This window comes from Henckelia pumila, chromosome 2 (genome assembly GCF_033568475.1).
Source record: "Henckelia pumila isolate YLH828 chromosome 2, ASM3356847v2, whole genome shotgun sequence".
Lineage (NCBI taxonomy): Eukaryota > Viridiplantae > Streptophyta > Magnoliopsida > Lamiales > Gesneriaceae > Henckelia > Henckelia pumila.
Window position 1 is genome coordinate 12182449 of NC_133121.1, and position 72089 is coordinate 12254537.

At 36.7% G+C, this 72089-nt stretch overlaps 6 protein-coding genes across 10 annotated transcripts in view; 3 read left to right on the forward strand and 3 right to left on the reverse strand.

Annotated features, from left to right (window-relative positions):
* Window positions 1-21451: 21451 nt before the first annotated feature.
* On the forward strand, window positions 21452-23372 carry LOC140882813 (E3 ubiquitin-protein ligase ATL59-like). Its single transcript, XM_073289016.1, has 3 exons — window positions 21452-22252; window positions 22636-22733; window positions 22816-23372. The coding sequence occupies exons 1-3, from the start codon at window positions 22094-22096 to the stop codon at window positions 23165-23167; spliced, it is 609 nt and encodes a 202-aa protein (XP_073145117.1). The 5' UTR covers window positions 21452-22093; the 3' UTR covers window positions 23168-23372.
* A 169-nt stretch (window positions 23373-23541) lies between these two features.
* LOC140882812 (uncharacterized) lies at window positions 23542-24956 on the reverse strand. The gene is made up of 3 exons (XM_073289015.1): window positions 24837-24956; window positions 24665-24741; window positions 23542-24424 (listed from the first exon to the last, which is right to left on the reverse strand). The coding sequence occupies exons 1-3, from the start codon at window positions 24916-24918 to the stop codon at window positions 23705-23707; spliced, it is 879 nt and encodes a 292-aa protein (XP_073145116.1). The 5' UTR covers window positions 24919-24956; the 3' UTR covers window positions 23542-23704.
* Window positions 24957-26223: 1267 nt separating this feature from the next.
* LOC140883596 (flap endonuclease GEN-like 1) lies at window positions 26224-29870 on the reverse strand. Its single transcript, XM_073290135.1, has 8 exons — window positions 29612-29870; window positions 29195-29371; window positions 28485-28655; window positions 28027-28208; window positions 27662-27908; window positions 27404-27533; window positions 26700-27172; window positions 26224-26618 (listed from the first exon to the last, which is right to left on the reverse strand). Exons 1-8 carry the CDS (start codon window positions 29804-29806, stop codon window positions 26370-26372), a joined length of 1824 nt encoding a protein of 607 aa, XP_073146236.1. The 5' UTR covers window positions 29807-29870; the 3' UTR covers window positions 26224-26369.
* A 26538-nt stretch (window positions 29871-56408) lies between these two features.
* On the forward strand, window positions 56409-59879 carry LOC140883509 (UDP-galactose/UDP-glucose transporter 2-like). Its single transcript, XM_073290007.1, has 7 exons — window positions 56409-56925; window positions 58124-58152; window positions 58373-58574; window positions 58655-58897; window positions 58978-59079; window positions 59172-59279; window positions 59444-59879. Exons 1-7 carry the CDS (start codon window positions 56800-56802, stop codon window positions 59699-59701), a joined length of 1068 nt encoding a protein of 355 aa, XP_073146108.1. The 5' UTR covers window positions 56409-56799; the 3' UTR covers window positions 59702-59879.
* Window positions 59880-61587: 1708 nt separating this feature from the next.
* LOC140883085 (uncharacterized) lies at window positions 61588-64921 on the forward strand. Of its 4 annotated transcripts, none has more exons than XM_073289394.1 (3): window positions 61588-61720; window positions 63037-63735; window positions 63834-64921. In XM_073289394.1, the coding sequence occupies exons 2-3, from the start codon at window positions 63129-63131 to the stop codon at window positions 64706-64708; spliced, it is 1482 nt and encodes a 493-aa protein (XP_073145495.1). In that variant the 5' UTR covers window positions 61588-61720; window positions 63037-63128; the 3' UTR covers window positions 64709-64921. The 4 variants fall into 4 exon arrangements, with proteins under 4 accessions (XP_073145495.1, XP_073145494.1, XP_073145492.1 ...); XM_073289393.1 differs by having other exon boundaries at window positions 61601-61786; window positions 62917-63735; XM_073289391.1 differs by having other exon boundaries at window positions 61601-61786.
* Window positions 64922-66309: 1388 nt separating this feature from the next.
* Window positions 66310-72089, reverse strand: part of LOC140877895 (phospholipase D gamma 1-like) — a 6765-nt gene continuing 985 nt past the window's right edge. For both annotated transcript variants that reach the window (XM_073281498.1, XM_073281497.1), the window contains 10 exons: window positions 70729-72089; window positions 70437-70553; window positions 69130-69324; window positions 68469-68717; window positions 68309-68377; window positions 68072-68219; window positions 67850-67998; window positions 67596-67766; window positions 66914-67111; window positions 66310-66769 (listed from right to left, as the gene is read on the reverse strand). The exon at window positions 70729-72089 is cut by the window's right edge. In XM_073281498.1, the coding sequence (XP_073137599.1) occupies window positions 66476-66769; window positions 66914-67111; window positions 67596-67766; window positions 67850-67998; window positions 68072-68219; window positions 68309-68377; window positions 68469-68717; window positions 69130-69324; window positions 70437-70553; window positions 70729-72089 (2951 nt within the window). In that variant the 3' untranslated portion in view covers window positions 66310-66475. The remainder of the gene's footprint in view (window positions 66770-66913; window positions 67112-67595; window positions 67767-67849; window positions 67999-68071; window positions 68220-68308; window positions 68378-68468; window positions 68718-69129; window positions 69325-70436; window positions 70554-70728) is intronic.

Below are 72089 nucleotides of genomic sequence, written 5' to 3' on the forward strand. Positions count from 1 at the left end.
GTATAACTTTGGCTCCTAATAGTAGATAGGGAGTATGCTATAGTTTAATTAAGACTTTTAGAGCATGATATATGAAGTTTGGCTTGTTAGATAATGCTTGGTTATTATGAATTGTAGTGTTGCATGGTAGGCTTGGAACCTAGATGAAAGCTTCTAGGAATTGTCTTAGAAAGGTACGTAAGTACTGACTGAGATTGCCAGCGGGTATGCATGCTTATATGTTGCATTTATGTACCATGGTTATTATGGATGCATGATCCATGTTTTACTGCTTTGAGATATTATGTTGCATGTTCATTTCATATTGAGCTTGGATATCTTTTGAGATAAGCTTGTGTTATAGGGTGCTCAGCCCTTGTTAGGATGTTTTGGGGCACTGAGAGTCACTCGACCGATGGGTCGTTTCGTCTCTAGTGTTTTCGGGGGACATCCTAGGTCCACGTCCGGTTAGGAGTGAGTGGTTGGGTCCAGTGGTTTGATTTCCCGAGGCTACAGCTCATGTCCTGGGCGCCAGTCTGAGCAGTTTCTGATTTGTCTACCCAGATATTATTTCCTGTTCATTACATTGTATGCATCATATGCGTATGTTTACCCATACTAGCGTACTTTTATGCTCACGTCCGGTTATTTTCTATTGTCTGGACATCCCATTCGACAGAGCAGTTGCAGGTAGTTTTCCTAGAGATCTGTAGATTTGGTGGTGACCAAGGCAGGATTGCAGGGTCAACCACTAGAACTTACCATGCTGGTATTTTAGTTTCCGCAGTTTATATCTGATTATGATTGATTATTGTTTAAATTGCATGACTAAGTTCTGATTAGTAGGTGATCACGGTGCGGATCACTACATTTATGGTATCAGAGCATGTAATAAAATTCTTTGGGACATATAATTGATATTTGGGTTATCCTTGTAGGTTATGATTTGGATTCGATGATGATAGCAGTAACAGAAATTGGAATGGCAGGATACCTAGGCTTTTCCAAGATTGTCATTGCCAAGATTGGCATCAGAGTTTTGTATTATGTGGATTCCAGCAGGGTGGAGCTGGAAGAGAGGATCTAGTTTTGAATTTCAGGCACTTCTCCGGGTTGAATGAAATGTGTGACATGTAGTCATCCATTCAGCTTAGACCAAGGAAGCCACCCCTGAAGATTGGTTGGAGCGCATGGTGTGTAACTACCCATTTGGCTTTAACCAAAGGAAGACTCTCCACGAGTAGTTGGATAGATTTTCAGAAGATCCTACTAAGAGAATGCCTCATGAAGCTTTTGGCATCTCTAGTAGGATAAGGTCTTTTAGATCTTGCGAGGAGCAAGTCTGCTGACGTGTTTGTATCGATGCTTTCGTGTGTGGCAGACGAGAAAATTCACGTTCAAGATCATTAGACGGAATGACATAATTTCGCAAGAATTTAAATATTGTATTAAATTTTGTTGTAAACAGTATTTCAGTTATAAGCATTTGAATCAGTTGTATTAAAGATTTCAGATATTTGATGTACCAGTTATTGTTGTATTGTACATATTTTCAGTGTAATCTTTTGGAAAAGTTGTTTATTACATGAAATTGTAATAAAGATTGTATAGAACCTGGGTTATTGGTTCAAGTATTGTAATTGTAATCTTTGAGATTATCTTGATTATATTTCAGGGATTATTGGATTAGATATTCAGTGTATTGTTTTGGCATGTGTATAATTGAGATTGAATTAGGCATGTTTTCAGATGAATAATTCTAGACGTATTTCCTAGAATATTCTAGTAAATCATAGTGTTTGCCAAGGATGATGCGTTTTCATTAGGGGCACAGTAATGAGTTATACCAAGTTTTGTGGAATGTGTGGATATATGACTAGACAGAGAGGAAATGCGACCCCATTTTTATATTACTCTGGAATCCTTTCGTGCTTCAGAGGGTGTCTGAGAGATTTTCTTGCTTCAGATGGTTATTCAGGGGGAGACTACCTCAGTCTGGTGTTTTGAAACAATCACAATAGGGGTATAGATATTTGATATTTGGATTCTCTTGTGAAGATTTAGTTGATACTGAGATTTAGTATCCAAGAAAATTAGTTATCGTCTGACTTCATCAGAGATACAGATGTTGAATTTCTGCTGTCAGAATTAGTCTTGGAAAGAATTTTCCTTGACGAGGGATAATTCTGAGCATATAGGTTTTGTTTTCGATATTGTGATATTCCTAGACATATATATCTAGAAGGTGGAAAGATTTCTACCAAGTGGTTATTCAGAGTATAGTCTAACTTCGTCAGAAATACAGTGTGACATTTCTTTGGAACAAGGAAAATACCAGATATCGGATTTGGTAAAAATCTGCTTGGGTCTTTGTTCATTTTGGTATTCTTTTTTATGGACATAAGCAGTGGTAGTAAGTTCAGATTGGTACGGGATTGGTGCCAGTAACTACCTTTAGCTATCGTATGACTCTGTCAGAAATTAAAATGTTAAGTTTAGTGCGAACTTTGTAATTTCGAGTGTTAGGAATTAGCGGACTTATGGCAACGAGATCAAATTTGTTGACCGAGCCATGTAAGTTATCAATGATCATTAGATTATCGTCTGACCCGTCAGAGATAAGAATAGTGAAACTCGTGGGAATTTTGTTATTCCAAGTATTTTGAGTTTAGATAGTTTTCGTTGAACAGAATCACAAAGATCATGGTTGTTGATCAACGGTATGAGGTTCTGATGAATCGAGAAATTGTGAATAAAAGATTTAACTGATTAATTATTTTGGGCTAAGTATGAGCTATGATGGATCAAGGATTATGGAGGCGGTTTCTAAGTCTAATCAGTATTGATTGAGATATATTCAGAATTTCTTAGTTTTTTGGAATTTTCAGGATTGTGTTAGTTCATCTTTTGGATTTTCTTCTGTTAAGAAGGAATGATAAAATGTAACATTTGTGATTTTGAGAACCCGATAAACTATTTTTTTGAATTATTTGTGGCAAATAAAGATGTTGTAACCCAGTAATAGAGAAGATGATTGTTTCTTTTATAGAAAGAGCATTTTTGAAATGGTCATTGCTTGGTGAATAGAAATTGTTAACTCAGTTTTCAGAGATTGAACTGAGAAATTTTTATTCGTTGAGAAACTGATAGGATGAATACGATACTCGGGTATTCAATACTCATGTATGTATTCGTGGAAAATATTCATCAGATCTTGATATAGCAAGTTATTGGAATTCAATAAGTAATAACAGGATAACATCAAGTGTTTAGGCGTAGAAAAAAAGACAGCAACTGAGATCTAAAGTTACCAGGTCTAGCGGAATTGTTGTCACTGATTTTTCGGGATGTCTATTGGATGCATTAGACCATTGATGAATATATGATTGAATCATGGGTAAGCTAGATTGTTTTGATTTGAGGATTTTGCAAGGTTTGGAATGAAACGGTTTTGTTCATCTAGTAGCGCAATTCAGAATTCAGCAAAAAAATATTATTATCCGTGACAAGATAATCCGTATTATTGTTTTGAGAATTATCTCAAGTTATGAGCTAAATGTCACTATTCAACTTGGAATATTAGTACTAGGGATTGTACTAATCGACTTTTGAGTCAACAGAATGAGCATTGATATTTTCAAGATGAAAACCTAAAAGGTTCAAGAAATCAAAAATTGTGGACAACGACGTTGTCACATGTGTGAGTGATATGACGGGGTATTAGTCATTTTCACTATTAGTAGTAGAATCCTTTTGATGTACAAGGACTTGTGTACTCAGTTCTAGTGGAAAGGTATAAAGCACATTTTGTATAAGTATGTTTCCTAGTATTGGGTGTGTCAACAGATTTATATTGAACATCGACAACCTGGAAGTTTGTATCATAGTTATTGATTTCTGAGCGGAAATGGGAGTTATCACGATGGACTTTGTGACCCATTTTCTAGTATTCTCGAGGGATTATTGTGAGGCCTAGATTCTAATCATGCAATCTCAGGGTAATTAAATTAATCAACTCAATTAAAAGAATAGGATTAAAGAATTCAAATTTTGTTTTTTAAAAGGTGGTGCTCGCTCGATCGGTAAAATCTTACCGATCGAGCGAGCATAAAATTCACATACACTGCCTCGCTACTAAGGTGCTCGCTCGATCTGCAAGAATTCGCCGATCGAGCGAGACCCTCTGCCCAGAAAAATTCTGGTTTTCTTCTCCAATTTTCAATTCCATTCAATCCACAATAACAACATCAAAATCTCATTCAACAAGATACAACATATATGCAATGAGTTATACAAACCTCACAAATAAAGCATGCATAATAAGGTCCATCTAGTTCGGACTCAATACAAAAAGGAGTTCAACTACAAAGTGACTCCTAACATCCAAGCCTCACTCTATTCTTTCAATCCTCTAGCCATGTTGTCTCTGATTCATTCCTGCCCTACCTGTTGCCAAGTACACATACAAACAAAGACAACAGCCGGATAATCCGGTGAGAATAATATTCCCAGTAAAAGAGACTGACATGCAATCAAATAAACATATCAAGTCATATAAAAACTCGTTCCCCATATAATCAAATAATCCAATCAAGTACTGTATTTAAAATGATATGCATGTCTTTAAACTTCTGGATTATCAGACTCAGACAATCAATGAATTTCTTCCATTCTTTCTTTCTTCGGTTTGGGATCCCGAGGCTAAAACATCCACAATCACACCGACTCCCCTCTCGAGGTGGACATGGCATGCTTTAATCCTCTAGACTCAAGAGCATTATAGTGAGCTACTCGACAAGGTAGTAAATCGCCTACCAAGCTACTCGACTACAATCCCTAGATCGTCTAATTCAAATTGAACAAATCAAGGCTCAATATGAATGCAATGTAATCTAATGCACTCAATATAAATTCAATCATATAATCAAATAAGAAATCAAAACATGCAATATGTGATTTCTTCTAGGACACTCGAGTCAATCCTGATTCGAGTTAATCGTCCCATTCCATTACGAAGTCGTCTTATACCTCTTCTTTGTCGTTCCAAACTTCAATCTGAAAACAACAATTCTCATTTCAAAAACTATCCAATCAAGTTCATTAATCGATATAGAAAGACATCGATACTATACCGGCTCAACTCTTCCAAACTTGCCAAAAGCTGCAACTCTAGTGTAGTGAAAATTCCTCGCAAGCGTACGAGTGTCAAGTTTTAATATAGTGAATAATTCAGATATCGATCCCACAGGGAGTAAAATGAAAATATTTAGTACTCGTAATTAGAATAGTCTAAACTTTATCTAGAAAATCAAACTTTGAGAATTTTGCAATAAAAATAAATAATCAGATGATTTTAGATAGCACGCACACAACTTTCAGATAAATATCAATCAGAGAATAATGGTCTAGAGGTATAGATTTCATCTGGTTTCAACAACAGTCAATCCTAAATAATTAATCTTCATGAATTTCAGTCAATTAATAGCCAAGAACACTTAAGTTTATTATTTCCCTCTTTCGAGCAACAAATAATGTTTATCAACTACAATTAAATTCCAATATTCCTATTAAGAATTTTTCGCAGTGATCTATCACAAAACAATGTTCTTTTTAAAAGCTCTGTTAAAATCATACACTCTCCCGAGCTGTATAAATAATTAACAGTGTAGTTTCTAATGTCCTATTCAAAATCCCCTCTCCCGAGCAATGATTTCAAATAAATATAACAAATCAATTATTGATCAGATAATTGAAAAGACAATCAATTCTAGAAAAAACAATTAATCTAGAAGAAACTCAATCCAATAAAATCAAGAATTCATGAAAGCATCTACACCAGGTTCCATCCGACCTCTAGACTCTAAAAAATTAGTTCATAATAAAATTCTGAATAAACCAAAACATGTTCAAAAATCCAAACATAAATTCAGAATTAAATAAATAAAGATAAAAGAAACAAATCCGTCGTCGACGCCGTGTCCGGTCTATCGAACTCCGTCTTTGTTCTTCAGATAAGCTCCAGAAAATCTCAAAAGTTCACGATCAATCTCTGATATCCTGTATTAATGTTGTGGCGGCTCTCCCCCCTTTTCTCTGACAAAGAATTTCCTTTTATATCGCTCAAGAAAAAGCCCACTCAAAAGCCCAATAATTAATTGGCCGAGATAATAAATTTCCAAATCACGATCACGCGGGCGCTCTAGGAACGGCGCGGGCGCGCCTTAATCTTGACTCCAATTCTCCCGAAAACAAAGCAGTAGCGCGTTAGCACATCTTGGAGCGCTAACAACAAACGCTGAACCTTGGCCCAAATAAGAAAGCCCACTTTGTTCCTTCTCTTGATCTGTACGTTGTTTCCTTTTCTTTTCTTCTTTCTTCTTTTCTTTTCCTTTTCTTTTCTAAATTCTCTTTAATTCATTTTTCTTCTCTTTTTCACAATAATTCAATAATTCTATGCAAACACAAAAACAACAAAACACCCACATAAATCTGCTCGAAACTAATATTTAACAATTAAAATCATATATAAATTAAGTATATAAAATACACTTATCAAATACCCCCAAACTTAGACTTTTGCTAGTCCCGAGCAAAACAATTCAAATCAAATATCTTCCAAAACTCATTCTATCAAACCAACAAGAATAGCCAAGAAATATTATGGAGCAATGATTTTAGCAATGATTTCAAAAAAATTCAAATCCAATCTCGTCACACCCAACTAACATTTGAAAGTTTCAGTCACAACAAAATAACCGCATAAAATCACAATCTCCGCAACTCACATTCAAAACACCATTCTCCAAGTTCAATTCAAACATTCATAGATCATGAGGACTTTTCAAGGTAGCATGGGATCAAAAATAGGATATTTATCAAAAACACTCACAATTAGATAAATGCAAAGAATAATAGTGTGTGCGTGTTTCGATCAAAATTCATAATCATGAAAAGCATCAATCAACAGTCCATATGCTAAATTCTCGCAACTCTTCTCCACTAGTATATTGGGCAACTGAGACTCGGTCAATAGGACTTATTTGGCTCATAATGTAAGGTCTGGCTCACGGCTACAAACGAAGATAATAATTCAAAAATAAGGAGTAATTTATAATTTTCTCAAACTCTAATTACGACTCCTTTTTCATTCACAATTTCACACTTTTTCTCTTCAATTCACTTCATTAATTTTTTCTCAACTTCATCTTCTTTCACAACTCTTTTCAACTTTCATCATTTTTTTTTCTACTACCTTTTTCATTTTTTTCTTTTCAATTCATCCACCACACCATTCCATTTTTCACAAAATAAACGAGGAGCATACAATATTTTAGCATTCAAATTACTCCATTAAAGGTAGGAATTGGTGTTTAGGCTATTCAGGTAGTCAATGTAGGACCTTGAAATAATGACGAATGGGGGTTTAATCACACGTTTACACGCATGCCATTCGATTTTCAATTAGGCTCAAACAAGGTACTAGGGATAAAATTCATTACAGGGTAGCTTGAAAGACTCAAACGAATTCAGAAAAATCGCCTAAATCATTCCTAATCTCAGTTTTGCCCGTATTTCACCTCGAAGAGTGTCCGAACTAGTTCTAGACAAGTCTCAATCCACAATTAAATCATACAAATTCAATCAGTGCAGAAAAAGAACACTCATCAACAGTTAATGATGATTTTCACAAAAATTTCAGATTTTCTCGTACCTCAATGTACTAATATATGTGTAGGCTCAACTAGGCAACTAAGGATAAAATTTTTCAATAAATATCAGGCCCAAAAAATCCAAACAATGCCTCAATCATATCTATGTCTGTATGTTTCAAAAATCAGATTCAAGCATTAATCACAGAGTATATAGGAAATTGTTCATTCACTTGGTTCCATTTTTTCTCAAAAATATTTGTCAGAAAGGTAGACAATCATGGATTTCAGTAATAGCACCTAAAAAAATTTTTCTTTCTCAGCCATGCATCCATTTATTTCTCGACTTATTTTAAATTCAACTCAACTCAATTCAAACAAAAATTTTATCAATAATGCACACATAAAATTCCACTACTCAACTAAATCACAAAATGATTCATCCCCCCAAACTTAATATAATCATTGTTCCTAATGATTAAAAATCAATAAAAAAACAAGGGACACATACCTTCGACACCGAGCATCAGTACCCGGTGTTATCAAAATTTCCATGAGAAAGAGTTCGCAACCGCAACCATTGGAGAGATGATAAGTGCAACATTGGCATCCATTAACCTGAAAATAAGACAAGCACACTATAAAGATACAAACATAAAGCCCAAAGAAATCAAGAAAATAACAAACTCTTAATGGCTAAGTAAAAAAAGAACGAGTGCTAGGTATAGTAGCCATGAAAGTAGATGGTGTATGGAAGAATGGCCATGAAGATGAGGTTGTTTGCACGCTGCTGGGAAACACGATCGCACATGGGACTTGTTGGCGCATGACGATGAGAAGGTGATGTAACAACTGCTTTGCGTATGTGATCTCTAGGTCTTCATGCTGAAATTTCTTGTTAGCTGTCATGCAAGGAATGTGGGCACAGCTAATACGCTCGCTTGTGATGAGTCCTTAGGATAATGCGTGGTGCATGTGAGTGAGCAGCTGGATTTCCCGTTGTCTCATGGTGAAGCGCAAATGGGAGCTGGAGGTGTTGGGGAAGATGGGATGCGCGATAGCGCGGAAGTAGGCGCATATGAAGAGGCCAGGAGCGCGATTGCGCTGTGGTGTGGCGCTGATGGGAATCGTTGGCGCAGGGTTGTGGGCTAAGGAGCAGCGCAGATGAGGGTTAGAGGGTTGCGCGTTAGAGCTTAAACAAGCGCATATTAGGAGTTGTATGCGCAAGGAAGGAGGCGCGATTACGCTATATGAAGCGCAGATGATGAGCGCTGATTATGGTGTGGTAGGCGCGTTAGCGCTCTGAAAGGCGCAGATGGGAATGTTGGTAGCACGATAGCGCAAGGTTAAGCGCTCTTGGGGAGATTAGTTTGCGCAGAGGGCTGGGGAATGGGAAGATGCGCGATTGCGCTGGTTGTTGCGCGAACGAGTTGCGCCTTTGCGCTATGAGTGGCGCTATTGGATTCTTTGTTTGCGCAAGATTCCATCAGTGTATCGAGGAGTGAGCGTGGGCGCTCGATAGGAATGGCGCGGGCGCGCTTCAAGTTCGCACTTCAACATTATTTTCTTCCTAGGTGTAGCGCGGGCGCTCAGATTAACGGGGCGGGCGCGCCTCTTGCTCGAATTTGAGATTCTGAGCCTGAAAAAAAAATTAAAAATTAAGGGAAAAAACAAACTCAAAAATTTAAAATAAAAAAAACTTAAAACAATTAAATAACAAAAATTAAATAAACTGAAAATAAAATCAAATAAAAGAAAAGAAAAAAATCTTGGGTTGACTTGGTTTAAAGTCGTCAGCTCGACTTTCACCGGTGTTAAATCTTCCCTTTCTCTTTCACTCGCCAAATAAATTCCACGACCCGTCTTTTAAATTTTGATTTCTTTTTCTTCGTGTTTTTATTCGTCGATAAGTTTGGCGCTTTACTCTTTGCTGCAACCTCAATATCGGCTCTTTGACATCTCTCCAGTTTCATAATCGGCTCTATCAAGCACAATTTTTCAATAGGGGTGTTAGATGACTTCATGAATATATAAAAAATTACACTCTCACCGTCTACACCCATCGACAACGCACCCTTTTTCACCTCTATCTTGGCATCGGCAGTGGCCAAGAAAGGTTTCCCCAATATTAGAGGCATATTTGCATCCTCCTTCATATCTAACACAACAAAATCCGCAGGAAAAATAAATTTATCTACTTTTACCAGAACATCTTCAATGATTCCAAGCGGATATGTAATAGATCTATCAGCCAACTGCAATGCAATAATTGTGGGCTTCACCTCACCAAGTCCTAAGCTCCTGAAAACCGATAAAGGCATGAGATTAATGCTAGCTCCTAAATCGCAAAGTGCATTATTAAAATAAGAAGAATCAATTGTGCAAGGAATAGTAAAACTCCCTGGATCGTTCAACTTTTGTGGCATCTTCTTTTGAAGCACGGCACTGCACTCTTCAGTTAAGCTCACCACCTCGTTCTCTCGCAGCCTCCTCTTCTTGGACATCACCTCTTTGATGAACTTTGCATAGTTTGGCATTTGTTCCAACGCATCAGCAAAGGGGATGTTGATGTGAATTTTCTTGAAAATCTCCAAGAATTTGGAGAACTGCTCATCCAACGCCTTCTTCTTGAACCTCTGCGGGTAGGAAAGTGGAGGCTTGTACATCGGTTTCGGCTCAGTTTTAAGCTCCTTCTCTTCGACTTTCTTCTCAAATTTCTCCTCTTCAACAGCAGGTTCTTGGACTCCAACTTCTTTCTCACTCCTCAACTCTATGGCATTACACTGCTCTTTTGGATTTACCTCAGTATTGCTAGGGAATTTGCCGCGGTTGTTGTCCTTCAGTGCATTCGCCAACTGTCCAATGCTAGTCTCCATGGATTGCAACACCGCGCCCATGTTGGCCATGTGCTTCTCCAAACTGTCAAGGCGAGACTCAGTTCTCGTCATCCTCTTACCTGATTCCTGCACAAAAGTACTAACCACATCCTCCAAAGATGGCTTACCATCACCCTTATTAGTATTGTTAGCATATGAAAAATTTTCATTATTTTGCAAATTAGGGTGAAAAGTATTGGGAATAGGATTACCTCTGTAAGCTCCATAACCTCGGTAGCCATTAGGATGGATATAATTAACTTCCTCTGGGTTATGTGATCCTTCAACTCCAATGGAATCTGCAACAATGATCTTATTCAAAGAAGCTACCTGTGTAGTCAGTGCAGATAATTGGGCCGTGATAGATGTGAGAGGATCTACTGCATACACTCCAGCTGGCTTCTTGACTCCCACACGCTCAGATGGCCATTGAAAACTGTTTATCGTCATCTGTTCCAGCATATCATAGGCTTGAGCGGGGTCCTTTGCAAAAATAGTTCCTCCAGAAGCAGAATCGACATTCATCCTTGTAGGCGCATTTAGTCCGTTGTAAAACCACTCGATCTGTTCCCAATCTGCAAAATTGTGGTTAGGACAACGTCTAAGTAGTTCTTTGTACCTTTCCCACGCCTCGTAAAGCTGTTCAGAATCCATCTGCCTGAAAGTGCTGATCTCGATCTTCAACTGGGTGGACTTGGCAGGTGAAAAATATTTAGCAAGAAATTTTTCTGCCATCTCCTCCCAAGTAGTGATGCTTCCAAGCGGCAGTGATTGCAACCAACTTCTGGCTTGATCCCTGAGAGAAAACGGAAACAAGCGTAAACGAATAATATCCTCAGGAACACCGTTAAATTTTACCGTATCGGTAATTTCTAAAAAGGTCCTGAGATGCAAGTGAGGATCAGCTGTGGCACTCCCATTAAATTGGTTCAATTGAACCATGTTGATCAAGGCCGGCTTTAGCTCAAAATTGTTTGCATTGATAGTTCCACGAGCGATTCCAGAATAGTGAGCCTGGATCGTCGGCCGAAAGTGATCTCTAATTAGCACCAAAGGAGCTTGATTCACATTCTCTTCAGCCATGTTATTAATTTCTTCTCTTCTCTCTCTTCTCAAAGCACGTGCAGTGCGCTCGATCTCCGGATCAAAAAGTAGAGAATTAGAACTTTGAGATCGTCGCATAGACTGCAATTAAAAATAAAAAGAAATTAATTAGTAACTTAAAAAAATAAAATAAAAAAACTCTAAATTAAAATCTTGACTAATTGGTAACAAGACTAAAAAAAATAATCAAAATTACTCCCCGGAAACGGCGCCAAAAACTTATAGTGAAAATTCCTCGCAAGCGTACGAGTGTCAAGTTTTAATATAGTGAATAATTCAGATATCGATCCCACAGGGAGTAAAATGAAAATATTTAGTACTTGTAATTAGAATAGTCTAAACTTTATCTAGAAAATCAAACTTTGAGAATTTTGCAATAAAAATAAATAATCAGATGATTTTAGATAGCACACACACAATTTTCAGATAAATATCAATCAGAGAATAATGGTCTAGAGGTATAGATTTCACCTGGTTTCAACAACAGTCAATCCTAAATAATTAATCTTCATGAATTTCAGTCAATTAATAGCCAAGAACACTTAAGTTTATTATTTTCCTCTCCCGAGCAACAAATAATGTTTATCAACTACAATTCAATTCCAATATTTCTATTAAGAATTTATCGCAGTGATCTATCACAAAACAATGTTCTTTTTAAAAGCTATATTAAAATCATACACTCTCCCGAGCTATATAAATAATTAACAGTGTAGTTTCTAATGTCCAATTCAAAATCCCCTCTCCCGAGCAATGATTTCAAATAAATATAACAAATCAATTATTGATCAGATAATTGAAAAAACAATCAATTCTAGAAAAAACAATTAATCTAGAAGAAACTCAATCCAATAAAATCAAGAATTCATGAAAGCGTCTACACCAGGTTTCATCCGACCTCTAGACTCTAAAAAATTAGTTCATAATAAAATTCTGAATAAACCAAAACATGTTCAAAAATCCAAACATAAATTCAGAATTAAATAAATAAAGATAAAAGAAACAAATCCATCGACGCCGTGTCCGGTCTATCGAACTCCGTCTTTGTTCTTCAGATAAGCTCCAGAAAATCCCAAAAGTTCACGATCAATCTCTGATATCCTGTATTAATGTTGTGGCGGCTCTCCCCCCTTTTCTCTGACAAAGAATTCCCTTTTATATCGCTCAAGAAAAAGCCCACTCAAAAGCCCAATAATTAATTGACCGAGATAATAAATTTCCAAATCACGATCGCGCGGGTGCTCTAGGAACGGCGCGGGCGCGCCTTAATCTTGACTCCAATTCTCCCAAAAACAAAGCAGTAGCGCGTTAGCACATCTTGGAGCGCTAACAACAAGCGCTGAACCTTGGCCCAAATAAGAAAGCCTACTTTGTTCCTTCTCTTGATCTGTACGTTGTTTCCTTTTCTTTTCTTTTTTCTTCTTTTCTTTTCCTTTTCTTTTCTAAATTCTCTTTAATTCATTTTTCTTCTCTTTTTCACAATAATTCAATAATTCTATGCAAACACAAAAACAACAAAACACCCACATAAATCTGCTCGAAACTAATATTTAACAATTAAAATCATATATAAATTAAGTATATAAAATACACTTATCATCTAGCAACTTCAAGGACTCCCAATCAATCTATCAGAAGAAGTCACGGATCAAAACTCAATCAAAACTCAATACGATCAAAATATCAAAACGATATCCAAAACTCAAATTGACGGCATAACGGCTATAAACTGACCAATCCGGAAATGCAGACAGCAAAAAAATAGCTCAACATACTCATTCCAATCCTCAACATCAAATCCAACACAAAATCAACACATCTCAAAAACATCATTTTCGAAAATGACAAGAAAAATCATAACAATTCCGATTGTCGTTAGATCTTCGAACCGTCTTAGATAAACGATCACTGCTAACTCATAATCATCCTCTCCGAATATAAACAAATTCTGACAACATCAATAAATTCAAACTTCTCATAATTAAGATAAACTTACTTCCAAACGGAGCACTCGTCGCTGTGATCGCAGATATCAAGTCAGAAATCAATTCTATCGGACGGATCGAGCTAGAAAAGAAATCACAAAAGCTTAAAAAGCTTTCTCTCGCCTTCCATGGCTGTAAACGAGTTGGAGGAAGAAGATGGAATGAAAAAGAATGACTAAGTCAAGTAGATAATATAACAAATCCCAAATTTGCATTTTAGTCCCTGAAATTTCCGAAAATTGCAAAAAGGTCCCTGATTAATAAAAAGTCCGATCTCGAATTCTGAAATCACCGAATATCTCAAATAACATAAATTAAGATAAAAACGGGGCGTTACAATTCTCCCCCTCTAAGAAAAGATTTCGTCCTCGAAATCATCGATATCAACTCATAAGAAGATAATTAAGAATTCAAGAACAGAATTAAAACTCACATCAGACGAATAACTCAGGAAATCTCTGTCTTATGTCAGATTCTGTCTCCCAAGTCGCTTCTTCGACTCCGTGACGACTCCACTGAACTTTCACCAGAGGAATCATTTTGGTTCTGAGCTGTTTCTCTTTTCTGTCAAGGATCTGAATCGATCTTTCGAAATAACTCAGAGTTTCATCAAGTTCGGCTTCGTCAGGCTGAAGTACATGAGAAGGATCGAGATGGTATTTCCTCAACATCGAGACGTGAAAGACGTCATGAATACCAGATAAAGAAGGAGAAAGTGCTAATCGGTAGGCTAGATCGCCTATCTTCTGTAAAATTTCGTACGGACCGATGAATCTCGGTGACAACTTCCCTCTTTTCCCAAATCTAACAGTACCTCTAAATGGAGAAATCTTCAAGAATACACGGTCTCCCTGATCAAAAGATAGAGGTCTGCGTCTGATATTCGCATACTTCGCTTGTCGATCCTGAGCAGTCTTCATTCTCAATCGAATAATCTTCACCTGCTCAGCCATATCACGAATCATATCTGGTCCCAAGTCTGGGGACTCAGATATCTCATCCCAGTACAGAGGAGATCTGCACTTCTTTCCGTACAACGCTTCAAAGGGTGCCATTCCTATACTCGTCTGAAAGCTGTTGTTGTACGAAAACTCAACGAGAGGCAATGAATCTTGCCAAGTAGTGCCAAAGTCAAGCACCACTGCTCGTAACATATCCTCCAGAGTCTGAATCGTTCGTTCTGATTGACCGTCGGTCTGAGGATGGTATGTTGTACTCAAGTGCAATCTAGTACCAAGAGCCTCTTGCAGACTGTGCCAGAAGTGAAAAGTAAACGGAGGATCTCGGTCAGAAACAATGGATCTCGGCACACCGTGCAATCTGACGATCTCTCTGACGTACAACTCTGCCATCTGGTCGTGTCGATAAGTCATCCGATACGGAATGAAACAAGCAGACTTCATCAACCTATCAATCACAACCCAAATAGCATCACAACCCCGAACAGACCGGGGTAGTTTTGTGACGAAGTCCATCGAGATATGATCCAACTTTCATTCCGGAATAGAAAAACTGTGCAGAAGACCTCCCGGCCTTTTTCTCTCGGCTTTCACTTGCTGACAGTTCAGACATCGGGAAACAAACCTCGCAACATCACTCTTCATCTTCTTCCACCAAAACTGACTCTTCAGGTCGTTATATATCTTTCGGCCTCCGGGATGAACACTGAACCAACTGCAATGCGTCTCTCTCAGAATACGTTGTCTTAACTCATCAATCTCAGGCACAACAATACGGCTATTCACAAACAAAACATCATCCCTGACCTGAAACTCAGACTGGTGTCCTGATCTCACTTTCTCTATCGACTTCTGAATACTCTCATCTGATTTCTGTGCTTCTCTGATCGACACAAACAACTCTGGCTTGGCCTGAATCGCACAAACTCTTATCGGATTTCTATCTGACTCAAACTACAACCCAGAAGTGCAACAGTCATCGATTAAACGAGAAACACCGATCATCGAAAGAGATAAAGAGCAAAGCTTACGACTCAAAGCATCGGCAGCTGCATTCGACTTCCTCGGGTAGTACTTAATCTCGCAGTCGAAGTCCTTCAATAAATCTAGCCATCTTCTCTGCCTCATATTCAACTCAGACTGTGAAAATAAATACTTCAGACTCTTATGATCCGAAAAGATCTCAAAAGACTCACCGTACAAGTAGTGAAGCCAAATCTTCAAGGCAAAAACAATAGCAGCAAGTTCAAGATCATGAACTGGGTAGCGAGTCTCGTGCGGTTTCAACTGCCTCGACGCATATGCTATCACTGCTTCCTCTGCATAAGAATACAACCGAGACCAAGATGAGAAGCATCGCAATAAACTGTGAAACCTCCAGTACCAGATGGAATAAAAATAATCGGAGCACTGGTTAATCTCTTCTTCAATTCAACAAAACTGGCTTCACAATCATCTGTCCACAGAAAAGGAGCATTCTTCTGAGTCAGCTGGGTGATAGGCTTCGCAATAGAAGAGAAACCCTAAATAAATCTACGATAGTAACCCGCCAAACCCATAAAACTGCGGATTTTTGGCACAGAAGTCAGCCTGCGCCAGTTCTTCACTGCTTCTATCTTGCTGGGATCCACAGCAATCCCATCTCCTGAAATAATGTGCCCCAGAAAGACAACTTTGTCAAGCCAAAACTCACACTTCGAAAGCTTGGCGAATAACTGTTCTGTCCTCAAAATCTGCAACACAGTTCTCAAATGTTCTGCATGCTCGGTACGACTCTTAGAATAGATCAAGATATCATCAATGAAAATAATCACAAACTCATCAAGAAAACGCTGAAAGATTCGGTTCATCAACCCCATAAAGACCGCTGGGGCGTTCGTCAAACCGAACGGCATGACAAGAAATTCAAAATGGCCATACCTCGTTCTAAACGCCGTCTTAGGGATATCCTCTTCACGAACTCTCAGCTGGTGATACCCAGACCTCAAATCTATCTTCTAATAGATACACAAACCCTGCAATTGATAAAAAAGATCATATATACGCGGTAAAGGATACCTGTTCTTAACTGTCGCCTGATTCAGTTGGCGGTAGTCAATGCAGAGACGCATAGAGCCATCTTTCTTTCTAACAAACAGGACAGGAGCACCCCAAGGCGATACACTGGGTCGGATGTATCCCTTGGCAATCAGATCTTCCAACTGCTCCTTCATTTCCTTCAATTCGATCGAAGCCATTCTGTACGGAGCTTTCGAAATTGGTTGAGTACCTGACATCAGTTCGATGCCAAATTCAATCTCACGAATAGGTGGTAATCCCAGAATCTCATCTGCAAACACATCAGGGAATTCCCTAACCACTGGTATATCGTTCAGCTCAGGGCTAAACTTCAGAATATCGATTGCAAAAACAAGAAATTCTTTGGCTCCTCTCTGTAATAATCTAGTAATAGATAAGACAGATATCAAAGGAATTTTAGAACGAGAGCCCTTACCAAAGAATCTCCACTCTTCCGACATCTCTGGTCTGAAACGTACTATCTTCTGAAAACAATCTACTTTAGCCCTGTACTTAGTCAAAACATCTAATATGAACTGTAGTGCTGCATGGTAGGCTTGGAACCTAGATGAAGGATTCTAGGAACTGTCTTAGAAAGGTGCGTAAATACTGGGTGAGATTGTCAGCGGGTATGCATGCTTATGTGTTGCATTTATGTGTCATGATTATTATGGATGCATGATCCATGTTTTACTGCTTTGAGATATTATGTTGCATGTGCATTTCATATTGAGCTTGGATATTCTTCAAGATAAACTTGTGTTATAGGGTGCTCAGTCCTTGTTAGGACATTTTGGGGCACTGAGAGTCACTCGACCAACGAGTCGTTCCGTCTCTAGTGTTTCCGGGGGACATCCTAGGTCCACGTCCAGTTAGGAGTGAGTGGTCGGGTCCAGTGGTTTGATTCTCCAAGGCTACAGCTCATGTCTTAAGCGCCAGTCTGAGCACTTTCTGATCTGTCTACCCAGATATTATTTCCTGGTCATTACATTGCATGCATCATATGCGTATGTTTATTCATACTAGCGTACTGAGCATTTCATGCTCACGTTCGGTTATTTTATGTTGTCTGGACACCCCATTCGATGGGGCAGTTGCATGTATTTTTCCTAGAGATTTGGTGGTGACCAAGGCAGGATTGCAGGATCATCCATTAGAATTTACCATGCTGGTATTTTAGTGATTTTAGTTTTCGCAATTTTTCTCTGATTATGATTGATTATTATTTAAATTGCATGCCTAAGTTCTGATTAGTAAGTGATCATGGTGCGGATCACTACAATAATGGTGAGCACATTGACATGTATAAGGATCGATGGGTACTGGGATGGGAGGCACAAAATCCAGTAAGGCAAGACAGAAGACAAATAGTGTGGTATGCAATCTCATGAGGGATGGGAATTGGAATGAGCAGATGGTTAATCATCTTTTCCCACCTTATATTGCAGCAAATATACTACCATCCCTATCTCGAGTACGAGCAGAGAGGATTCTCGATATTGGACTTTTGATCCTTAAGGAAAGTACTCGGTTCGAGAAAGGACTTTGATTTTTTTGCGATGCACACGTACACTATCTAGACAAAGAGATTGAAACTAATACATTCCAAAGACAATCGGAGGGGAATGATGTGTGCGGAGTGGGGCATAGCAGCGCTGCAAGAATATCAACATGCATGTCGTTTGGTGAATAGCGTAACTCTAAACAACATAGCAGCAAACTCTCCATGGTCTTGGAAGGCTCCATCGCCTAATCACTTGCGTTTTTGGACGTCGATGCAGCATTTAGTGATAACACCAACAACTATGCTATGGGGGGTGGTTCGTGACCATGAAGGTCAACCGGTTGTTGCTTTTGGAAAAGAGATAGTAGACCTCCATCAGTCACATATGCGGAACTTCTAGCTATTCGCTTTGGCATTCAGATTGCACAGGAAAAAGATCTACGAATCAACCAGATTACTTCGGACTCTCTTCTGGCTGTGCAAACAGTCATGAGGCTAGATGAGGATATTAGCTATGCTGGACATCTTGCGACAGATATTAGAAGAGTTTTGGACCAAAACAACAACTTATCGCTGAGCCACTGTATGAGATCAGCGAATATGGTGGCACATTCACTTTTTTTTTTTTTTTGCTATTTCTTCTCCGTTCTCATTTGTGTGGACGAAAGAGAATTTTCTTTTTTGGTTAGTAAATCTTGTAATTAAGGATATTTTTCCTGACAATAAAACTACGAGTTTACTTGTAAAAAAAATCTAATAATATAAATAGATAAATATATATATAAACACTTTTTATAAATTTAAAAGATTTTTGAATGGATAAGATATATGTTAGATTTGATAAGTTATGAATTTACTAAAATAGATTTTTATGATATATTAAATTAAAATAGTAATTCGATAGTTTTGTAATTTTGGTAAACATATTTTCGGTACTTAAAAACGTTATACCAAATATATCAAAGAAGGTTAGTCTAAGAGCATTTACATTGATGCATTATTTGATGATTAATAACATCAATTAATGTTCATGCACCGGGTGCATGAATTATTAATCTGTCAACCCAAAAATTCATACATATTAATCCCGTTATATACCATAAATAAAATTAAAAAAAAAAAAAGAAACAGACTGCGTTTTTTTGTGAGTATTGATATTAAATGAATGTGTGTGTGTATTAATAATGAGAATGTGTTAATGTAATGAGTATGTTTCATGTGGATCCCACGTTTTTTAAGGAGGTGGATGATGAAATAATAAGGATTAATAAGTACCAATGCGGATGTCCTAACACCCTAGTACTATATAATCGTATCATATTTTGAGAGCAAAAACAAAAAATAAATTATTTGAATTTTAAAAGTAAAAATAAAATAATAGAACTAGTTTCAAGACACATTTACACCGCTTTAAGATTTTTTTCGATCATAAAGCGGATGGGTGCTTCGACCCTACAGAAGGGGTAATATCCCCTCTGCATTTTCATGGCCATGATTGGCCAATTTACATGTGGGCCCACAATTTTCATGTGGCCCAATCATGGCCATGTAATTTGCAAAGGGGTATTACCCCTCTGCAGGGTCGAAAAATCCGGATTGGTGCTTCGACCCTACCCCCTCTGTATTTCCATGGTCATGTTTGGCCAATTTACATGTGGGGCCCACAATTTTCATGTGGACCCCACATGTAAATTTCATGTGGCCCAATCATGGCCATTCAATTTGCAAAGGGGTATTACCCCTCTGCAGGGTCGAAAAACCCGGATGGGTGCTTCGACCCTACAGAGGGGGTAATATCCCCTTTGCATTTTCATGGCCATGATTGGCCAATTTTTATGTGGGCCCCACATGTAAATTGCATGTGGCCCAATCATGGCTATGCAATTTGCAGAGGGGGTATTACCCCTCTGCAAGGTCGAAAAACCCTTTTGGATTATCCATGCACGCTTTGTTCGATCAATACCCTTTCGATCTGCAAGATCGAAAAACCCTCCTGGATTATCCATACACGCTTTGTTCGATCATACCCTCCAATAGAGCTGAAGACGTAATCCAAGAGCACGTTGGATCACCCTTCAAGCAATGTCCACTTTAGTCACTACAACGGTTCTTCAATTCTACTTGCACATCAATGTAATAAAAAATGCTCGAGTTTTTCGGAGATGAAATATTTTTATCATATTTTAAAGGAAGTTTTTTTTAAAAAAATTTAATTATTGATGGAGGGAAAAAATCTAAAATGGACAAAAATAAATAAATTTTCTTTAAATCTCTAAACCTAAACATAACTTTTCATTTATTGCCTGTCAAAAAAAAATATGTTTGAGCTCCCTAAACCATAACAAAATATTTCTGTATTTCCTAGGCCCACATGTTTTTTTCAGATGAAAATCGATACAAAACATTGAAAATACAATATTAATACATGTTTTTAGACCATAAATTGTTTTAAATTTGATACTAATATATGATTTTTTTAGTACTCAAAAGATGTCTGCAAGTATTGGTATTATTTACATATTTGTTTTTTTTAATTTAATTGAACGACGGTACATAACATTGGAAATATAGTATTAATATATGATATTGAAATATCAATTGTTTTAGATCTGTTACTAATATATGATTATTTTGTATCCAAACATGTGTTGTGAGTGTTGATATAAATAAAACAAATCTTGTACCCAAAATTTTATCTTTTGTACCAGATCTAAATCAGTTAGTATTCAAAAATCATATATTAATATCATATTTTCAATGTTTTGTATTGATTTTCACTCCTAAAAAAACACGTGGGCCAGAGATTGCAGAAATATTTTTGTGTAGCTTATGGAGTTCAAAAATATTTTTTTCATGACAAGATTGACAACAATATTATATTTGGGTTTGAGGATTTAAAGCAAACTTGTCCAAAATCTAACCAAGGACACGAATATTCGATCCTAAGTATAGTTAATTTTATGTGGATTTGTCTTATACATGGAATCCTTAATTATTTCTTTTAAAAAAAAATTATGCATTCAACCCTTTTATATTTAATAATAAAAAAAACTCAACCAGAATCATTTTAAAAGTCAATTTTATGAGTGAAATATCATGTTTGATTTTATTTATAAAAAAATATTACTGTTAAAAATATTATTGGAATCCTATCTTGCTAGTAACTTGGATGTTGGGAGACCTTAATTCCAGATTGAATCGTATCCACCGGTCTAAGTTTTTCACGTGGCAAGCTTCTGAATCATGTTATAATTTTTACCTAACACAAGTGTCCAATACAATTTAACGTAAAAAGCTAATCCCTGTCAAGAATCAGCCTTTCTTTCCAACTTCACAGTGGAATCCCACAGAATCCAACATTATTTTTACAGTTGGAAGTTTCTTATTTCTTCCCTTTAGCCGCCAAATCCCGAGGACCCCTCTCCTCAACCGTCGATTTATATACATCCCGTAACAAGTAGGATCCCTTCGCTAAAGTGGACCCCATTGTAAATGCAAGTCCACATACACGAGCCAAAGGAAATATGGTAGACTCTTGTTTACTTCGCACTCTCATCCATTATGTGTGACGGGTTTCTTCTTAATCCACTTTTGAGTCCACTCCAAGGGCTTTGGGATCCATTTAGAGGAGCCAATCTTGTTTCTTGTTTGCCCCTTTTGTGGATACTGGTTTGTCAGTGGTCAAATCTCCCCATTTGTTGATGAATCTTGATCTTTCCCTTCTGAAGATTGTGTCTTTTTTAGTGCAGCATTGTTTTTGTTGCTGAATCTTGAATTTAATGAGTATTGAGGTTGCTTTGATGTGTTTTTGACGTGGGATTCACTAATGGTTGACTTTCAGTATACTGTTTCAGTTCTCGATAATCTCATTGTTTCATGAATCTTGATTTGGGAATTTGTCGGTGTCCCGTTTGGCTTTTGTTTTCTTTGCAAGTATTTTGCTGGTTTACCCTTTGGTTGTAGAAACAGGAATACAGAGATGTTAGGCTCGGGGATGAATTTGATTACCACTATTGTAGGCTTTGGTATGAGTGCCACTTTCATTATTTTTGTGTGCACTAGAATGATTTGTAGGAGGCTCCGCCGGATGGAGGAGCAGCAAACGTTTGAGATCGACCCGAGAATCGATCTTGAGCTGGTATGTTTCCTACTAGTGCTTTGAGGATACTTTTACAGTAATGCATCGCTGGTTTTCCTCAACTCTTACCAGAAGAACCCTGAGCCTGAGCCCTGAAGCATGCCAAGTGGCTCGGTTTTCGGTGGAGTTTATTGAGAATAAATATACTATCGACGTAGGCAACGTGTTCAGCAATTTGTATAACTTTATAAATGAAAGCAGCAATGATTTGTTGTTTTGACATCTATAGTGTGCACATAAGTTAAGCTGCATGTCTATGGTGAAGTTAAAATGATTTTAATTGGCGACTCTTCCGTACTAAAAACAAGAATTCATTTGATTTTGTACTTAGCAAGTCCCAAATGAGGCAGTCCTTGTATTCTTTTTCATTTTCTTTTTGGCAGCAAGAACATGGGGGTAATTACCATGCTCCGGTTGTAGTTGATGCGATACCGACTATGTATTTCAATCAGGAAGCATTCAGTTCAATGGAAGATGCACAGTAAGTCTAGCTAGTATGAATTTCAGATACAACTGAAAATTGTTTTCTACTCGAGAAATTCATTATTCTTTATCCAATGCAGATGTACAATATGTTTGGCAGAATACGAAGAGAAAGAAGTGCTGAGAATTATGCCCAAGTGTGGTCACACTTTTCACCTGTCTTGCATTGATATTTGGCTGAGAAAGCAGCTGACCTGTCCAATATGCCGTCTATCGGTGGACGAATCTTCTGAAAGAAAGCAGTGTCACACAAATACAATGTCTACTGCTGAATATTTTGACAGCTCCGAGATTACAGGTGAGCATTCTCAACAGTGGCTGCTACCGGCTATTGCTCACGCAGTAGGCAACCGAAGCAACCAAAGGAATGCAGATTCTGTTCCTATCGACGTCGACTCAAGGGTCGATGGAGAAGCAACATTGAGGTCATAATATATACACGTTCGAAAGTTTGCTTCAATCTGATCGTTGCGTCTGAAAACTCGCAAGGAACCTATTGGAATGATGGTCAATTATGTTTCACATTTCACAGGTTTAGGCTTGTGTTCAAAATTTCTTGTTAAGGCTTGGATGCCATAACAGTATTCACTGGAGATGGAGTGAAACATGTGTATATCCCCTGTGATTATTGTGCCAATAATCATCTTATGATATTTAATCTGATTTTTCTTTCACAAATATGAGAATTGATAATTGTTTGTCACTGAATGATTGATTTCTTTTTAAAAAAATGATATGATTTCTGTGACATCAAAGAACACACACACATGAATGGTTGGACGATTTTCGCGCTGACGTGGTGGTGAAGCTCCCATGGTGGTGAAAAGATGAAGTTTTAAGGTGAGGGAACAAAAAGGGTTGAATCTTGAAAAACGGGTATGTGAGATTCTAATAATACTGATGATAATACTTTTCATATTTCTCTGCTAAGTTAGCAAAATGAATATCAATTTTGAAGAAGGAATACATTTACATGTTTGATGGATATGTACCATCTTGATTAAATACTTCATCCTCGAATTCTTGCCAATACATTTGAGGAAATGTGTCTCCTGACATATCCATCAGGACATCCTCAAATCCTTCTTGCTGTTCCTCTGCCAACAAATTTTGCACGAAATCTTCGTTCTGGGTTGTTTCCCTTGATGGGAAATAAATTTCTTGATCCAGATTTTCATTCCCACGAGTCTCCGAAGTCAATGGGCTATGAAACAGCATCTCATTCTGCAAGTTTATTTGCTGATCGAAAAAAATTGGGGAGACTGATGTTTTGGTATTCCGATCTTCAGTACACAACACAATCGACTTCTCATCGCTTGTCAACCTGTATCCCACAAACCTGAAGGTAGGTTCAGAACTCGTAGAATTGTTATCATATGTGGATGATGTTTTCTTATTTGTACTCAGAAGCATGTTCTTTGTCCGATCACTATATATTCGGAAGTTGGGATGTAACTGAACGTTCTGCAGCCGGTTATCTGTTAATCGTGAAGCTCTAAAATTCGTGTAATTGTTCATCTCACCGAAGTGACGTTTCTTCTGTGTGTAATTGTGTTGCATGATGGATCTTCTTGCGGATTTTTCAGTATTGTTGAGCATGCATGATCTCTTGATTTCATCCATTGTGCTCGTGCCAGGTACTGAGTCGAGAACGACTTCTTGAGCTCGCTTCAGGCCATTGCGAAATTTCTGCAGAAAGATTAAATTTCCTGTTTCAATGAAGAATTCTAATTTCTACAGCATGTTCGCTGGAAGCAAAACCATGCGTGGATTTCACATAATCATTATTTATGATTTTGTTATTGAGAGAGTTATTGGTGTTATACTGTCATTTATTAAAAAAATTGGGAATTTAAATGCTAATGCAATCTTATCAGATAAGCATTTAAAGTAAAGATTTCATTATTGTAGATGCTCATCTCAAAGAACCTGTAAATGACTGGCTACGTTTTCTCTTCGAAGCCCCGGTATCCCCATAGCCTCTGCGATTCTCTTCGGAACTGCTCCTGCTTTCAAAAATGTACAAAACAATTGTCACGAGAAACAGTTATCAAGAAATTTAAGATCGAATTTTGGTGTGCAAATAACACAAAAATCTCACTTTCATATCCTATCATTTTAATGGCATCCAAGAATTTCTGATGCATCTCTTTTGTCCAAACAACTCTTTGTTTCTTGTCCATTACCGGAGGTTCATCTCTGCTGCATTCACCGGCTGATAATCGAGTGATCTGCGATATTTTCTCGGACTTTTCTTTGTCTAAAGCAAATTGCCAGAGCTTATTAATGTCATCACTGCTCAAGTTATTCAAAATATATGCTGAGAAGTTGCTTAGTTGGGTTGTAGACTCCATCTTTCCCTTTTCAGGAGACATCACTGCAAATAGCATGCGCATAACCGCTTAGTCGAGGCCGAGTTTTGCGCTATACTGGAGTTAAGACTCGATCAAGCAATCAAATTTGATTCAGAATAAAAAACATGTAAAGAAGAAATCATAATCACTTGTTCATTATTAAAATACCCCATAATACCATTAATTAAATATTACATCACATATTCAAATTTAACCTATGCTTACATGAAATTCAAAGGAAATTGGTGTGGGGAATCCAAAGATTTGAAGAACAAAATGCATGCTTACATGTGACAGGAAGATGAAGCTTCTTCTTGATATGTTTCACAATCTCAATCCCATTTGGTCCTAACTTTTGAGCATTTGTCAGGACAAGCTCTATCCTCTCCTTTGTCTCCCATATGGAATTCAAAACATCTAAACCACTTCCAGTAGCCAACACTGTCACACAACACAAAAACATCAACTAAAACACAAATTTTCAGAAATATCACCTAGATTTTCTTTTTAGAAAAAATCATTTGGAAAGAACGACGGCCTCTATTGGAATACTCCACCGGCTGTTCAGTGTTCTACCTTCATAGCTGGTGTGTCGAAGCAGATCGGACACAATTTGAGTGCAAGTAAGATCACCATTAGCCACGAGAATGCAAATTCCTTTGTTCCCCATGTAAAAGTTGAGATTCCTGGATGTTTGCTTCAAATGTTTTGAGCACGGAGAAATAAAATAATCTTCTTTGTTCTTTTTTCCCCTAAACTTGTATATATATGCATGTATGTGTGTACATACATACATGCAAACGCACATACGTACATGTGTGTGTATACTCACATGTCATCATAACATTTCTTACATCCCTCACCAGAATAACTGAATTAACGTCGAATGAGTAATTAATACAGGATAGAAGAGAAATCTTTGCGCGTGACATGCAATGAAAAATGATGACAAAATCTGGACCGTTGAAATCCACAAGAGTGAATTTTTATCTAGTTCACCAAACGTAAATCCGTAAAAAAAAAATGGCATTATTTGTTAACTAAAAAAGGTCATTTGTGTAAATAAGTAAACGATTTTACCATTCATGCCACTTAAAGACTGCTGCTTCCAATAAATGAAAAGATTCAAGCATATAAAGAAAACCATTTACTCAAGAAAAGCTGAGACAGAGCAAATCACGAAGGATTATTTACACTTTCAAGAAGTATCGTCGGACAAAATCCACAGCCTAGGCGCTCACCTGAGGATTTACAGATAACAATAAACATAATAAAGTGATTTAGCCAAACAAGAGACGACGCCTGACAGACTTGGAATATCTTGAACCAGGCTCTTTCCTTTTGCCTTCGGTCGAACCATGACCATTCCCTGTGTTTTCCTCGTTCTTGTTTTGGCAAAGAATTTTGGAGGAACTATAAAACTCGGTAATGCTTAGCTGCACACTTCGTGATGGTGATTCCGAAATACCGGTTGCTGCTTCAGACCCTGAGGTGCGTTTCTTCTTTCGTGATTTCATTTCCTTCAAATTCTGTTGCAACAAACTCAACATCTTAAAACAAATAAAGAGTTGCTCTATTTTTCACTTGAGGGGGAGGAGATGGATACTAACCTTTTCTTCCAAAAATTTGGTGGCTTTTTCGGGAAAAGCGTTTTGAACGAGCTCAATATCTTCATCCGTGGACAAAAAACAACAGCCATCTTGAAGGCGAATATGAGGAACGTCTGGCTCTTCAAGAAAATCAATAGATTCATCAACTTCCCCAGATTCCTCCTCTTGTTGTACATCAGACTCTTCAAGGATTGTGTGTGAAGCAGCACCAAGCGTATTAACAGCTTTCTTCCAGTTAACAACAAAGAATTCATGCCCATATCTTATTTTTACACGCTGAATGCTGTGGAACTCATACTGTTCATACAACAAGTTATCCATCGGGCCTGAGGCCACATCCCGCAGATACAGCGTTGATAACATTGGAAGCAACATTTTCTTGATATACGATGGTTCCCAGTTTTGCATATAAGTCAGGTAATCAACCAGCAATTCCGTCTGCGGGCTTGCGAATCTTATGGACGGGTAGTCATCTGCCACAAGCCAAAAAATATGTATTCTAATTCCCGCCAAAAGACTCTTAACAAACATTTTGAAAGAAACAAAGGCCTTTATCACAAAGCAACATGATGAGATGCCAGGTAGAGGATTTAAATAAGTGTTCAACAGCAATTATGAAGGCCCGATCCTTCTTATTTCTTCATTATTATTATAATGGTGTCCTTATTAATGCATGAAATACACAGCAACTATAAGTCACGTACCAATCCCATTATTTTTGCTCAAATACATATGGATAATTTCATCAATGGGAAAATCTCTCTCTGAAGCAATTTTTCGACAAACATTAAACCTCCAAGCCTCGATTTTCTTGTTTTCTTTTTCTTTCCTGCTCTGGCATCAAACACCAAACTCAAATTAAGATCAGAAGAGCAAAGGAAAATGTATAATAAAAAAATGGCTCGTTTAAGAGTAATGATTTAGTGTCAGAAAAGGACGACAAAGCATGAATAAAGGCCTACAAAATCGCATGATGAACAGCCACATTTGAATCCTGCTGACTTCTGCCAGCAACTCTGGCCAGCAGGCGAACTGCAATACTCACAAGAAAATTTGAGATGAGCCCTTTTGTTGCCTGGATGTCCACAGTGCGAACAGTGAGGAACTTTAGGCTTTGGTGAATACTCATCAGAACTTCGTGCAAGTTCATCTCCAGATTCAATATTTCCCTGGAGTACCAGTGGATCTCCTTTTGCTATCTTATTCAACCTGAACAACATGAAAGGAATTTTCAAACTTCATTCTGATTTAATTTCCAATGACTAAAAGATAGATACAAGAATGTAAAAGGCAGAGAATGCATATGCACATGTGGTTGAACACAAACCTATCCAATATTTCTTCTTCACTAAAACATTTGACAAAACGAAGAGCAGTATCAAGCCCAATTCCCTGGATACCACTTAAATCATGATCACTTCCAACCAACAGAGAAACAGCGATCAAATGCTTCCTCTTAAGCCCAAGACCAGCCTCAATGTCAGCTACATGGTAGCATTCAAATGGCTCCTGTTCATTATAGGATAAGAGTGTCGTGAATTTTCTTTCTAAAAAAAGAACAGAGAATAACGCCAACAGATACAAATTACAATTATTCTTTAAAATTTATATTCATGTGACTATGTTAAGCGCAAATACGATCTACACGAGCATTAGAGGAAGTAAAAGATATTTCTGAATGACATTCAACTCTCTTTCACTTGAGGTCTGCAACAAGAATTTAGCATGCCTTGTAAATATCAGATAAGAAAAAAATATATATTTTGAAACATATCAAATACTCACTTTTGAGTTGGGCTGGAATCGTTTGATTACACATTGGGCCCCATAAAGAAAGGCATCGCTGTCGGCGGTAATACAAGCATCAACATGTCCTTCACTATTTAACTGTGCACAGAGTGCTTCAGCTTCCCCTTTCGCTTTTAAAACTGGCATTCCCAGGAGTTCCAGCAATTCCTACCAGTACACAGTTACAAACTCTGAAAAGGTTAAATCCTTTTTATGAAGGACTTCTGACATCAGAAAGCAGTCAAGGCATTAACTCACTCCACAAATAAAAGCACGTGGAATAAAATTCATTTTTTTTCTCAAAGAAAACAGCTTGAAATAAACTACATCTAGAATTTATTCGATTAAATAATAATCCGTTTGGAATTTTGTGACAAGATAGCTGACAAGTGATGAACAACGAAATGAGCATTTGCATTTATCTATAAGTAGCATTTGGATGGAAGAATTTCAAACTTAGCAATTTCCAATCCATGATTTAAATGGATCTTATTTGTTTGGATGCCTTTCAATTCTGCGAACTTCAAATCCTTCCTCTTCGGATTTCAAGTTTTTTCAGTCAAAATGATTGATTCCAAATCCTTCATCTCAAATCCCAAGTTCAAATCATCTTTCGAAATGCAAAATTTTCAGTCCAATCATAACTTAAGTTGCATTTCCAGTAAATTATAACTATCACAATAAAACCACACAGCAACTTCACTCACCACACATTCTTCCACGCATTTCCTAAATGCCCAGTTTCTCTCAACCGAGACACCCTCTTCCGCCTCGGGCTTGCTTGATAAGTCCAAGCCAGATGCTCTGAAATACCGTGCTATCCTTGCCCGAGACTTTAACGGAGATGGAGTCCCATCAAGTACAAAAACAGGGTAGGCTCCAAACTGCAAAGTAATCACACACAAATCAAACCCTCGTTACCACCAAACCAATTTCAAACTCCCCAAACAAACCTACACATACAAGATTGACAAGGGTGGCACACTGGAATCAAAACCAGTGAACTTCACTCAATTAGTCAAAAGCCCCCTTCACATAGAGCCTCAAATAAACTTCTTGTTTCAATCAAGACAAAATCCAACAACTAAATCGTCAATTCATGAGGAAGAGAGGGTTGTACGTACCTTGCTGAAAAGATTGATGGTACGGAAGAAGGTGAGGCGAATGTGGGGTTTACGAACATACCCTTTAATGGCAGTTTCATGCTGGACAATCCAGTACGACAGGTCCACCGCAACCCGTTTGTTCCTCAAGAAATCGAAGCCCTCGTATCGGGCATAGGGTTTGAGCAAATCCCAGAAATTTCCCCCGACTCCCATTGTATTTCTGGCGCGAAAGGAAGGAAATTGCAGATACGCTGAGCAGTGAGTGGATCGATGTGAACTGAGGGAAAGGACGAGAAAGGAAGAATTGCCCCAGCCCCAGAGCACTAGCCGTTATTATTGGACTTGGATCTTCTCTATTATCTGGGCCTTAAAACGGAATGGGCTCCTGTAAAGCCCACACACACAGTTTTGGGCTCTTCCACAGTTTGTTATTTGATTTTTTCCCCTTGTTATAATATGGTGACGACCGTGGGATTTTGTTTCAAACTTGTGATATTTCTATTTTGTGGGCATTTGTATGAATTCTCTGAAATACAATGTATCGATTGAATCCAAGCAAAGATATTACAAAGAGTAAAAAATTTGTCTTCTTGGGGTGTCCGAATTGGTGAAGTAGGTGTGCGCTTGAACAGAAGTCAGGAGTTCGATTTCTCTATCAATGCGCATGAAAAGTTAACGGTTGCGAGTTTTCACATCATAAAAAATTGATTAGAATTCAAATTTTTCGGTGTCAATAATATAAGGAACTTAAATCTCTTAATACGCAACAAGAAGAAGAATAAGTTCTAACAAACAGTGAGGCCATCTCTCATATTTTTATTCAGGATTACAACTTCTAATGTACTTGAGACGGATTTGAAACCCTAACAAATTTTTTTCACAACTAAAAAAAAACGCTAAAAGTACAACAAACATCGTGTACAATGATATTTACAACAATAATATTGTGAGATTTTGTTATTTTATCACGATATTTTGTATAATGCATTGTTAGATTTTGATAAATGAAATTTTTGTATTAAATATTTTGAATCTTAAGATTTAGAGGGTGTTTGGCAGAGCTTAAAAGCTTTTTCAAACAACTTATAAGTTGTTTTAGAGCTTTTAAGCTCTGAAAATGTGTTTGGAAAATTTTTTAAAAAACAGCTTATAAGCTGTCAAAATAAGTTGTTTGACAGCTTATAAGCTGTTTTTAAAAAATTAAGGGGGAGGTATTTTTTAAAAAAGATCTTATTTTAATATTATATCTCTCTAAAATATCCTTAAAGATTTTAATAAATCTTCATCTTATCCTCCACTCATTAAATATTAAATATTATTTTTAAAAAATTACAAATCATATAAATTTTTCTAAAAGTAAAATGTTAAAACATTTTATTTTTAATATAGGTTTATTCTAAAATTATTTTCGTATATATATAACTCGAAACATTATTTTCATAGAATTATACATTTTTTGGTAATTTTGACAATAAAAAGATCTTATAATACCAAACATATCAACATCTTTAAGTTGTTTAAAATAAGTTTATCCAAACATTTTAACAGCTTATTTTTAAAATAAGTTCTAACAGCTTATAAGCTCATAAAACAGCTTTTAAGCTCTAATAGCTTATAAACTCTGTTTAATAAGCTTAGTCAAACAACTTCTTAATACACAAATTTTGTTGTACTTGTAACATTACCAAAAAAATCATTTTCTGAAACGCTATATAAAATAAAATCAAGATACCCAACCATATATATGTATGTATATATTATTTATTTTTTTCCAAAAATGTTTGGAAAACCAATGGTAAATAAATAGGTTGGCATCATCTCATTTACCTATACATGGTACTTTGACATTTTATCGTGTAATAAATGAGTGTACAACTTTATTGGTGCCTAACTTTCTCTTCTCTTGCCTCCCAAGTGGTGTGTTCTAGGGTTGAAATCTGGTGGGCTTTAAAAAAGGCACGAATGGGCTTGTACTTCATGGATGGATATGTGTACCTAACTATCTCCTCTGGCCCCACATTTTAAAAAAAGGCATGATGGGAATGTACTTTTTTTTAGTAAAATTTGTACCTACTTATCTCCCCCATCTCGTTTTCAACAAGATATTACGGATACGAAGAATCTTTAAAATCAATCATACATTTAAAAAACTATAATTTATAATTCAGTCCCCAAATCTAAACTTAAATTGGTAATCAGTCCCTATAAAAAAAAAAATTAAACTCTCTGGGCCCACATGTTTTGTTTCGGATGAAATTTGATACAAAACATGAAAAATATGGTACAAGTACATGATATTTGAGTATCAAATATGTTAGATCTAGTATAAATATATGATTTTTGAGTACTAAAAAATATTGATATTAATAACACATTTATCTTATTTGGATGAAAATCGGTACAAAACATTGAAAATATGATACTCATATGTTATTTTTGAGTACCCAATGTGTTAGATCTGGTACAAATTTATGATTTTTGAGTACTCAAACACATGTTGCAAGTTCACATTAATAAAGATGTTTAGATTTTATACTCAAAATTGTGTTTTTTTTGTATTCGATCTTGAACAATTAGTGCTCAAATATCATGTATTTGTACAATATTTTCAATGTTTTGTACTTAATTTTATCCGAAAAAAATAATGTTGGCCCAGGAAGTACAAACAAATTTTTTCTGACAAGGGACTAATTCTTAATTTGATTTTGGATTTAGAGACTGAACACCAATTCACCTTTTAAAAAATCGAGCTTCCAAGTGAACACTTGGACTAGGTTGCGATCGTAAATAAATCGACTCGATTAGAAATTATTTGAATCGGCATGAAGTATATGTGATCCATGTTTGAAACTATTGGATTCCAACCAAATCGAAACTTCTTTGATTTTTTTTGTCCGTACTAAACTCAAGCTTAAATTATTTTATTCGATAAATTAGTAGAAGCTCGTGAGGTTTTGATTTTTTTTACCGAGCAATCTTTTGAATAATTCATAAACATACTTGAGTTCATGTCTTAAATTGATTAGTTATTTTATGAGACAATCTTACGAATCTATATTTATGAGACAGACCGGTCTGAACTATATCGAATGTCTATAATGAAAATAATATTTTTTTTATGAGTCGAACATTTATCTCACAAAATTGACTTGTGAAACGATCTAATGAGAACTTTTGTGAAAAAAAAATACTTTTCAAGGTCACAAAAATTTCTTAATGTTGAAAATATATTATTATTATATAATGTTAATGTTGAAAATTGAGTTGTAAAATTTGGAAAATTAGTGTGTGATGATATAGATGATGATGTTTTAATTTTTGAACTAATCTCCAAATTATATCTATAAATAGATCTCTCAATTTGTGTATAAAAACACAATTGAATTGAGAGAAAAAAATTTGTGAAGTGAAGAGTTTGATATATTTTGAGTTTTGGAGTTTTTACCATAAATTTTTACTTTTTCAAAACACGTTATCAGCACGATCGCTCAAAGGTTTTCTATAATTTCCGACGCTCAAAATATTCAACAAGTAATAATATTTATTTTACTATTTATATATTTTTACTATGTATATATATATTAAAATGATGTATATATAAAATGATGTCTATGACACCGAACTTATAATAACGTGATATTATATATATTTATTATGTATATATACTAACTATATTAATATATAATTTCATGTTATTATATAAAAAGATGTCTATGGTACCGACCTTATAATAACGTGATATGATATATATTTATTATGTATATATACTAACTATATTAATATATAATTTCATGTTATTATATAAAAGAATGTCTATGACACCGATCTTATAATAACGTGATATGATATATATTATTGTGTATTTATATACTAACCATATTCATATAATTTCATGTTATTATATAAAAGGATGTGTATGACACCGACCTTATAATAATGTGATATGATATACATAATTATTTAATTATGATTATCATTATATGCATCACATGATTATCACAAATTTTTATTCAACACATAATTGATTTTCTTTCTCCCAACGGTCATAAACGGTCATAAACGACTAGTGTTTTTTTTTGCCTATAAATATGTTCACTCAAACACATTTCAATCACACCAAAATTCACTCTTTCTCTCAAAATATTTTCTCCTCGGTTTTTTGAAGAATAAGATGATGACATTTCTAAGGCTATTTTTTATAACTATTATGATTATCATACTCAAAAGTCTTGTATTTATCAGTGATTATCCACCGCGCACTTTTTTTTTATTTTTAAACATACTTGTACTCGTCGTTTATCCATTGTTTTGTATTGTCATAATTATGAAAATTAATTAATAAAATGCATTGTTATTTTTTTAGTATCACCATGTCAAATTTGGCAAAGCTTGAATTCGTTGTGCTCGATATCACTGGAAAGAATTATATGCCATGAACTCTTGATGTAGAAATGCATATTGATTCATTGAGTCTAAGTGATACCATAAAAGAAAATAATATATCATCCTCAAAAGATAAAGCAAAGGCTATGATTTTCTTACGCCGACATCTTGATAAAGGATTGAAATGTGATTATCTCACAGAAAAAGACCCAATGATTTTATGGATAGGGTTGAAAGAAACATTTGAGCATATAAGGAAAGTTATACTTTCGACCGCCGGTGATGAATGAAATACGTTGAGATTTCAAAATTTTTAAAAAATCAGTGATTACAATTATGCGATGTATCGACTAGTCTCACAATTGAAATTTTGTGGACATATTGTTACTGAAATGGAAATGCTTGAAATAACATTTTCCACATTCCACGCATCAAATATAACTTTACAACAACAGTATAGAGTGCGTGGATTTTCGAGATATTCTGAACTCATCGCATGTCTTCTTGTGGCAAAAAAAACAACGAATTGTTAATGAGAAATCATCAATCCCGACCCACTGGATCAACGGCATTTCCAGAAGCAAACGTCGTAATTAAAAATAAAAATCAAAATCAAAGGCATAGACAAGATTTTGGTCATGGACGAGTTCGAGGACGTGGGCGTGGGCGTGGACGTGGACGTAAGAATGATCGTGGTAATGGTCGCGGCCGTGGATATGAAAATAATTGAGATAGTTATTTCAATAACTCATCTCAAAAGAACGTCACGAACCACCCACCAAAAAGGAAGCATGAAACCACGAGTGAAAATGAAAATCACTCAAAAAGATCTGAGAGTATTTGTTATAGATGTGACACTCCAGGACATTGGTCACATATTTGTTTAACCCCTGAGCACCTATGTAAGCTCTATAAAGAATCGATAAAGAGGAAAGAAAAAGAGACCAATTTTGTTGAAAGCAATAACCATTTAAGTGGTTCATCTCATTTCGATGTTGTTGATTTTTTGAATGATTTCGAAGATATTGATTAATATATTGGTGGGACTAGAATGTAACATATTGTACTTTTCATGTATTTTTATGTTATATAATTATGAAACATGTTATATTTTGTATATGTGTTTTCATTAATTTTTCTTTATTGCATATTCTCTTTTGAAATTTGATATGAAAAATGCTATGAACGAAGATAAACACGGAAATAATTCCATGAAAGTTTGCATGTTGGATAGTGGTACAACACACACTATTCTCCGAGATGAAAGATATTTTTTGGAACTAAAACCAACAAAAATAATGGTGAATACAATATCAGGTCTTGTAGACTTGATTGAACGTTGTGGTAAAGCACAATTTTTGTTACCTAATGGTACAAAATTTATGATAAATGATGCTTTATATTCACCAAAATCGAAAAGAAATTTGTTGATTTTTAATGACATATATTCTCATGGGTATGATACTGAGACGATAACTGATGGAAATCAGAAATATATGTGTCTTACCACATATAAATCAGGAAAAAAAATATGTAGTTGAAAAACTACCAATGCTCCCTACTGGATTGCATTATACACATATAAGTCCAATCAAATCAAATATGGTGGTTAATAGTTCTTCAATATTAACCAATTGGCATGATCGATCGGGACATCCTGGTTCAACAATGATACAAAGAATTATTGAAAATACACATGGTCATCAACTGAAAGACCAAAAGATCTTTCAGAATAATAAGTTTCAATGTAAAGCATGTTGGAACACGTTTTCAGATCATAGATCTGATACCCGGTGCATCGAAAGTTTAAAATTTTTTTTTTATATGGAACGATCCCATATCATGGGTATCAAATCCTAACGATTAAATTATGCAAGTAAAATAATAATAACAATTAATATTTTACCTCTTCAAGCTATGGCTTGATTATGGACTCCAACAGATTAAATCTGCTCTTGTTGTAAATCCCAGGAACTGATGACTTGCTCGATCAATATCCGGAATTAGGTCCACGAACAGAAAACTAAAACCCTCTGATTGATTGCACTAGAAATCAATCAGATGTTTATCGAAAAGATTAAACATATTTGATCTGTCAATTCAGAATGTAATTTTCATAAAAATCACAGACTGAATTCTCTCAAAAAGGAGACAGGATTTTCAAAAAATCCTTATTTTATTTTGTGTAATTTTCGAAAATACAACTTAGAATAAAAACATGAGATTTTCAAAAATTGCACCTTATATTTATAGATAATTTCTAGACTAGATTAAGTTATAAGTCTATTAGGACACTAACTCCCTAGGGCCCATGATCCATAGCTTAAGCCCAACAAGCCAAGTCTGTTATTATAGAAATTAATATTAAATTCATCATGACTCCGATTGATAAACCGATTTTACCAATGTGCACAGAAACCATTTCTGCACCTTTTAAAGTCAAGATAATTTTTCTGAATCCGAATTCAGTGATTTTCAAAAATGCTCATCCATATGTCATTTTAGGAAATTCCACTCCCTTTAGTTAAGAAGTCCAACTTCTCTTTCATTAAATTTAACTTTTTAAATTTAAATATCTCAACGGGGATTAGTAATCCATTACTTAAGTGACCCTCAATGGTTCAGGGATACAGCTAGCCGTGGGCTCACAACTCCTTGTGACTAGGAACAACAATTTCCGACTTACCCATCGAATCATGGTAAGAGCGCCTAGCAACATCGCCTCATGATTCCCTAGGTATCACTGATAGTGCCTGCAAGAACCAGTAGGTTTTGGTTAGCGTACATACGGTCCCTTCATCCATATATCCCGATCGAATCAACAACCATTGGTACATCGAGAGTCGTTCGAGATTCGATAACTATGCAATGCATCTTGAAGATCAAATAGTGACATTGCATGTGCTACTAGGAAACCAAGTAACCTAAATCACATCGAGTACTCTGGCCAGAGATTTGTCACACTAATATCTTCTCAGATCGCATAGGATATCCACACTCGCAAGCGTGTGGTGAATCCTTGACAACAAAGCATCGACTCCTATATGTGTCGTAACTGTACCCAATCCCGACACCTGATGACCCTCATAGAATCGGTAAACGAGTCAAAGTACAGTACTAGCATATAGAGTTTCCATGATGTTTCAAGTAATAAGGACTAATGGTGTACAACCAAAACCGCGGATTTATCCACTCAATTAATAATAACCACTTGGAAAGTCCGAATAGGGTAGTTCGATCATTCATCATATGAATATCCATTTGCATGCTTTGAACATCTCTATGTTTCATACCAATGAAACGTGATACTCAACATCGCAAATTCTAGTCTCAATCTCGAGCGATCCTTATCCTTATTTGCGGACGGCTCAATTGACTAGGAACTGTTTAGAATATACAGTGACTATAAGATGTGTTTCATGATAGTGATCTCTCTTTATTCACTATCTCATCTTACTTACACTATAGTATATTCAAGGTCTTTATCAAAACAACAATAGTATATCACAATATAACATTATGAAGAAAGATAAAGAAAATGCCATTAATGAATGTAAATTATATTAAACAAAGATTATTTATACATAGAGTCATAACAGCCCTTAGCCACAAGTTGGCTAACCGGGCACCCACTCTTTCAATCTCCCACTTGCCCTAAAGCCAACTAGTCATACTACGTAGTCTCATTGCTTCGCGATGTTTGTCAAACAATGGTCCTGGCAAGGGCTTAGTAAGTGGATCAGCGATATTGTCTGCAGAGGCCACTCTCTCGACAGTGATGTCTCCTCTTTCCACGATCTCCCGGATGATGTGGTATTTCCTCAGTATGTGTTTGGATCTTTGATGAGACCTTGGTTCCTTTGCCTGAGCAATGACACCTGTGTTGTCACAGTACACCGGGACTGGACCAACAGCTTCAGGAATTACGCCCAACTCTTGGATGAAATTCCTCATCCAAATGACCTCTTTAGCAGCAGCTGATGCTGCAATGTATTCTGCCTCAGTGGTGGAATCCGCTGTGGTGTCCTGCTTGGAACTCTTCCAAGAGACAGCACCACCATTGAGCATGAATACAAATCTAGAGGTTGACTTCGAGTCATCCACGTCACTTTGGAAGCTAGCATCGGTATAACCTTTCAATTTCAATTCTCTTCCTCCATAAACGATGAATATATTCTTAGTCCTTCTCAAGTACTTTAGAATATCCTTCACAGCTTTCCAATGCATTTGACCGGGATTGGCCTGATATCTGCTCATGACACTCAGAGAAAAGGCTACATCAGATCTGGTAGATATCATCCCATACATGATACTGCCTATGGCTGATGCATATGGTATGTGTGTCATTTTCTCTATCTCTTCGTCAGTCTTGGAAGACATAGACTTGGATAGAGAAACTCCATGACACATAGGTAGATGTCCTCTCTTGGACTCATCCATAGAAAACCTTTTCAATATGGTTTTGATGTAGGTTGCTTGAGTGAGTCCTATCATTCTCTTAGATCTATATCTATAGATTTGTATTCCTAGAATATAGGACGCCTCACCCAAATCCTTCATCGAGAATCTACCTGATAACCATATCTTTGTTGACTGCAACATCCCTACATCATTCCCAATGAGTAGGATGTCATCAACATAAAGTACTAAGAATGTCACAGCATCCTTAACTACTTTCTTGTACACGCATGGTTCCTCCGAGTTCTTGATGAAACCAAAATCCTTTATTGTTTCATCAAATTTCTGGTTTCAACTTCTTGATGCCTGTTTGAGACCATAAATTGATCTCTGAAGCTTGCATACCTTATGCTCGCTTCCCATGGATGTGAATCCCTCGGGCTGCATCATATAGATTTCTTCCTTAATGTTTTCATTAAGAAATGCAGTCTTCACATCCATTTGCCATATCTCATAGTCATACCAAGCTGCTATGGCAATAAGGATTCTTATGGACTTGAACATTACGACTGGTGAAAAGGTTTCATCATAGTCAACTCCTTGTCTTTGAGTATAACCTTTTGCGACCAATCGTGCCTTGTAGGTCAGTACCTTACCATCAGGCCCAAGTTTTCTATTGTAGATCCATTTACACCCTATTGGAACAATTCCATCGGGAGGATCTACTAAAGACCAAACTTGGTTTGTATGCATCGAGTCTATTTTCGACTGCATAGCTTCAAGCCATAAATTCGAATCCGCATCATAAATTGCTTCCTTGGAGTTTCTTGGATCACATCCAATGTCAGGTTCACTTTGATCCCCTTCAAGAAGTAGACCATATCGAATAGGAGGTCTAGAAGTCCTCTCGGATCTTCTAGAAAGAGGTGTGTCGTTTAATGGTTCCTGAGGTGTGGGATCGTTATTTTGTATCTTGGGTTCTTCTAGAATTTCTTCAAGTTCCATCATCTTGCCTTTCTTATCAAGTAAGAACTCTTTCTCCATGAAGGTGTCATTTCTCGAAACAAACACTTTTGTTTCAGTAGGATGATAGAAATAATATCCGATTGAATTCTTCGGATATCCTACAAAATAACATAAGGTGGATCGACTATCCAACTTATCTCCCACTGTCTGCTTTACGTAAGCAGGACATCCCCAAATCCTTAAGTACGAATACTTAGGAGTTTTGCCATTCCATAACTCGTATGGAGTTTTATCCACTGCTTTAGTGTGGACATTGTTCAACAACAATACCGCCGTTTCAAGTGCATAGCCCCAAAACGAAGGTGGGAGCTCAGTGAAGCTCATCATGGATCGAACCATGTCCAACAAAGTTCGATTGCGACGCTCCAAAACACCATTGAGCTAAGGTGTCATAGGAGGAGTCCACTGAGAGAGAATCCCATTCTCTTTTAGATAACCCAAAAACTCGGTACTTAAGTATTCTTCACCTCGATCTGATTGAAGTGCTTTAATACTTTTACCTAGTTTATTTTCTACTTCAGCCTTGAATTCTTTGAACTTTTCAAATGATTCAGACTTATATTTCATCAAATATAAATACCCGTACCTAGAATAATCATCAGTAAAGGTAATGAAGTAGGTGTGACCAAATTTAGTATCAATACTAAATGGACCGCAAACATCTGTATGAATCAAATCCAACAAATTTTGACTACGCTTAGGTTTTCCTTTGAAAGGAGATTTAGTCATTTTTCCTTTTAGGCAGGACTCACAAGTAGGTAGAGAGTTAATATCAGACATATCAAGCATGCCCTCTCCCACTAGCTTGTTCATCCTCCTTGAGGAAATATGACCTAGCCTAGCATGCCTATCATTTTTCCTTTTATTTGTTGTTGCCGGTTTATCAACATAATTAATTGGAACGTCTTTTAATTTTAATTTATATAGATCATTTTTAAATTGTCCATTTCAAATCAAACATTCATTCTTGTAAATATTGCAAATCTCATTCGCAAAATTGCAAGAAAAATCTTCTCTATCAAGAATAAAAATAGAAATAATGTTTTAATGAAATCTTGGCACAAATAAAAAACATCTCTCTCAAAATATAGCTTAAAATTGTTTTGCAAAATCAAACAAATGTTTCCCATAGCTTTGGATTCAACTCTGGAATCATTCCCGAGCCTTAACTGGGTCTCACCCATCCTTAGCCTATTACTACTTGTCATCATCTGCAACTCATTGCAAATGTGAGATCTACATCTGGTATCCAATACCCAAGAAGTAGTATTAAGTGAAACATTTATTTCATTATAAAATATATCCTTAGCCGTTTGTAACTACTCGATATATATATTCTTTGCAGTTGCACTTCCAGTAACCGGGTTTCTTGTAGTGATGGCAAACTTATTTAGACTTGTCCATCTTTGCATGTAACATTTGGCCTTGAGATCATGGTCCTACCATTTCTCTAGTTCGGCCAACCTTTCCGAAGTTACATCAGCCGGGGCAGTTTTTGGAGGAGCCTTTTCTAGCACGTAGAAAATCTTCTCCGAACTCATGACAATCTTTTAGCTTACGGAACCATTCCGTATAGTTTGCGCCAGTCAGTTTGTTTTGTTCGAGAATTGAGACATGTGAATTACGAAGATTCATCATAATGATATACTGAGATGAAAGCAGATAATTATCGGTGATTGCTTAATTAATTTACTAAGACATAAAATATGGCGAGATTTATTTTATGAATTTCACTCCCACTATTTTAACGATTTCACTACCCTCTAGTGAAAATGAGAAACTATTTTCTTTAGTGGGAACATGGAGTCCAATTGACAAATCATAGTCCCGAATAATATCAGCCAACCATAATTTTCAAAAGGTAGAGCCCAATTGCTTCCAAAGCAACCCCCATGTTTTTACCTCATGTCCAATAAGGGCCCAATAATATGACGTCGTTTATTGTGACATGTCAAGATGACCCATCAATATTAAGTTGTGATGGACGATCGCCATGTGGATCCCCAATAATATGAGTCAATTCCATGGGAGTTCCATCCAACTTACAACATGTGTCGATCCAATGTACAGCTTTCCGACGAACGGGCTCCCCCAATAATATGAGCCAGACCGTGCCCGCGGGTAGCATCTCATACATTGATCGTTGATGGAAGATAGGAACATTTAAACAATATTTAAATTCTCTTTTGTTTATCTTGATATCAATTTTAAATCATATTTAAAATGAGAGATTTTTTAATTTTGAAAAATTGTCTCATCATATCATATTTGTATGCTTGCAGGATTCATGAAATTTAGTCTAAATATGCATACAACAATAATATCATATATTATATTTAGGATGATCGACCCCAAAACTAATCGACCTGTGGTTGCCAATCACGATTCTAAGTCCAATCCTAGGTGATATGCAAGTATGCAATGCAATCCTATTACATTGAGCTTCCAATTTACATTTCTTCGGTCTTTATTATCTGCTGGGCCCACCTTTGTCTTCAAATCTTTATCTCTCACTAAGTCTAATAAATTTACAATAAATTTCGATGACAAGTAGGAGATACATATTTAAGGGTGGGAACGAGTCATAAACCAGACCCACTTTTAATTACAAATGACAATTCAAATTGGGTCATAAACCAAGCCCATTAATAAAACTCAACAACAATAAAACCAAATGTAAAAAACCTAACATATACCTACAAACTTGGTCATGGCGATCGATCATCATTTTATCCAATAATTAATTCAATAATTAAATAATTAGATAACATGCAATGACATCATAATAAAAAAGATAAAATCAAATTTTATCTAATCTTTTCATAAGATCATATCTTATCATCAATTGTACCAAAATAATCAATTTTATAAAATCTAATTTAACGGAAAAATTTATAAATTTTCCAAAAATTCAAATTTATCCAAAAATCAATTTTAAAAATTTCAGACTCAAACAATTTGACCCGATGCCTCGCGGACCAATCAAAAACAATTTTCGATCGGATCAAAAACTAAAATTTCGAAAATAAAAAATTCTAAAAAAAATGAATTTTAATTTTCCGGGCTGCCCGGGACGTTCCCGGGCAGCCCTGCCTCCACGTGGGACAGGGCTGCCTACGTGGAACTGGGCAGCTCGTCGCTGCCCTGGGCAGCGACGATCGCTGCCCGTGTTGCCATTCAAAAAAAAAAATTTAATTTAAAATTTTGTTTTGTTTCAAAAATCGAGGCTAAAATTTTTTTACAATCGATTAATTTTAATCGTTTGATCTGAGAGCAACTGGCTCTGATACCACTGTTGGAACACGTTTTCAGATCATAGATCTGATACCCGGTGCATCGGAAGTTTTAAATTTTTTTTTTATATGGAACGATTCCATATCATGGGTATCAAATCCCAACGATTAAATTATGCAAGTAAAATAATAATAAAAATTAATATTTTACCTCTTCAAGCTATGGCTTGATTATGGACTCCAACAGATTAAATCTGCTCTTGTTGTAAATTCCAGGAACTGATGACTTGCTCGATCAATCTCCGGAATTAGGTCCACGAACATAAAACTAAAACCCTCTGATTGATTGCACTAGAAATCAATCAGATGTTTATCGAAGAGATTAAACAGATTTGATCTGTCAATTCAGAATGTAATTTTCATAAAAATCACAGACTGAATTCTCTCAAAAAGGAGACAGGATTTTCAAAAAATCCTTATTTTATTTTGTGTAATTTTTGAAAATACAACTTAGAGGGTGTTTGGGAGAGCTTAAAAGCTCTTGCAAACAGCTTATAAGTTGTTTTAGAGCTTTTAAGCTCTCAAATTTTGTTTGACAAAATTTTTTAAAAACAGCTTATAAGTTGTCAAAATAAGCTGTTTGACAGCTTATTAGCTATTTTTAAAAAAGTAAGGGGGGAGGTACTTTTTTCAAAAAGATCTTATTTTAATATTCTATCTCTCTAAAATATCCTTGAATATTTTCATAAATCTCCATTATATCCTCCACTCATTAAATATTAAATATTATTTTTAAAAAAATTACAAATCACATAAATTTTTCTAAAGTAAAATATTAGAACAATTTTATTTTTTAATATATGTTTATTCTAAAACTATTTTCGTATGTGTATAACTAAAAATTTTATTTTCATAGAATTATACCTTTTTTGGTAATTTTGACAATAAAAAGATCTTATAATACCAAATATATCAAAATCTTTAAGTTGTTTAAAATAAGTTTACCCAAACACTTTAACAACTTATTTTTAAAATAAGTTCTAACAGCTTATAAGCTCGTAAAACAACTTTTAAGCACTAGGAGCTTATAAGCTCTTTTTAATAAGCTTAGCCAAACACCCTCTTAGAATAAAAACATGAGATTTTTGAAAATTGCACCTTATATTTATAGATAATTTCTAGACTAGATTAAGTTATAAGTTTATTAGGACACTAACTCCTTAGGGCCCATGATCCATAACTTAAGCCCAACAAGCCAAGCCTGTTATTATAGAAATTAATATTAAATTCATCATGACTCCGATTGATAAACTGATTTACCAATGTGCACAGAAACCATTTCTGCACCTTTTAAAGTCAAGATAATTTTTCTGAATCCAAATTCAGTGATTTCCAAAAATGCCCATCCTTATGTCATTTTAGGAAATTCCACTCCCTTTAGTTAAGAAGTCCAACTTCTCTTTCATTAAATTTAACTCTTTAAATTTAACTATCTCAACGGGGATTAGTAATCCATTACTTGTGTGACCCTCAATGGTTCAGGGATACAGCTAGCCGTGGGCTCACAACTCCTTGTGACTCAGAACAACAATTTCCGACTTACCCATCGAATCATGGTAAGAGCGCCTAGCAACATCGCCCCATGATTCCCTAGGTATCACTGATAGTACCTGCAAGAACCAGTAGGTTTTGGTTAGCGTACATACGGTCCCTTCATCCATATATCCCGATCGAATCAACAACCATTGGTACATCGAGAGTCGTTCGAGATTCGATAACTATGCAATACATCTTGAAGATCAAATAGTGACATCGCATGTGCTACTAGAAAACCAAGTAACCTAAATCACATCGAGCACTCTGGCCAGAGATTTGTCATACTAATATCTCCTCAGATCGCATAGGATATCCACACTCGCAAGCGTGTGGTGAATCCTTGACAACAAAACATCGACTCCTATATATGTCGTAACTGTACCCAATCCCGACACCTGATGACCCTCATAGAGTTGGTAAACGAGTCAAAGTACAGTACTAGCATATATAGTCTCCATGATGTTTCAAGTAATAAGGACTAATGGTGTACAACCAAAACCGCGGACTTATCCACTCAATTAATAATAACCACTCGGAAAGTCCGAATAAAGTAGTTCGATCATTCATCATATGAATATCCATTTGCATGCTTTGAACATCTCTATGTTCCATACCAATGAAACGTGGTACTCAACATCGCAAATGCTAGTCTCAATCTCGAGCGATCCTTATCCTTATTTGCGGACGACTAAATTGACTAGGAACTGTTTAGAATATACAGTGACTATAAGATGTGTTTCATGATAGTGATCTCTCTTTATTCACTATCTCATCTTACTTACACTATAGTATATTCAAGGTCTTTATCAAAACAACAATAGTATATCACAATATAACATTATGAAGAAAGATAAAGAAAATGCCATTAATGAATGTAAATTATATTAAATAAAGATTATTTATACATAGAGTCATAACAGCCCTTAGCCACAAGTTGGCTAACCGGGCACCTTCTCTTTCAAAGCATGTTCTCTTAGAAAACTTATTATAAGACCATCACCAGCTAAAATCCAAACAAAATCACCCATATTTTTTGAACGTATTCAGGGTGATATTTGTGGGCGAATTCATCCACCATGTGAACCATTTCGATACTTTATGGTATTGATCGATGCCTCTAGAAGATGGTCACATGTATGCTTATTATCAACTCGAAATGTGGCATTTGCAAGATTAATGGATCAAATAATAAAATTGCAAAATCAATTTTCCGATTATACAATCAAGAAAATAAGACTTGATAATGCTGGAGAATTTACTTCCCAGACTTTCAACGACTATTGTATGTCGATGGAAATCACTGTTGAACATCATCTAGCTCGTGTTCATACACAAAATGGATTAGCTGAATTATTGATTAAACGTATACAACTGATTGCTAGACCAATGATTATGAGAACAAAACTCTATATTTCTATATGGGGACATGCAATTTTACATACTGCTGCATTGATTTGCATCAGACCAAGTGCATATCATAAATTATCCCCATTGCAGCTTGCACTTGGTAAAGAACCAGATATTTCTCATCTGAAAATTTTTGGATATATGGTGTATGTGCATATTGCACCACCTCAACGATAAAAAAATGGGTCCTCAAAGAAAGATCGGTTTATATCGGTTATGATAGCCCATCAATCATTCGATATCTTGAGTCTCAAATATGCGATGTGTTTACAACATGTTTTGATGATTGTCATTTTAATAAAGAAATCTTTCCAATGTTAGGGGGAGAAACGAAGCACATCGAAAAAAAAATCACATGGTATGTACCATCATTGTTACATTTGGATCCAAGAACCAAACAATGTGAAAAATATGTACATCAAATTGTGCATTTGCAAAGAATAGTAAATCAAATTTCAGATGCATTTGCAAACACAAAAGGGGTAACAAAATTATATATACCTGTTGTAAATGTCCCTGCTCGAATTGAAATGCCAAAGAAACAAATTGAAAACACTCATGGTGTCATAAAATGCTTGAAGCATGGAAGGCCAGTCAGTTCCAAGGATAAAAATTCTAGGAAAAGAAAAGTCATAGAGAAATACGATGATCACAAAATAGAAAATGGTGTTTCAAAAGAAACACCTGATGATGAAAATGTTCTGTCAGAACCACAAACTGACGAGAATCGTGAAGTCTCTATCAATTATATTAATACTGAAAAAATATGGAACCGAAAAGATATAGAAGATATTGATGAGATATTTTCTTATAATGTGACATGTGACATCATAAATGAGAATGAAGATCATGAACCAAAATCTTTTGGTAAATGTAAAACTCGGCATGATTGGGAAAATGGAAAGATGTCATCTAGGTTGAATTGGATTCGCTAAATAAACGTAATGTTTTTGGACCTATAGTCCTTACACCTGAAGGTGTAAAACCTGTTGGATACAAACGAGTTTTTATTTGAAAGCGAAATAAGAAAAATAAAATAGTTAGATATAAAGCTAGACTTGTTGCACAAGGTTTTTCTCAAAAGTCTGATATTGATTATGAAGAAACGTATTCTTGTGTTATGGATGCAATTACATTTCGATATTTGATTAGTTTGGCAGTGTCTGAAAATTTGAAAATGTGTTTTATGGATGTTATTACAGCTTACTTATACGGATCACTTGATAGTGATATATATATATGAAAATCCCTGAAGGATTTAAGATGCCTGAAGCACAAAGTTCAAAACCCAGAGAATTTTATTATGTGAAATTGCAAAGTCATGATATGGGTTGAAGCAATCCGACCGAATGTGGTATAATCGGCTGAGTGAGCACTTGATGAAAAAGAGATATGTAAATGATCCAATATGTCCTTGTGTTTTCATCAAGAAAACAACATCCGGATGTGTAATTATTGTTGTACATGTTGATGATTTAAACATCATTGGAACGAATAAGAAAATTCAAGAAGTTATGATGTATTTGAAGGAAGAATTCGAAATGAAGGACCTTGGAAATACCAAGTATTGTCTGGGTTTGCAAATCAAACAAAAAGAATGTTGAATTTTTGTTCACCAGTCAAATTATGCAGAAAAGGTCCTTAAAAATTTTAATATGGATAAATCAAATCCATTAAGTACTCCAATGGTTGTAAGATCATTAAACATAGAAATGATCCATTTCGTCCATGTGAAGATGATGAAGTTATTCTTGATCCAGAAGTACCATATCTAAGTGTCATTGGTTCCCTTATTTATCTTGCAAATTGTACTAGACCTGATATATCTTTTGCTGTAAATTTATTGGCAAGATTCAGCTCATATCCAACAAAGAGGTACTGAAACAAAATTAAACATATATTCCCTTATCTACGAGGAACGACAGATTTGAGACTTTTGTACTCAAAAGACACCAATCAAAGTATCATTGGTTATGCTGATGTTGGATATTTATCTGATCCACATAAGACACGTTTCCAAATCGGATATGTATTTACTCATGGAGGTACTGCAATTTCTTGGCGTTCACAGAAACAAACACTCGTAACAACTTCATCAAATCACGCCGAGATTATTGCATGTAGTAAACCAGAACTCATTTTAAGATAATAATATGTTAAACATAATTAAGGGTTAGTAATTAACCAATTCCGGGATTTAATCGGACTTCAGAAGCAAGAAATGAAATTTCATTGTCTGAGCCAGTTCGGACGATCCGAAGAGGACTTCGGACGGCCCGAACTTGACCACCAGGGGCTCCGAAGGTGAGCTTGTTGACTTCGGAGTTAAGGCTGGTTCGGACGATCCGAACTCAAGTTCGGACGGCCCGAACTTGTTTGTGCCAAGTAGGCAGGATTACTCAGCAATGAATTTTGACAAGTGTCGGACTTAGAGCACTTCGGACGACCCAAAGTAGAGATCGGACGATCCGAACTCGATGTGTCTCGCATGCAGACAGTGAGTTGGATCGGACGATCCGAACTCAGGTTTGGAGGGCCCGAACTCATCCGAAACTTTTCCTATAAATAGGGCTCTTCGGAGTCATAATTTGAATACGAATTCCCGAGTTTTCTTATTCAGTTATATAGTGTGAGTTATACACTTGAGGGCTCTATCGGTTATAATAGAGGTTCTGGAATAACCAAGGAGTGGTTATAGTCATCCGGGACTAGCGACTCCAAAGGGCTATCTACGGACGAAGGTATGGTTCGAGAATCTATTTAAGTTTTGGGAGTACTTATTAGCTTAGTTAAGGCTTATAGAATTTATGTAGTGATACGGTGAACTTTTGAATATAGGCTTGGAACCTAGGATCCTACTATACTTGAACTAGCCTAGAGGTATGTACACATTGACTGAGATTGCCAGCGAGTATACATGTTTATATGTTGCATTTATTTGGCATTATTATATGGCATGATATATGATTTACCGCTTTCTATATTCATATGTCATGTGCATATACACGTTGAGCCTATACCTTGATATACCTGATTATAGAGCCGCTCAGCTCTATACTCGATAGTCTGTCACTGAGAGTACCGCAACGGCGGGGACATTTATGTCTGACTACTCTGGTGTACTTGATGAGTGTGGTTGCACCCAGAGGTTGATCCGTGCGATGGCAGCACTCATGTGGCGCCGGTACTGAGCATGACTTTTCAGATGACCCTTTACCAGTCATCATGTTGCATGCATCATATTTATACGTGTACTCATGTTTATATACTGGGCGTTAGTGCTCACGTCCTAGTTGTTATCTTGGACACCCTATTCCATGGGGCAGGTCGCAGGATGGACGGAGCTGGAGGTTCAAGGCAGGATTAGGGAGCAGGCCTTGAGGTGTTAATTATACAGCAGGATTCGATATAGCTATATAACGTTTACTTTTAAGTATTTCGATATGGTTGTATCACTACTGATGAATAAGCTTGACACTTTTAATACTAAGCTGATATGTAATTTATGGTTATGTTTCCGCACGTTTTACTCTGTTAAGTTATTTTGCTGTATTAAGTTTAATGTATGCTATTAGTTGCCAGTTAGTAGGTGATACCATGTAGGGTCACTACATTTTTTGTATCAGAGCATGCATAGATTTTGGGAATTAGTACTTGGGATTTAGTTTAGTCTTGAGTAATTCTTGCACATTTGGGATTTTAATGTTCAATTCTTTTCAGGATATGGCTGACGAGAGTCACGGTAGTATTGGCCAGGGAGGTGGTCATCATCATCATCATCGCCATCGTGATGATCATTATCGTCCTCATGAGGGTAGACGTCGGTACACTATCAATAAATTCATGCAAGTAGGACCGAAACCTTTGGTGGGAGGCGATAATCCTGAACAAGCAAGAAGTTGGATGTCTAAACTCGTGAGTACTTTTCGTGCTTTCGATTGTACTGAGGATCAGAAATTGGAAGTTCTAGAATTTGTTCTAGAGGATCGAGCACGTTTTTGGTGGGATGCCAAAGCTGCTCAGGCACGTACTGAGAGAGGACAGGTGGCTTGGGGAGATTTCTGTCAGCAGTTCCAGAAACTGTATTTTCCTCCAGCTGTTCGCCAAGCACGATCGATGGAGTTGCTTACTCTGAGGCAAGGATCAATGACTATTGATCAATATCAGCAACGATTTTTTGATCTGCTACCTTTCAGTCCTCATATTAATGAGAGTGATGCATCGAAGTATGATCTCTTTCTACAAGGCCTGAACCAAGATATCTAATCACAGGTTGTTGTCTGTGATGACCCAGTATCTTATGAGACTTTGGTGAACCGTTGCTGTCTTGTGGAGACCAGCAACAGGCGTGCACAGTTGTTGATGCCAGCACAGCTTAGTGGATCATTTGAGCCTAGAGCTCAATCTGTTGTGCAATCTGGACCTACGTCTTCTTCTACTCCTACTACTTCATCTGGATCTCGTGGTTCACGAGGTATGTTCCATTTTGGGAAGAAAAAGAAGAAGGAGGAGTTTTGTAGTCACTGTGGAGGGAAGCATCCTGCAGCTTCATGTCGAAGAGCTACTGGTGCTTGTTATATTTGCGGTCAGCAGGGACATCTGCGGAGAGATTGTCCTCAGCGCATGGGTTCTGCTAGTGGATCGGGATCACAAGTTGGATCTCAGGCTTCTACTTTTCCACGACAGCAGCCAGCACCATAGAGTTCTTCTGGTTACCGTCCCCAGACTCAAGGGCAGGTATTTTCTTTGTCTCAAGAACAAGCTACTGAGGGAAGTGATCGCATGTTGGCAGGTACCTTTCTGTTATGTGGTATTCCTGCACTTGTTTTAATTGATAATAGAGCGTCGCATTCTTTTATTTCTAGTCGCTTTGTTAAGAGACATAGATTACCTTATGTATCATTAGATATGGATTTAGTTGTATCTACTCCGCTGGAGCAGAAGATAGTAACTAAGCGTCTAGTGATGGGTTGCCTTCTAGAGTTTGAGGGTAATGTATTGTCAGCTAATCTGATGATATTAGCGATGGCAGATTTTGATTGTATTTTGGAAATAGATATACTGACTTTGTATCACGCTACTGTGGATTGTTATCAGCGTCTGGTACAGTTTCATCCTGCTAAGGGTGATAGCTGGTATTTTTATGGTGAGGGTGCGCGACCTCCGATGCCACTTGTTTCGGCTCTGAAGGCATGTCATGTCTTGGAGTCAGGTGGGGAGAGCTACCTTATATATGCAGTTGATATGTCCATGAGTAGTACGGGTATTGATCAGTTACCGGTAGTCAGTGAGTTTCCTGATGTATTCCTTGATGAGATTCCTGGTTTTCTTCCGGTGCGAGAGGTTGAATTTGGTATTGATTTAGTACCAGGAACTACGCCTATATCCCAAGCGCCTTATCGTCTAGCACCATCAGAGATGAGGGAATTGAAACAGCAGTTACAGGATCTGCTTGATAAGGGATATATTCGTCCGAGTGTTTCTCCGTGGGGAGCACCTATTTTGTTCGTCAAGAAGAAAGATAGATCGATGCGATTGTGTATTGATTACAGGCAGTTGAATCGTGTTACCATCAAGAATAAGTATCCTTTGTCGCGGATTGATGATCTATTCGATCAACTACAGGGTACTTCTGTTTACTCCAAGATAGATCTGAGATCTGGATACCACCAGATGCGGGTACGAGACTCAGATATTTCTACGACTGCTTTTAGGACCAGATACGGGCATTATAAATTTCTGGTTATGCCATTTGGTTTGACGAATGCACCGGCAGACTTTATGAATCTGATGAATCAGGTATTTCGAGAATATCTGGATAGATTTGTCATCGTCTTCATTGATGATATTCTTGTCTATTCTCATGACAAGGATGAGCATGCACAGCATTTGAGGATTGTTTTACAGACGTTACGAGATAAGCAGCTGTATGCGAAATTGAGCAAGTGTGAATTTTGGCTTGATCGGGTAGCGTTTCTCGGTCATGTGATTTCTAATGAAGGGATATCTGTTGATCCTAGTAAGATAGAGGCAATGCTGAACTGGTCTCGTCTGACGACGGTTGCTGAGATTCGAAGTTTCTTGGGTCTAGCGGGTTATTACCGTCGGTTCATCGAGAGTTTTGCACAGTTGGCAAGACCTTTGACACAGCTTACACGGAAAGATGTTGCCTTCATATGGTCCTCGGATTGTGAGGAGTCATTTCACGAGCTGCGTGGACGTCTTACTACTGCACCTGTGCTAGCTCTACCTTCTGGATCAGGAGGTTATGTTGTCAATACTGATGCCTCTGGTCAGGGGTTAGGATGTGTTCTGACACAGCATGGACATGTTATTGCCTATGCTTCTCGACAGTTGAAGACGCATGAGAGTAATTATCCAGTACATGATCTCGAGTTAGCCGCCATTGTATTTGCACTCAAGATCTGGAGGCATTATCTTTATGGCGAGAAATTTGAGATATTCACGGATCACAAGAGTTTGAAGTATTTATTCACTCAGGCGGAGTTGAATATGCGACAGAGACGCTGGATGGATCTTCTGAAGGATTATGATTGTGAAATCAAATATCATCCAGGTTCTGTTAATCTTACTGCTGATGCCTTGAGTCGGTAGGTGAGACTTTCTGCACTTCAGACTAGTGAAGTATCTCATATGATTCAAGAGTGTTGTTCATTGAGTTTTACGCTAAAGCACAAGAAAGGGAGAAATGGGATTCGATTGTATACTATTTTGTCTGAGCCAGCATTGTATTCTCGGATCAGAGATGCTCAGATATCTGATGTTAAGGCTCAGCGTTTGGCACGTTTAGCCAATGGAGTTAATACATCTGGATTTCATTTTCAGGCAGATGGTTTATTGTGCTTATCTAATCGAGTGGTTGTACATAATGTTGCGGAGCTCAGGAACGATATTCTATCTCAAGCTCACAGGAGTCGATTATCAGTTCATCCTGGAAGCATGAAAATATATAAAGACTTGCGAACTAGATTCTGGTGGAAAGGGATGAAGCGGAGTGTGTATCAATTTGTTTCAAGATGTTTGGTTTGTCAACAGGTCAAGGCTGAACACCGACGACCAGGTGGATTATTGCAGAATCTTGAGATTCTCGAATGGAAGTGGGAGCACGTAACTATGGATTTTGTTACTCACTTACCTATGAATTCACGTCAGTGTGATGCTATCTGGGTCGTTGTTGACCGTTTGACGAAATCAGCACACTTTATTCCTTATAACCGGGAGTATTATTATGATCGCATGACAAGTTTATACATCCAGGAGATAGTGCGATTGCATGGGATTCCAATTAGCATAGTCAGTGATAGAGACCCGCGATTTACCTCACGTTTTTGGGGTAGTTTTCAGGAGGCGTTGGGTACCACTCTGAGTTTGAGCACTGCATATCATCCGGAGACTGACGGACAGTCAGAGCGGACAATTCGTACATTGGAGGATATGCTACGTTCTTCTGTCATGGACTTTGGCTTATCTTGGCAGGATCAGTTACCTTTGATCGAATTTGCCTACAATAACAGTTATCATCGTAGTATTGATATGACACCTTTCGAGGCATTGTACGGTCGACGGTGTCGTACTCCGTTATTCTGGGATGAAGTCGGGGAACGACAAGTCGAGGGTCCTGAATTGGTGCAGCACATTGTAGACAAGGTAGATTTGATCAAACATAAGATCAAAGTTTCTCAAGATAGACAAGCCAGTTATGCTAATATTCGTCGCAGGCCACTTCAGTTTGAGCCTGGTGAATATGTGTTTCTACGAGTACCACCTTTCAGGAAGGTGATGAGATTCGGCATGAAAGGCAAGTTGTCTCCTCGTTTTATCGGACCTTTCCAGATACTGAAGAAGATCGGAGATGTTGCATATCGTTTGGCTTTACCGCCAAATCTTTCCAGTATCATAATGTTTTTCATGTGTCATTACTTCGACAGTATATAGCTGATGAATCTCATGTGATTCAGTCTACTGATATTCAGCTAGAGCCAGATTTGTCTTTTGTTGAACGACCAATCCGTATCTTAGACAGAAAGGAGAAAGTTCTTCGGAACAAGACTATACCACTTGTGATGGTACAGTGGCAGCGCCGAGGCGTTGAAGAAGCAACTTGGGAAATTGAGAGTCGTATGCAAGCAGAATATCCTGAGTTGTTTGCTTTGTATTGTTGATTACCATGTAGTTGTAATTACAGTTGTTGTAATAAAACGTGGTTTGATATTTCATATTGTTATCTTGATTTGTCTTTAGATGTTATTTCGCGGACGAAATATCTAAAGGTGGGGAGAATGTAGTAAACCAGAACTCATTTTAAGATAATAATATGTTAAACATAATTAAGGGTTATTAATTAACCAATTCCGGGATTTAATCGGACTTCAGAAGCAAAAAATGAAATTTTATTGTCTGAGCCAGTTCGGACGATCCAAAGAGGACTTCAGACGGCCCGAACTTGACCACCGGGGGCTCCGAAGGTGAGCTTGTTGACTTCGGAGTTAAGGCTGGTTCGGACGATCCAAACTCAAGTTCGGACGGCCCGAACTTGTTTGTGCCAAGTAGGCAGGATTACTCAGCAATGAATTTTGACAAGTGTCGGACTTAGAGCACTTCGGATGACCCGAAGTAGAGATCGGACGATCCGAACTCGACGTGTCTCGCATGCAGACAGTGAGTTGGATCGGACGATCCGAACTCAGGTTCGGAGGGCCCGAACTCGTCCGAAACTTTTCCTATAAATAGGGCTCTTCGGAGTCATAATTTGAATACGAATTCCCGAGTTTTCTTATTCAGTTATATAGTATGAGTTATACACTTGAGGGCCCTATCGGTTATAATAGAGGTTCTGGAATAACCAAGGAGTGGTTATAGTCATCCGGAACTAGCGACTCCAAAGGGCTATCTACGAACGAAGGTATGGTCCGAGAATCTATTTAAGTTTTGGGAGTACTTATTAGCTTAGTTAAGGCTTATAGAATTTATTTAGTGATACAGTGAACTTTTGAATATAGGCTTGGAACCTAGGATCCTACTATACTTGAACTAGCCTAGAGGTACGTACACATTGACTGAGATTGCCAGCGAGTATACATGTTTATATGTTGCATTTATTTGGCATTATTATATGGCATGATATATGATTTACCGCTTTCTATATTCATATGTCATGTGCATATACACGTTGAGCCTATACCTTGATATACCTGATTATAGAGCCGCTCAGCTCTATACTCGATAGTCTGTCACTGAGAGTACCGCAACGGCGGGAACATTTATGTCTGACTACTCTGGTGTACTTGACGAGTGTGGTTGCACCCAGAGGTTGATCCGTGCGGTGGCAGCACTCATGTGGCGCCGGTACTGAGCATGACTTTTCAGATGACTCTTTACCAGTCATCATGTTGCATGCATCATATTTATACGTGTACTCATGTTTATGTACTGGGCGTTAGCGCTCACGTCCTAGTTGTTATCTTGGACACCCTATTCCATGGGGCAGGTCGCAGGATGGACGGAGCTGGAGGTTCAAGGCAGGATTAGGAGCAGGCCTTGAGGAGTTAATTATACAGCAGGATTCGATATAGTTGTATAACGTTTACTTTTAAGTATTTCGATATGGTTGTATCACTACTGATGAATAAGCTTGACACTTTTAATACTAAGCTGATATGTAATTTATGGTTATGTTTTCGCACGTTTTACTCTGTTAAGTTATTTTGCTGTATTAAGTTTAATGTATGCTATTAGTTGCCAGTTAGTAGGTGATACCATGCAGGGTCACTACATTGCATTACATGAAGCAAGTCGGGAATGTGTATGGTTAAAGTCAATGATTAAACATATCCAAACATCGTGTGGATTGTCAGTAGACAAGAAGCATGTGACACTATATGAAGATAATGCTGCAAGTGTTGCTCAAATGAAAGAAGGATACATCAAAAGTGACAGAATCAAACATATCCCCCCAAAGTTCTTTGCCTACACTCAAGAGCTTGAGAAGAATAAAGATATTGATATCTGTGATATTCAATCAAGTGAGAACTCGTCATATCTCTTCACAAAGGCACTTTTCACGACGATATTCAGAATGCATATATATAACATTGGGATGCTCAATCTACTAAATATGTGAAAAATCATTCGTATTAAATGAGGGGAAGTTTACGTGGCTGCACTCTTTTTTCCTTACTATGATTTTTATCCCAATGAATTTTTTCTAGTAAGATTTTTAACAACGCAGTATAAAACACGTAATAAAGACAGTCATCATATCACGCTCATCATCTCAAGAGGGAGTGTTGAAAATATATTATTATTATATAATGTTGAAAATTGAGTTGTAAAATTTGGAAAATTAGTGTGTGATGATGACGATGTTTTAATTTTTGGACTAAAATCCAAATGAGATCTATAAATAGATCTCTCAATTTGTGTGAAAAAACACAATTGAATTGAGAGAGAAAAATTTGTGAAATGAAGAATTTGATATATTTTGATTTTTAAAATTTTTACTTTTTACCATAAATTTTTATTTTTTCACCATAATTATGATTTTTTGTGTTTTAATATTGGACTAATTTGGAACTTTTCTTTAAAAAAACTAAAAATAAAAATAAAAGATAGCACCATAATCTTCTAGACATAAAAAAATACTTGCAAAATCTTTCGTGGTCCCCATAGTGTGGTGCTGCGATTTCTTTGTTTTTTGATGTAACGTGCTGCGACTTCACATGCATTAATCCGCAATATTCCACCCAATTAGCCTTCGATTTCTCCCAAATTTGCTAAATTTCTTCCGACCCTTCTCTGTCTCCCCGAGAGCCGAGCCACTCGAGTTCAAAGAAATCTACGTTTTTGTCCTTTCACTCTTCCTTCATCCATACATATAATATTACACAAATGACAATAATACGCAGAATATTATATGTATTGGGGACTTAAATTATCATCAAGAAGTATCCATATTTGTGTAAATTCTTTGTAAGTTGACGTAGTGAAGCCGATACGCTTATCATAAATTAGCCGACCCATTTTTCCTTTCGCCTCCTGTACCTACGAAGCCGGAAGTCAACATGCAAGAACCCATAAAAACTCATACTTGAAGCAAATGCTAGGAGAGATTCTTTCGGCACAGAAAAGGGTTTTTTTTTAGGGATGAAGAACGAGGAGCAGTCGCGTTCTTTGTTCGGGATTTCACTCACAGACCGCCCGAGATGGCAGCAGTTCATCATTTGTTCTTCTGGGTTTTTCTTTGGGTATCTCGTTAATGGAGTTTGCGAGGTTTGTTCAAAATTCCCTTTTTTATATATATATGGATAAAAGATCGATACTTTATTGATTTTAGAGATCTGAAATCACTTCTGTGCCAGTTGTTCTTGTGCTGATTGATTGTGATGAGAGAGATTGAAAAATTATATATGTATATGTAAAAGGGCAAGCTTTTGCTTATTAGAAGTTTGAATTTTCTCACGTTCTTGTCTGTGCCAGGTGTTTGGATTTTTCGTTGTTTGATTATATAAAAAGTGATTAAAAATAAGCTATTCTGATAAAAGAATTGGGTGTTTTTTTTCTCTTTGTTGGTTCGAGTGAAAATGGTGTTTTTGTTTGCTAGTTTGAATTCTTGGCCATCCTTGTCAGTCAACTGCCATTTGGTGTTAAAAATATGACTTTGATGACATATTTGCAATATATATTTTCACAACTTTTGACCTGCTGTCATTTTGATTCTTACTGTCTATCTCAATATGTAGAAATTAGATTTTATTTGTAATTTTCGTGTACGTATGCAGTAAAAAGTTAGAGACTTTTTGTTCATCTATGGTGAGATGATAAATCATCTTTGTTGTGGCTACACCAGAAGAAGATCTTTCTGTGAATGTATAGGCCGGATGTGATCCACCTGTTGTCCCCACCTTAGAACAGATGGGTCTCGACCCGTCCAAAGGGCGGGACTACACTCAGAGATATTCGCCTATTGTAGCATAGTCCGAACCCTCTTGTTTTTCGCCATCTATCATGTATAGTAAATGGCATTTAAGTATATCTATATACATAACTTGCCAGCATCTGCCACTCTAAAAAATTAGCATATGTGATCCTTTTCAATCAGACAAGCTTGTTAGATGTTGGTCATAAGAGATCACAGTGGTCTCACTTAGATTAACAGGCAAACGACGGCTTAAATAAAAGTGAAATGCTCGTGTCATTTTATGTTAATGGCTTGCATTGAAAGTTATTATGAGCGCATCTGCTTGTGGCTGAAAGTGATCACACATTCAGGGCACACCTGGTGATGTGAAGACCTTGTGATCTAGGACTGACTTCACTTGTTTCTAAAATTTAATTTCCAAAACACATGAAGTCACTCCTCGATTATATTTGTTCGAAACACATGAAGCTTGTATTGTTTACTGCTTTATAACAAACTCTACCTGTTCTTTAGTTACAAGTATTGACTCGTTTTTCATCCATTTTTCAGGAATATGTGTACAATAGACTCCAATTCAGGTCAGATTCGGTTCACTTTAATATGTTGAATTTTTTGTTCGATCTTGAAGTTTATCGACAAGGCAGACCAATTGGGGGCTTGGGGGGGGACATCATCTTCCACGTTAAAAAATAATTTTCTAAATTATATGATAAGTTGCTCCTCATCTAAATTCCTTGCTCCCCCACTATTTTCCCTGCTACGTTGTTCTGATGAGTTCTGTAATTTGTTTGAATGTAGTTACGGATGGTACTTCACTTTTGTTCAAGGATGGGTATATATCCTTCTGATATATTTACAAGGATTCACGACCAAGCAAATGGTGAATCCCTGGAAGACTTATATTAAGCTATCAGCGGTGCTAATGGGTTCGAGTGGACTCACCAAAGGTTCTCTGGCTTTTCTCAATTATCCGGCACAACTCATGTTCAAATCGACCAAGGTAAAAAGGAGTGTCCTATTCTTAAACTCAACTTTCATTTTCTCGGCTCACGAGTTGGCCATTGATGATTTTCGTCTCAGGTTTTACCTGTGATGATAATGGGGGCCTTCATTCCAGGTTTGAGACGGAAATATCCACCACACGAATACGTATCTGCCGTACTTTTGATCGTGGGTCTGATTCTTTTTACCTTAGCCGATGCTCAGACGTCGCCCAACTTCAGTATTATCGGTGTCATCATGGTCTCCGGTGCATTAATCCTAGATTCTCTTCTAGGAAATCTCCAAGAAGTTATCTTTACCATGAGTCCTGAAACGACACAGGTCAGATAGCTGCAGATATATATTTACATGTAAAATCATATCATCTTGTGTGTGTCTTTTTACATCTGATACTTTGGCAGACGGAGATGCTCTTCTGCTCGACCCTTGTCGGCATGCCTTTCTTGATTCCACCCATGCTTTTCACCGGAGAATTATTCAAGGCATGGACTTCTTGTTCACAGGTATACCTTATATGTCCCATGACGTTTACTATGTACTGGATTTTTTTAATGACAACGAGCAATCGAGAAGTTAAATCTGACTTTTTATGCAGCATCTTTATGTATATGGAGTTCTTGTTTTTGAAGCCATGGCGACCTTCATTGGACAAGTCTCGGTCCTCTCCCTTGTCGCGCTGTTCGGTGCTGCCAACACAGCTATGGTACATTTCCAACCTTGTTTCGTTTCTGAGTCATTATTGCATCACAATTCATTCAAAATGAGTTAAATTCAAATCATTGGCTACATTAGAACAAAAATGGTGTTGCTACTTGCTAGAGTAGATGTTGGTGAAAAGAGATTTATTAGCCAACTCCACTGTAACAGATAACCACAGCACGGAAGGCAGTCACGTTACTGCTTTCGTACATTATCTTCACAAAGCCTTTAACCGAACAACATGGGACCGGACTGTTGTTGATAGCAATGGGGATCGTATTGAAGATGTTGCCCGAAAACAAGCCACCCCAGAAAAGGGTGAATTCTCAGCGCAGTGTCGAAAATGTCCTGCAGACTGAAGAGAGTTCGGATGAGAGATTTCAAATTGGAAGTGAGGTAGAGGAGGAAAGGAAATCTTTGGTTTGAGTCTTTTGCTATGGCTTCATGTTTTGTAAGCTAAGCCAACTTTAAGTTACCAATGGATGTGGCTTATTTAAAAGAGAGGAATATTACCAAAGAAAAATTGGTTGAAGAACTTGTGTTTCTACAAAATAGTCATTTAGTTAATTATTTTTTTAAAAATGTTTCTACCGTTCTGATTAAGAGATTTATTTTTATTATACAACTTAAGAAAAATCAATGAAAAAATGATTATATAAGTTTCTATTTTATTTCTATTTAATTCATTTAAAAAATAGTTGCATATCTTTCGACATGTAGTTAACATGTGTATATTATAATAAAAATATATAAAAAAAATTATTATTAAATATAATATAAATGGTTAATGAGATGTTAACCTAAGGGTGGTAGTGCATTAAAGATTGATATTTATCAATTATGTGGTTCTATCAATTTTACAGTGGATCTGTACCTTGTTATTATTTTATTAAAAACCTTTACCTTATAATAACTAACTTTCAATTAATTTGGTAAAACCAAAAACAGTTTACGCTAATGTCCATTTTTTGTGTTTTCACTTAAAAAATTTTTGATACTTATTTGTAATTTTTTATTCTTATCGTAATTTGAAATGTATTTTCTATTTCCTAAAATCTCATTTTTTAAAAAATCTTAGAATATCTCTATCTATACTTTTAAATCAATTATATTTTTATTTATTTTTAAATTTAAAATTAAAATTTTTGATTAGATAGTCTATACCTCCTAACTTTTGAATATTTAATTTATTAATTCAGTTCTGAAAATAACATAAAACTTAGTTAACATAAAAAAAATTATGTGTTCGAAAAAAATTTATGTATATATACACATAACGTGCAAAGGACGTTGATATGTTATTAAACACTACTGCTTCATGGCACGAGATGCGTGCATACATATTGAATTTTTTTATTTGATAATTTTTGTGTAAAAAATATATATTATTTTATTATTGACACGAGATGAGTGCATACATATTAATTTTTTTTGTTTGATAATTTTTGTGTAAATATATATATAATTTTATTAGGATGTGATATTTTATTGGGATATAACTTTGGAGTTACTTTATGCTACATTGAAAATATTCCTCTCTATATTTTAATACATTTTAGATTGTGTAAATCTCTGATATTTTTATGAAAGTTGGCATTTGTGTTATTATTTCAAGGGTAAAATCTGACAACATCATAAAAGAAAAAATATTAGCATGAAATCCATTTTAGAATTAGTAGAGAGATGTTGTAGTGAAATCTGGAAAAGATTGAAAGACACACGAAAATTACCGGGAAACTTACACCACCAAAGTTAAATAACAAATATAAAAAAATTTTAAACAAACTTTGGTGTTACATCGACATTCCAAAATTATTTATTATAAGGTGTTCGAGTTTAATAACATAGTATAAATACATCATTAGATACACTTTTAGAATACATCATAAAGATAAAATGAAATTTTTCGATATAAACTTATATATTTTGGACGCATCAAAAAAAGTTGTTGAGATATTAGCACATGTCTCGTATAATTAAGATATACGAGTAAAACCTAATTTGTAAAGATTAAACGTCAGTTGAAAAATCGTTGTTAAGCATGCATGAGAAGAATTTTAATTTATTTATATACTAGAAAATGTTATAACTTTTAATTTAATTTAATTTAATTATTTCGTTAACATTTTCGTCATTTTTCCCAAAATAAAATACTTTTCACTTTAAAATTTTTTAAAAATATATTATAATATTGTAAATGCCAAAAAGTGGAGCTAATTTGTTTTGAAAGCCCTTTTAAATATAATTTCTTTAGGTAAAAATACTTTAATGTTTAATAATCATATATAATTTTCACTTTTCACGTAGAAATTAAATATTTAACAACGTCGTCCCATCACTTTCAGACCGTATCCCCCGGTCCTTCCACCGCCACCGCCACCGCCTCCGCCTCCGCCGCCGTTGCTATCACAAATCGTAGGATAGAGTGTTGAATCTATTGCTTAGGTATCACTGACTTGACTATCTTCGTATTTCTTTTGTTGTCAGTGGTGCGGATTCGACACTTAAACGGTGATGACTGAACTTCTAAATACTATCATCAATTTCACTACTTCGATTCTAATTGTGTTTATGATTCTATCTTGGGTTTCGAATTTCGAAGAGTAATTTCCTTGCCATGTTGTTATGCCTTATTCCCTAACTGTAATTCTAAATGTCGGATATTTCTGCTTTTTTGTTATTCATTCAATTTTAATTTCATTTCCAGTTGTTAAAGCTTCATTTTGAATTATGAGGTTAACAGCCGGAGTCTTAATTTTTCAACTTGCAAGTGTTTTGAGTCTATCTCTAGCCACCGCTCAAACATGATTTCAAACCGAGCTGTGTCATAAAAAATGCAGTGCATTTAAATGGACGAGCTATTATACTGAAAAGAGCTTTTTTTAGATAATCTGGTCTTTAGTTGATGTCATGCATTCAACTTGTTAGCGGTAATATAAAGCACAGGATGAGAGTCGATTTTGGCGCAGTAGAAAATATAGCACCAAGTAAAACAACATATTGGAGATGTGGCGATTTTCATGTTTATGTTATGCTAACGAGTTGATAGGGAATCGAATATTTTACACATGTATGCACATATTCAACTTGTTTGGATAGAAACTAAATTCATATAAACAGTTACATATCATTTCTATAACCGTGTTTACTTCTAACATAGCCTTACATGTGCTACAAGTTTGTGAGATGTGTATCTTCTGCTGACCAATCCTTCCACTGCCATGTAGCAGCTTAAGTAGTAAATTTTTAGGGTTTGAAATGTCATCTCTTCATAGATGTGTGTTTGTCTGAGTGCACTGTGTTTGTGTGTGTGTGGTTGAGGGTGGGTCAAGGAATATTTGAAGCAAAATAAATTGATCAGATGTTGCTGCTATATCATGCTGAAGTGTTTGACGAAGTCCCAATCGTAATGTAATATGATAATTGTAATATTTATTGATGACCCGCAAATGTTGTTGAATTTTTCATGAATTGCTGCTATTATGTAGTGCCTTTGGCCGTGTCATGAATAGTAATTATCGTAACATTTGTTGCATTGTGCAATTCATTTATTCTATCTCTGCTATACATAATCGCATATTTGTGTCAGTTAAATTTCTGTATGCATCCTTATTATGAAATAGTTTGTGTATTATATCCAGGATTAAGGATCAATTGGATGCGGATATCCAGAGAAAATAACAGCAGTGTTGTGCATTAATGTGTTGTTGGCTGTCTGAGGCTGCCAAGGTTTTGTACTAATTGTTTATTGGTATTGACAGGCAACTGTAAACTACTTGTTGATCACTGAAAATTAGGTCAGAGAGCCTGTTATTGATTCTTTTGTCACCCTCCTACTATTCAACTGCATATAATGGATGACACCATGTCGCCAGTCCTTCCTGTGCCGGACAATATACTTCAGCCATTGTTAGTTGCATCTGACGCTAGTACCTTAAATGAAGCGCTGGAGCGTCTCATTGACATTGCCAAAACCTGTGATGGCAGGTTAGACCTTGCTTCCAAGTGTATCATCTTGCCAGTTCTCCAACTATGTCAAGCCCTATTGACCCCTTCTTGCCAACACCTTATTTTGTTATCCCTACAGCTACTCAGAAACTTGTGTGCAGGAGAAATTAAAAACCAGAACTTATTTATTGAACTAAACGGCGTTGAGATACTTTCAACTGTTGTTACTTTTCTGCGGCAAGCTCCTGCTTCTGATATGCGTGCACGCCGTGTATTGTTGCAAATTATAGGAAATGTTACATTAGCTGGAGAATATCATCAGGATGTTGTTTGGAATCGATTCTTTCCGCTCGAATTTGTAGAGATGGCTAGACTTCAGAGCAGGGGAACATGTGAGCCTTTGTGCATGGTAATCTGTACATGCACTGAACATGACAACAGTCGATTTGCTGACCTTTGTACTGATGAAGGGTTGAATATCGTGATAGAAATTATAAGAACTGGTACATTAGGTAAACATGATGTTTATTTTTAAAATTTTACGTGTTTTTTCCAGTGACTTAGAAGCACTGTCATAAGAGGAATTAATGCCTCCAATTTGTCTTTGCAGTTGGTTTCACGGAGTTTTCACTGAAATGCCTTCTCTCAAGAATTTGCGTCGAAGAACCTCGTTTTTCATCAATTTTCTATAAATTATTTCCAACAGATGCATCTGAGAGCTGTGGCAAAAATGTGTCCACAGTCGTTCATTTTGGAGCTGAGCAAGCATATTTGCTAAGTATTCTATCAGAAATATTAAATGAACGAGTAGTGGACATTGCTGTTTCTGCTGGCTTGGCTATCTGCATTTTTGAAATACTGAGAAAAGCTGTCGGGGTTGTTGATTTTTCCACAAGGGGAACGTCAAGTCTCCCAACAGGTGATGCTGGCATTGATGTTACTGGCTACTCCCTAACAATTTTGAGAGATATTTGTGCTTCTAGTGATCCCAAAGTTTTAATAAACGAGAATAAAGTAGATATAGTGGATATGCTAGTGTCATCTGGACTTGTCGATTTACTTGTGGCCTTTCTTCGGGACCTAGAGCCTCCAGCTATGATTCAAAAGGCCATGATGCAGAACAAGGCCAAAGCCGAGGCAATGTCAAACTCAATCAGATATTGCCCATACAAAGGTTTCCGAAGAGATGTTGTGTCGATCATTGGAAATTGTGCATACAGGAGACGCCGTGTTCAGGATAAAATTAGAGAGCTCGATGGGATTCTGCTGTTGTTACAGCAGAGTGTGACTGATGAAGATAATCCGTTTTTGAGGGAGTGGGGAATCTGGTCGATCAGAAATATATTGGAAGATAATGCAGAGAACCAGGAAGTGGTTGCTAATATGGAGCTTCAAGGATCTGTGAATGTTCCTGAAGTAGAGGATATGGGGCTACGAGTAGAAGTTGATCCAACGACTCGACGTGCAAAGCTGGTGAACTTGTGACCCTTCGAGACTGTTTATGATGCATTCGCTTTCTTGTTGGGATAGAGGCGGTTTATGTTTTAACTTGGAACAAAATCATCAGAAGTCCAACCCATCTAAATATTGTACATAAGTATTATAACTGGCATGAGGAGACAGGTGAACTTGTCAGGGATATAGAAGCTTGTATGCTAATCTTCTATCAATCTCAATAGTTGATTTTATCTTAATCAAATCGAGTGTCCAATTTTGATTTTTATCAAGTACTTTCCTTTGGCTTTTTGATGAAAAAATTTCTTTCATTAAATCACTTGATTTCTGGGACAAATTTGAAATATGTTTGTAACATTGAAGCTGGCATCCACATCCAACCTAAAGAGGTACCTAGCTGGTTTCTGCCATAAACTCGAGGAAGCTGAGTTGTCATTATCACAAGGCCTAGCTAGATCTTTGATAGCTTTTCGGTAGTCATTCAGTAGAGAGGAAGCACTTGGAGATGGAATTTTCAACTCACAATTCCCTTTATCATGAATAACTCGGCAACGTTCACACCATATTAACCAAGCATGAGATATGAATTCTTCAATATCAGTTCTGTCCGAATGATCCACCAACCACAAACAAATCTCCTGGATATCCTGACTATGACTCCACTTGATTTTATTCCATATCCCATTTCCTTTCCAGAAATCCTTTATCCTTGGGCAGTAGAGTAATGCATGACATGTAGAATCTTCATTATTATGGCATAGTGGGCAAAACTCACGTACTGGTACGTGATGCTTCCTTAGATTTATCATGGTAGGAATGAAGTTATGAAACACACGCCACCAGAACACCCTAATTTTTGGTGGGATTGACAATGACCATAGAAGTCTCCACCATTTTTGAATGACACTCGACCCCGATTGATTTTCAGGCGGATTATGAAGTCCCATACCAATCCTATATCCACTTTTTTAACTGAATAATGCCCTTTAGAATCAAACTTCCAGAATCTAATATTTACCATGGTATGATGTGGAATAGGTATCTTCAAAATCTCTTGGGTTATGTAACTGGGGCAGGCTTGAGAGATCTTGTGCTCACTCCACTGATGGTTGGTAATCCATGTTCTGACCGTCGCATCCTCTTCCGCTTGAACCCCATGAAACTGCAGGTTTGATCTCAAGGAGGGAATCCACTTATCTCGCATAATATTCACTCCATTTCCATCACCAATTCTCGAATAGAGTCCCTCATCCAACACCTCTCGACTCCAGCACATAGACCTCCAGATATAAGACGGATTACTCCCAACTTTCGCCTGCATAATATCAGTATGCTTGAAATATCTAGCCTTCAAAACTCTTGCCACTAATGACTCCGGTTTTCGACTTGTAATTCGTGACATATCTATTCAGTAATAAATATTACAAGTTGTGTCAAAAAAAAAAAAAAAGTTGATTTTTCATCAGTTTTTGTAATCTCTCACCATTTGCAAAACATGAGGTCCTTATCATTTGGTGAAGCATAGAGATCAAATGTCTTGATTGTGCACTTCACAGAATGTATATCGTATATGTATCACACAGTTATATATTAGGAATCTCATGTAAATTTATTAACATGAAATTCATAGATATTGAATAATCTCATCTACAAATATAACCATTAATATGATACAAATTTGGGCTGTAAATATACATCAAACTCGGAACAGTCAAAACGACTCATCACCTAATACTTCATACAACCAAAAGTGGGAAAATAAATAAATCCCCACTTCCATACAAAATATGTACAAATTCAGATTGTCAAATTTTCCTGAATGGCAAGGAATGATCCCACAATATTTCCTCCCACATCAGGGAAAGTTTCACATCCAGGAAGGGGCCTTACTTTACCTTTCCTATCGACGTCAACTGGATACTTGAGAAGGTGTCCCCTCATCTCGGATACATCGCTCGACGCAAACTGCTTCCAGTTAGCCTCACCCATTGATCTAACACGTCGAACGCATTCCAAAGACTCTGGTTGGGTGAAGCAGTCCTCCAAAACCCCAAGATGCTCTGCCCACAGAGACATTCGATATCCATATATCTAGGGGGCAAAAATGCAAGCATGGATAATAAAGGATCAGTTTCTGTTTTCTCATGCAAAAGTCATTTATGGCATAGAATGTTGTAGCTTGATAATGTTAATGTATGTTTTAACAGTGGTATTTGTAATTCTTCCAAAGCTTACTTGTCCATGTGGACTCGATAATTTTCTCGCCCATGTGTAGTGAGGTTGATATGCTCCCATTGCAATCTCTGTATCTCTAGTACCCTCCATTGAGCGCTGATTAATGTTTGCAGATCCCACTATTACATACTCGTCGTCCACGATCATACCTTTAGAATGAACATAAATCATGAATCTTCTGTTTTTCCGGCTCAGTCCCTGAAACAAAAGATGATAAGAAGTTGGGCGAATATTAAATGCACAGATGCACAGTGTCCTGATATCAGATGCAACATATTTGCGGGATCGAATATTTAATATTCTAGCAAAAATTGTAGCAAATATAAAGGTTATACGTCAAATATTTTAGAACATACACAGATGCACAATGCACATGTCATCAGATTAATGTAGTGTTTGGGATTGCTTCTAGCTTTTCCTTCACAAAATTTTCTCAAAAGTGCTAGAAGCAATCCCAAACACTACCTAAATACATTTGTAGAACAGAAACATTTCACGTTTTATAAAAAACAATAGGAGTGTACATCAAAACTTTTAAACTATATATCAACGTAAATACCAAGTTTTGATGATTGTGCCCATATAAGTAGCCACACATGACGACATATGTAATTGCCGCTACTCAACATATTAATAAATTCAAACAAAGGATATAACATATTGAAGGTGGACAATAAAATACCTGTGGTGTGTTTGCAGCTGCGGGAGCCTCGAATTGGTCATTTGGATTTAGAGCCTCACGGTTTCCGAGACAGTAAAAATTTAAATAATCTTGTGGCGAGTATGCATCCTCGAGCCCGACCTCCACCAGAGCTTTGTAGATAGTCTCATACATCATTTGCATTGTTTTATGCTGAAACAGGAATTTGGAACAAGGATCACAAGTCACGCAATCGAAAACAACTTATAATCAGAATCAGAGGACTGAGTGTAAACCTGCCAAAATAAAATTCTTTGAGTTGCAGCTCCAGTTGGATTACCCTCTGGCCACATTGGGATGACAATATAAGCGGCAAATCTCTCATGAGCCCTAATTTTTTCAGCAATTTTTAGGGCGATTTCCATTGGAATCAAATTGTTAGCACCTGTATTGAAGCTAGACACTTTTAATTTTCATAGCCGAAGAACCAAATCAAATCCAAGTGGACATCTTCTCACCTACGTCCTTGTACGAACTCCAGTTGTATGAAGACCCAATGAAGTATTGATTTTCAATATAAATGAAATGTTGGGCAGCTCGAATGGCCTTTACATATGCAGTATGTATGCTCATGTCTATAAGAACATTCTTCCCACATACCAAGTTCTATACGAAAGAAAACAAGATTTATTAAAAATGAAATATTTTTATGCACTCACTAAAATTGGTATAAAAGAATCCCTTTTTCTGCTCACCCTCAATGTAGCTTCTTTAGGGTCCTTTGGGAATTTGCTGACAGAATTCGAATCAATAGAACGGAACACCTTAAAATGGCAAAACAATGCAGAAATCAGTTCACATTCATGTCAATTTCACAAGATCTTGGAATCTCTAGGTCCATTTATACCAGTTTACCTGCACATGCCAACCTTCAGGATGATCGTCACTTAAACAAGGGGCTTCAGACATCCCCAAAATGTCAGGGATCCTTTCTATTCGAAGCAAGGCATCATCACTCGACATCTTCAATTTTTTAATTCCATGGGGCTTCGAAGTCTTTATCCACCGGTCCTCAAAATTGGCCAGAACATCATATGCAGCGGGGCCATTAATTTTACAATGCAAATCATGCCATGGTTCTCTTGGACAACCTGTAACATTCCCCTGTTCAAATACTGATTCGAGTCAAAACATAGTCCCAACAGTAAACCATCTTGACTAAATGAGATCATGAAACACGTAACACTGCATCCACAAGCCTAAAAGTAATGAAGTCTAAATTAAGCTCGAATAAGCTTTCTTTATGTTTGAACCACAGCTAACACCAGCTCCCTAGTTCCTATATCGTCCAAGCTGATACAAAGTAGTGGAAGATGATAACATGACAAGAATATATTGAGAGACTCTAGTTAAGTTATACATCAAGTGCACGAATATACTTATCTCCTGATATCTCTTTAAAAAACTTAGCACATTATGCCATATCTCAAACAAAAACTTTAATACTTTCACATAGTATAGAGAAAAGGACAATACGTTACGATAAAAGAAAAAAAGGAGAAGGATAATAAATTACAGCATAAGTTGGGTTATGATAGTCCTCTGCATGAGTAGTTTGCAGTGTTCTAAATAAAGGATGATGAGGAGTATCATATCGCCCATCGCACAAATCCAATCCTCCCAAAAAGGCAATTATTCTTCTTCTGTTATTTCCTGCATCGGCATCCACTATCACAGTTTTCTGATGATGTGTATAGATGACTCCAACTTCCTGTCATATGATTATAAGATATTCATAACAAATAGCATCATCATTTTAAAAAAAAAAATTTGAGGTGGATAAATTTACAAGATCAAAAGATCGAGCAGTAGGTGGAAAAGAAACCTTTCACTGGAATTCGAAACGTGCACATGCCTTTTAGTTTCTTAATGAAGTAACAATAAAGCTAGCTTATGTTTAGATTTATAATATTGTTTCAAGCATAAATTACTTATCACGCAATAAAGTAGAGCTATTTTATTAGTGACATGTAACAAAATACATACTTTGAATATATAAATATACAAATAAGTGTGCGTCATGGGGCAAATTAAAGAGCTTCTGCTATAGATGTATAGCAAAGTACATAATGATTTTTTTTGGATAGGAAACGAAAAATACATAATGTGAATGTAAAAGATAAAATCTTGTGTTTTTTCTCTAGTATCCAGAAATTGTTTTCACAATTTGTTTCCGTATGTTGTAGCCACTCTATCCATTAATTTAATCGAAGCTTAAGAAATGTCTCGATTAATATTTATTATATAATTAAAATATTTGGACTACCAAATTTTCACTGTTGTATTACTTATGTAACAACAAGTTTTTTTTTACTCCTTTATTCCCTTGATTGAAAGATTTCCATCTCTTGTAAATACAAGCACAAAGGCAAACACAAATTTTGTTTTCATGTATTCCCACGAGACACTATTTTCAGAGGGAAAAAAAAAAAGAAAATCATTCAGTTCAGCTAATATTCATCCTCATATAGCAAATAACAAGGGTGTGACCCTAAAGAGTAAAATACCAAATTACTATCATGGACCTTATTTAAGAGAACATGGAACTTGTTATCCTTGAGTAGAAGGGGAGGCTGGGAGCCATGTAAAAGTATATCCATTACTACTAAAAAGATCATATACGTGCTAACAAAAAAATAAGTCCCTGAAACAATATGAGGGAACCCATTCAAATTGATCAAGTACCAGGCAATTAAATAATCTGAAATACACGCGCAAAAATAGAAACAAAATTTAGTTACGCCTTGGGCCATAACTTGGATAATATTGATAACCTAAAGACAGAACTAATGAAAAATAAAAGACAGTACATCTAAAGCATACCCTCTGCTTTATCCAGCTATGACGCTTTCCAGCTGCTCGAGGACAAAGCAGCACCTGCACAGAAGAATGTTTAAAGAAACGACGAGTTTCTTCATCATGAGTTTGCATGACTCCGTCCTGAAAAGGTTGACGTGAGAATGATTAAAAATATGAAATGATTTGTTTGCAAAGATACGGGTAGGAGATTAATTATCGGGATTGCGGACAAAAGTCAGATCACATTCTTAGATGATATGGGGTTTATTATTTGCAGGGCGATGACATGAATGTTGGGAGCAATGCAAATACTAACCGTTTTGTAGCCCAGTATGCTCCTAGATGTAGGGTCATCCCAGACAAGAAGAAGCACTCTCACTCCTTCCTGAGACTTTAACTTCAGAAGTTCTCCCAGAGTGCAATTAGACATACTATTATCATCCCTGACAAGTTTGACGTTATGCCACACTGACCATCCAGTAATATAAATCAAACGCTGAGCATGACGTATTGCGTCAAAGATATCAAGCCAGCATTTCCCATGTACGTATTGTGTGCCGTTGTCAAGCTTCAGATTTGGGAGGCATCCATCAGGTACATGAGCATCTTGATAGAGAGTAACTGTTCCGCCCCTCCTGAGAGGAAAATATGTACCAGGGACTCCCAAATAGTCTGGGCCAGCTCCAATCCCATTATGGTAAATGCTCAGTTGCTCTATTGGATAATATTGAATCGACAAGCGCAAAAAAGCACCAGACTTGCAAGGCTTTCCATTAGCATTAAGGATTGGGAAAAGCCCCTGGATTTTCCCTCCTCCATATATATGTTCCAACGGGATTGAGACTGTTCCTATGTGCTGTGATCCCACAATATCATTGTCTTTCACAACAAAATGCACTTCGGCAGCGTAATGAGCTACTGGAACAATAAAATTTTGATTCCAAACAGGATTTTCACTATTGCTTATCACAAAAGTCCTTCCAATTGTTGCATCTGTTATCATTATGGAGACGTAGGGATCACTTGTAATCTGATGGCTTATTTGCCCCTCAATTTTGTTAGTCAGGTTTCCAGGTAATTTGTTGATCATATCCCCAATTGTTTTGTGGAACATATCCATGTTTGGGAGGTTTTTAGCTTCGTAAACCCATATATCCAAATTCCCATGTAAGAGCAAAACCTTTAAAGAAGCTCTAGGAGATGAAACTTGCACGAGTTGCATACTCGTGTTAAATGGCATGCTAGCATGAGTAGGCGTATGAGGAGATGCAGGAATAGAAGGGGACTCCACATGGCTTGTTGAAGCCAATTCCAAACTTGAAGCCGAAGAATTTGGATACCCATATATGGTTCCCCAGCCATGCATATTATTAGTCATTGGCATGGGTCCAGAGTGGTACTTTGGAGGGGGACAAGCCACTGATGAAGATGCAGTGGCCGGAAGAGAAGCAAGCGCAGATGGCTTATTATAATCATCAGACAAATTCATATTTGCCATCAGATCATCAACAGGCGGATAAAGCGGAGAGTTGTTGGTGGTAGTACCATCTGGAGGAACATAATTCGTCACTGAACCAGACACAGATGATGAACTATGTGAGTAATGGTGGTGAGCGGAGTACTCGCTGCTTGCTCTCGGAGGATCATGGAATTGAACATCTGCGGGATGCAATCTCC

Excerpts from the sequence above, each read along its gene's own strand:
- LOC140883509 (XM_073290007.1), top strand. The coding sequence starts at position 56,800 with ATGAAGAACGAGGAGCAGTCGCGTTCTTTGTTCGGGATTTCACTCACA. Across the intron at positions 59,080-59,171 it reads CATGGACTTCTTGTTCACAG|CATCTTTATGTATATGGAGT; the intron begins GTATACCTTATA and ends CTTTTTATGCAG. Across the intron at positions 59,280-59,443 it reads GTGCTGCCAACACAGCTATG|ATAACCACAGCACGGAAGGC; the intron begins GTACATTTCCAA and ends CCACTGTAACAG.
- LOC140882812 (XM_073289015.1), bottom strand. The coding sequence starts at position 24,918 with ATGGACAAGAAACAAAGAGTTGTTTGGACAAAAGAGATGCATCAGAAA. Across the intron at positions 24,742-24,836 it reads TAAAATGATAGGATATGAAA|GAGCAGTTCCGAAGAGAATC; the intron begins GTGAGATTTTTG and ends TTTTGAAAGCAG. Across the intron at positions 24,425-24,664 it reads ACGTAGCCAGTCATTTACAG|AAATTTCGCAATGGCCTGAA; the intron begins GTTCTTTGAGAT and ends ATCTTTCTGCAG.
- LOC140883085 (XM_073289394.1), top strand. The coding sequence starts at position 63,129 with ATGGATGACACCATGTCGCCAGTCCTTCCTGTGCCGGACAATATACTT. Across the intron at positions 63,736-63,833 it reads TATAAGAACTGGTACATTAG|TTGGTTTCACGGAGTTTTCA; the intron begins GTAAACATGATG and ends TTGTCTTTGCAG.
- LOC140883596 (XM_073290135.1), bottom strand. The coding sequence starts at position 29,806 with ATGGGAGTCGGGGGAAATTTCTGGGATTTGCTCAAACCCTATGCCCGA. Across the intron at positions 27,534-27,661 it reads GCTGTTCATCATGCGATTTT|AGCAGGAAAGAAAAAGAAAA; the intron begins GTAGGCCTTTAT and ends GTTTGATGCCAG. Across the intron at positions 26,619-26,699 it reads CCAAATTTTTGGAAGAAAAG|AATTTGAAGGAAATGAAATC; the intron begins GTTAGTATCCAT and ends TTGTTGCAACAG.
- LOC140882813 (XM_073289016.1), top strand. The coding sequence starts at position 22,094 with ATGTTAGGCTCGGGGATGAATTTGATTACCACTATTGTAGGCTTTGGT. Across the intron at positions 22,253-22,635 it reads CGAGAATCGATCTTGAGCTG|CAAGAACATGGGGGTAATTA; the intron begins GTATGTTTCCTA and ends TCTTTTTGGCAG. Across the intron at positions 22,734-22,815 it reads AGTTCAATGGAAGATGCACA|ATGTACAATATGTTTGGCAG; the intron begins GTAAGTCTAGCT and ends TATCCAATGCAG.